This window comes from Sabethes cyaneus, chromosome 2 (assembly GCF_943734655.1).
Source record: "Sabethes cyaneus chromosome 2, idSabCyanKW18_F2, whole genome shotgun sequence".
Taxonomy (NCBI): Eukaryota; Metazoa; Arthropoda; class Insecta; order Diptera; family Culicidae; genus Sabethes; species Sabethes cyaneus.
Window position 1 is genome coordinate 183,262,702 of NC_071354.1, and position 72,089 is coordinate 183,334,790.

General features: G+C 38.5%; 1 protein-coding gene across 1 annotated transcript; it reads right to left on the reverse strand.

Moving 5' to 3' along the window:
* Nucleotides 1-17,820: 17,820 nt before the first annotated feature.
* On the reverse strand, nucleotides 17,821-59,461 carry LOC128736423 (uncharacterized). The gene is made up of 4 exons (XM_053830905.1): nucleotides 59,351-59,461; nucleotides 19,901-20,011; nucleotides 19,596-19,697; nucleotides 17,821-17,985 (listed from the first exon to the last, which is right to left on the reverse strand). Exons 1-4 carry the CDS (start codon nucleotides 59,459-59,461, stop codon nucleotides 17,821-17,823), a joined length of 489 nt encoding a protein of 162 aa, XP_053686880.1.
* Between the last annotated feature and the right edge of the window lie 12,628 nt (nucleotides 59,462-72,089).

Consider the following 72,089-nt stretch of genomic DNA (forward strand, 5'->3'; position numbering starts at 1 on the left):
GTAGCATCCAATACCATCCACAAATCCAAACAGAATTTGAAACCCTCTGCGGTTATTTTCCCTAATACTGCCACTCCAAGGTAGGCCGCACCATGAATCCCGTTACCACATTTCCACGAAATGTGATGAATTTCAATGGAATGAAAATCAGTTATATCAACAAGTCGTTTCGGGTGGATGAATTTCCGCTTGTAAATTTAATCCTTGTTTAATATTTCATTTTGTAGTTTGATTGAAAAATGTTTGGCCAACAAGACAAGGCGATCCAATATCTAGAACTGCATTACCCTATATTGAATCTTCTCGAAATAACAAACTATTGACTTGAACCTGACTCATATTTGCCTAAATCTAACCGATCGTCGATATAAACTCAGTTACAAAATGAAACCTACCTTGATCACACTGGTCCAAAGCACATCAAAGCTAGTGCCGGCAAGTAATATCTAGGCTATCACTCAACTGAAGCAAATTTCAACCGACGACGAGAACGACAACGGCGACGCTAGAGCATAGCTTCTTCAATTGCATTTTCTGTTGCACTTTATACCAGATCCTATCTGCTTCCAGGAAAATCAGGCAAAGCTTGCCATCTCTCACGTCTTCCGGAATTGGCAATTCACAAGCGATTCCTGCGGATGCTATCGCTAGCGGACGTCGGCACTGAGTATGGCACACCACCGTGAAACCTCCCCCCGGCAAGCAATATTGCCGATGCTTCTTTGATCACCGGGATAAAAGAATAAACTCACTTGCACTGAATTTGCGGCACGATGCACAATCTTATCTGATTACCACTCGGAGCTAGTTATCCGGATTGAATACAATCATCTTTTCGTCACGCTTGTTTGCGACTGAAACACAAACTACAGTCGTCTTACTAAGAAGACGTAGGTATGTAGGTACCAAGACTCCAGCAGCCGCCAGGCAATGTCAAAAGCCTACCGTTTGGATTACTCAAGAAAGCACAATTACACTCCAGCCGAGAAGGACAACACCCAGCTCCGTATTTCGTTTTCAATTCAAACCAAAAGTACCACTCACTACGGACGTTCAAGCACATGAATTTGCTTCTGGCACTGGATTTTTTATTGTTGTCTTATTTGCATTACATCAGAAGTGCAGGTCGGAAAAGCACTTGCAATTGCAACCGGTCCCTGCCACACTGAGGCCAACTATCTAACTAGCTTTGGGAATGCGGGTATCTATGCTGCTGCTGATCTGCTAGCGGTCGTTATTCGACGACATTTGCAGCATCCCAGGGCATGGCTAGCTGGAATAATAAATCATAAAAAACAAACTCTTTCGCTGACAATTGTTTCCATTCTTCACTGTACACTCTACTTGTAACATGTATTATGCTATCACTACGTACGGGCACAGCATCATGTGTCATCTGCATGCACAGGCGTTCTACAGATTATTCTACATTGCCATCTCCTATCCTTTGAGCTTCCGAATCGACAGCGACAACCCTTTTCCCACGGGGGCTATAGTGGGTGGCAAAATGCTCACCGTAGGGTTTGTATGCAAATTTCTTTACACTTTCTCCTGCGCCGGATCTCCCAAAGTCACGCTACCGTCCGAAGGATCGACCACTTTTTGCACTCTGTTCGGACCTGGGCGGAACCCACCGATGTAACTTGGACTTATGACGAGCAGCTTTCTACCCGCACACAACTTCCGAGTATCCAGCCAGCAGACAATTAGCCAGTAAGTTAATCTATTGGCCAGCAGTAATCCTTGAATCGCATCCGATCACCACGAAGGTTGGAATACGTCTGATTCGCTCGGAAAGCTCGCCGAAACTGAACCATCGCCAAATCCTGCCATGGATGGAAGGCTCTTCCATGGAGCACCTTTGGTAGTCCGTTTGTTGTTTTCCCCATCATCTGTGTGGAAGCACAGCAGCTGGTTCCGTGCTGTGGGTGGTAGCATGGTTTGTGGAAAATGTGTTCCATGGGAGACCGAGAGTACGAGAGCGCAAGAAATCGGTTTGTTTTCACCGCTGCTGTTTGCATGGTTGTTTCGTCCTTTCTCAGAAAACCTCATGGACAGCAGCCAAATTATCGCCGTTCGAAAGAACTCGACTGACTGAGCGAAAGAGCGATTCCGGTTTCTTCTAGCATCAATCCGATAGAGTAGATAACCAAGTGGAGAGAGCGCCACGCCACAATCAACCAAAGCCAGGATCACGCCGGGTAAGGTGGTTACATCAACAAAGTTGTAAACCGCGTGGTACGTGACTGACCCCGTGAGTAAGGCAAGTTAACCGAGAGAAACGACAACAGAGAGCGACCGGGAAGGCGAGTTGATGGCGTGTTTATCGCCCGGCGAGAAGCCGGTCGCACTTTCTCCGGGAGAGGCCAGACCATGTGATTGGGTTCATTTCATTCATGTTGCGCCGGGTGGTGATAGTAGCACTCATCGTAAACCGACAGTGAACTTTTGGCTAAAGGGTACTCATGTAACCCGATTAAAAATGGCTTTCATACTGGACCATACAATAAAAGTTTTTCTCCCGATAAAAAAATTTGAGTTGTGGACGAATAGAAGAAACTTTATATTCTGGCCAAAATAACATGTGAATTAATATAGAAATATTTTCATAGCTAAAGAATTTTAAATTGGAAAGGAGTAAGGATAAATGGTATTAATTGCCATTGTTAATTTGTATTACTCGGAAAATAATTCTTTACTGTATTTATTTGCATACGACGTTTAACATATGACTGGGCTGGCTACGAAGAAGTCCAATTTTCGATCGCTTTTTGCAATTTTGTGTAAGATCGTTTTTATCCACTTCCCGTGGGCGGATCATTACAAAATTAGTATAAAAAGCTGGTGGTAGTTGAGGGTTTATTAACTGACCACCATGGATGTAGACCGGCGAATCCGATGCCGGCGGATCTACTACCGACAAAACTGCTACCGGCGGTTGCGCCTCCCGTACCGGCTTCGGTTTCGCTGGTGTCTTCGCCGTTTTTGTTGTTGCTGTGGACATTTTCAATCCACAGCGAACACAAAACTAAAAAAAGAAATTATTAAAACAAGAAAGATATTTATTATAATGAAACTTACGACTGTTTTACCTTTCTAGGCACCTTCGAAAATAAACCGCATCGGGTGCAAAACTGAAAAATAAAATACACCTTAACAATATATCAATAATTAATTACTCAAGGTAGCTGTTATAGGGTGTCATTCCTAAAAATCTCTCTAGAAGTGGTCAGGTTTTGAACACTAATAGCTTCGTGGTTTCCTGAACGATTTTCAATATTCTTACACCAATCGATTGGAAAATCTTCTAAGAATTGGCCCAAATGAAGAGATGGATTCTGGATGTCGATCTATTGAAAAATTGAAAATAATGAACCTATGTTTTACCAGAAAACTCGCTACGTGATTGGTTGGAAGTACGATGATCTAAACCTATACCAATTTGATATTTGTGCTTGGGAAGCAAGCCAAAACCGCTTGTTTGTGGATGGACAAAGTTTCCTCATTTCAACTAGATTCCTTAACACCGCGATTAAACCTAGACTATTTTGATGTCCTTACTTGGCAAGTACGCCAGAAAGAGTGACAAAGCCCCAAGGGGTTTCCAGTAAGGCGTGTAAGTGCGTAGTAATCAGAAGTTACTTTTGTAATCATTTACGAATTAATTTGGTAATCAACGGTAATCAGTAGAGTAATCAATGATAATCTTAAGTAATCACTGGTAACCATGATTAATTTATAGTAATCACAAGAGATTGATTACTGGTAATCAGAGGTAATCAGTAAAGTAATCAAAAGTAACTTTTTTCAAAGGTGCGTAGGAATCATTGCTGTTGGAAACCCCTTGCAAAGCCCCCTCGTGCCAACCAGTGCTGCAATTTTTCGACTGAAAACTCAAGCGACGAAATTTTTTTAATCTTAATGTAAAGGATTACGTTTGACAGAAAACTTTTTCGCACTCATTTATATTTTTTCACTCTCGACTGCTTGCATCTGTTTCACTTACACACAAAGCAATATGAGTATAGCTGTCATTTCTATATATTGAGCAGTGATTGACATACAATATCAATATCATTAAGATCCTGTTGATATTGAAATAGCAATATCATTGAGATGCTGCCAATATCATGAATGTTTAATATTAAATGCTGAAAAATTATTGTATGATTCAATAATTGAGTTAGATAATATCAGTGAAAATGATAATATTTGACTTTTTAATTTCAGGCATTCAATATCATCAGCGTCTTAGTGATATTGATATTGACAGCACCATTCAATACGTGACAGAACCTAATGAATGAACTCGTCACTACCAAAATAATTTTGACGGATTGAACTGAAATAAAGCTTCCCTCGGGTTCAGCGCGTTGTTTCCTTTTTCGATTAGTGTGCTATGATGCCGATTTTGACTAATAGTTGCATTCATTTTCATTGGAATTTTGATATTGAAATTGAAAATTCGCAGCCCTGGTGCCAACAGATTTCTTACGAACGCGATTAAACCTAGTCCAGTTTGATGTCTGTGTTAGGGAAGTATGCCAGAAAAAATGGCACAAGCTCGTTGTCCCAACAGATCGCAAATTCTTTACTGCGATCTGCGAGACGATTAAACCTTGGCGAGTTTGATATCTGTGTTGGAAAAATGTGCTACAGCTTTAGTGCTCGGTTTTAATATGATTCTGTAGGAATACGCTTGCTTGCCGTTTCATTAGAAGTGTAGTGAAAAGAAGTGCTGTTGATAAAATAGGATTGAATTGGTAATAAAAACAATCTTTAATTTCTGTAAGGTAGCAGGAAAGCAATAGTTTGTGTTTTTGATTTAGTTAAATTGTTTCCAAATGCACATAGAAATAACTCTGAAATCTTTTGAGGATTGAACGTATGCAATGTTACTACTTTGATAAATGTTACATACAACGCATGAAGCATGTATAAAACATGATGAATCGAATGATTACAAGCATGGATACATGCTACTATCACTACAAAGAGACTTACGTAGTGCTGCGTCACGTATATATGCGGTCGTGTCTTGTGCACAACCCCTCTGATTTTTTATTTACTTACCATTTTTGATTTCCCAGGCGCGCGTGCGGTAAGGTTCAACGTTCAAGTCTAATTCTAATAAAATAGATCTTACCATTATTTTAGCCTTCACAGGGACCTTCTTAAATAATCCGCAACGGGAGCAAAACTGTAAAATAATAAATAAAACATACCTATAATATATTAATTATTAAATTTTTTAATTACTTACCATTTTCCAGGGAGCACGTGCGATCTTCAACAATTCAACTTCAACGACCAACGTTCTCTGATTCAAAATGAAAATGGACAATAAAATTGAACGCGGCCCGGTTGCCAATACCAATATGCCAGACAACTTGAATTTTGCCCAAGGTATGTACACACAAGGGGTTTCCAACAGCTATAATTACTACGCACCTTTGAAAAAACAAGGGGTTTCCAGTAAGGCGTATAAGTGCGTAGTAATCAGAGATTAGTTTTGTAATCATTTACGAATTAATTAGGTAATCAATGGTAATCAGTATAGTAATTAATGATAATCTTATGTAATCATTGGTAATCATGATTAATTTATAGTAATCACAAGAGATTGACGCGAACACAAGAGATTGATTACTGATAATCAGAGGTAATCAGTAAAGTAAACTTTTTTCAAAGGTGCGTAGGTGGAAACTCTTGAAAAAATCAGAGGGGCTGTGCACAAGACACGACCGTATAGGTGACGTAGGACTACGTAAGTCTCTTTGTAGCGATAGTAGGAAGTATCCATGTATGTAATAATACGATTCTTCATGTATGTATACAACCTACTAGGGTTGGGAGGGAACGCGTGATACTAACATGGTAAAAAGGTTTCATATCTAATGATAAGCATAACTCATAACTTGCTTAACCGAGCTTACTTTTGTCACCTCAATTTAAATGAATTAGCGAATACGCCTCAAATGTTTTTAGCGATCAATTGGAAAATCTGTTTGCAGCAAATGGCTAGTAAGCTGACTAACCACTTCGGTTCCTCATCGCGGTGTAGGTGATTCTATTTGGCCTCGCGTCCATTCGGCCTCACGTCTATTCGGCCTCACGTCTATTCGGCCTCTCGTCCATTCGGCCTTGTGTCCATTCGGCCTCACGTCCATTATGCCTCAGATCCATTATGCCTGACGTCTGTATGCCTAGCGTACTATGCCTTGCGTCCGTATGCCTAACGTCTGTATGCCTCGTGTCCCGTCTCCCACTAAACCAAACAGTAAATAAATTTTCATAATCTGTTCTACGTGCTGAATAGTGCTTTCCCTCTGGTAATCGGTAGACGGTACGCGCGAGTTTTCAAAAAATTGAAAAATTTGCGCAAAACTTTCTGCAGTTTACAAAAGAAGAACACTGATAATAAAGCAAGTTGCAGACGTTTTGGAAGTGGCAGAAAATGTCGCCCGTGACTAGTAAACTTATTCCCGCCATTTGTTGGTCGCCCGCAACGGCGAAAAGTTCAACTTTTCCCTCGTTGTCTGTGTTATTATGGTATTAACTGGGCAAGAAAATATAATGAACTCTTCAACCGTTGTGTAATCCTTAAAAGGACCAATTGTTTGATTATCATAACTCTAGCTTGCAATAAACTTGCTCTAACACACCTAACATAATTCTCTTTTCGGTAAATTGAAGTACGGATTACCGCTAACCAGGCATGGCTTGTTACCAGTGTTGCCACATGTACAGATTTATCTGTAAAAGTACATATTTTTCCGATTTTTTGGTACAGATTCTGTACGGTACAGATTACAGATTTTTGTCATAAAGTACAGATGGGTACAGATTTTTTTGGGTGTCAAAAACTATTTTTTTTTTATTTCAGTTTTGTTACTGGAAATCAATAGAGGAGCACCTCTTGACATGAACGCAAACAAAACAAAACGTGTCTGTCCTTAAGGTTAGCAAGAATATGTACAAATACCATCATAGAAATCAGAAATTTGCGATTTTTATATTTTTTAAAGTAAATAAACCAGGTTTTCCTATGTAACAAACAAACTTTGTGGTACAGATTTTGGTACAGATTTTTGAAAGCAAAAGTACAGATGAAAAAGGTTTTTTTACCTTCCAGTACAGATGAGCATGTGGCAATACTGCTTGTTACAACGGACCAGCCAGAAAGCCTCAGCAGCTATTCGATCGACGAGTCACGATGAAATACCAGTAAAGGCCAGGTGGCCAACTTCAAGTGACATGGCATAATTCTGATCGTTTTGTTGTCGCGAGCAGCATATTTCCTGCCAACTCCAGAACTTCAGCAGTCAGATATTCCATCACGGCAGCGAGACGACTGCTCCAGCTCCAACACGCTCAGCATACTTTCCTTTCCTCAGCAGCCGATGAACACGAGATGCTGGCCGATGTTTCGCCAACGAAAGCCGCTGACCGAATGACGATGCCATGCGCAGTAAAAGGCATAGCAGCCAAAACCATATCGTTCACTGGCGGATGAGTCGATGGATTCTTCGGTTTGTTGGTGTCTCGCTTGGTGAATTTGGATGTCTTCGTTGCCTTATCCGGGGAAGCAGCAACAGCTGAAGCTCAACAATTTTCGATCGGATTCTATAGGGTGTAAATTAAATACAATCATAAGGAAGCTTAACCCACAGCTCATATCGTATATATTTCTGTCATCCGTGCTAGGGAAGCATTGACGAGGGAAGGCAAAAATCTGAAAATAATCCAATTTTTCAATGATGCGCATTAAAAATCAATAGTTTTCTATATTTTCAATATTTTCCAAATCGATTTTCCGATCAATTGATGTAAATATCTAGGAAATCTATTGAAAATTGACTGAATTATAAGCCAAAGCGTGAAAACGCGTTTCTACTTTGATGACGTCATTTCCGACAACCAATCACGAAGCGAGAATTCTGGTAAAACATAGGTTCATTATTTTCAATTTTTCGACAGTTCAACATCAAGAATTCATACTTTTCTTCATTTGGACCAATTCTTAGAAGATTTTCCAATCGATTGGTGTAAGAATATTAAAAATCTTTCGGGAAATCACTAAGCTATTACCGTTCAAAGCCTGACCACGTTTCGAGAAAGATTTTTTGGAATTACCCCCCATACCAGCTACCTTTCTGAAAGACGTAGTCCTACGTCAAAATCTGGCAGTTATTTGGTCTAATGAAAAAATATTTTCCAATTGTTTTGTCCCCTTGTTTTGTCTGGTTAGGTTTTAATGCCTACTGGCATCACTGGAACTGGACTGGAAAATCCAAACAAATTTAGAAGATTGGCAACGCGGGCTAGCAGGGAACGTGCCAGTCAAAATGGTGCTGGTGCCGAGGTGGATCTGGAGCATATGACAGCGATATAAGACGCGAAGTAACTAAAAGGAAATTCCAGGGTTTGCAAATTCGCACGAAACTAACGCTCTACAGAACACTAATGCTCCAGGTGAATGTTTACGGGCATGAATCATGGACGCTAAAAGAAACTGATCGACGAGTGCTTGGAGTTTTGGGGTCTGAGCGTAAAATTCTGCGCCTAATACTTGGAGTAGGCCATCTTAAGGTGTATCAAGAATACAAATATGCTGATATATTGAAGCTAGTACAATGTGGCAGGCTGAGATGGGCTGGGCACGTGGCCAGAATGCCCGATGAAAGAGTAGCTAAAACCTTTTTCAGCAGAGGACCAAGAAAAGGCCGTGACTTTATGGCAGATCCCGCACTCGATGCATGTGCACTTTCGAGGACAACGTTCAGTTAGTGTTCGAGGTGATTGAAAAACTTCAGCCTAGTACCGACAGTATTGGAGCACCATAATTCGTTCGACGCAGGATCGACAACGGACCGACGCTAAAGAAAGTAAAATAAATATTTCATCCGTATCAAACCTGTAGAGACGCAGATAATATGGCAGTCTTTTGTAATAGCAAACATTACATTGGGATTCAATCTTCCAGTACCTACTCGATCTAATAGCATTTGGACCAAATTAGGTTCGTTATGGTACGCCTGTAATCCTAGGCAACACACGCTTCAGTATTTTTAATATTTGTTGCATAATAAAAGAATGAAAATTATTAGCTAATAAGGATTACGTAACGTACAATAGTTTCACATAATTCAAAATGTAAATTAATAATTCGTTTAACAGCGAACGATTTATGCGAAAGGTCGTATATCGTTAATGTATAGAATTAAAATTCATTAGGGAACAAATAATTGAAATTCAGCAGAAATAGTTTCCCTGTAAGCGACTGGAACTGTAGTAATGGCAATAAATAATATTTAATCATGGTTGTTTTTACACAGTTGTTACCGCAGAAAGACCATAATTTCGATACATAAATTCAAATAAAATTCCCAGAACAAAATAGTTATCATTGATTGATTCAGTTTCAAAACAGCAAATAAGTATCAGTATGTTTGATTTGCGTGTTTATCTTTTCAATCAGCTCATTGTTCAACTGTAGTTCATATTTTGAATTATTTGTAATTATTAATTAAGGAGTCACCTAGAAGTGTGACAGGGTTGAGTTCTTTCCTATTATCAATTACAGGAGACAAAGCAACATTTCATAAAATGTAATGGGACGCATGACGAAGGCACACAGTCACTGTGAGATAGATTATGTTTGAATAAATAAAATCAAAGCTCCCCCGCGGATGACTACGCTAATATATATGCAAAAAAAAAAATTAATAACAATGTTTCCCATTAGATGCAGAGATTTACAGAACCGCAAAACCATAAAGCTGATCGCTACAGTAGCCAATGTTTTGCGATTCTATTTCTATTATACCGCGTGAATTTAATTGAAACCACTTCAACATATGCGATTGTGATTGTGTACCTATAATCGCCGGTGCTGCCGTTGTGGCACGCGGTTGGCAGCTGCAAGTGCACCGCCCGGCCCGGCAGGCAGCCAGCGTGTTGAAAGTTCCTGCCAGGTAGGTAGGTACCTACGTTCTGGCAGCGCGCGGTTTTTGCAATTGAAACTTTGCTCACGCCCACGCACGCACGGTATGGAGCGATTACGTTATAAAACCAATACTGCACAAAAGAGCATTCACGGGTAGCTACGAGTTAAGTAAACGTTTTAAACCGACAATCCGGTAACGGGTGGGAAGCTCGGAGCGGAAACACAGCCACCAGGGAGTGTAATTGTCCATGAAATCAGCAATTAGCACGCTTGTACAGCGGTTGTTCAAATGTAATCTAATATAAGAGTGCAATAATTGTCGTTTTTGGTGTTGTATCGATAACCTGAGGGCAAGTTGACGGGTTGTTTTCACCTGGCAAGGAATTAAAACGGTGATATCCGGTCATCATTGACTAATTCTAATTCTTTTGCGTGTATGATTTTTGATTTGAACTATTTGATACAGAATGTTCAAAGTTCTAATTTTGTAAATTGACCTTTCGCATCGGAAAAAGCCTGGTTTAGGTTTTACAATTGTTATTTTCTCACAACAATGAAGGAATACCATCATCAACGTATTCTTCGGTTAAACGTGCATAGCATAAACTACGGTCAGCGGAAACAAATTCGTCGATTTGCTTTAGCATACAACCTGGATGAATTTCTGTCGATTTTTATTGATGCTAGATAATGAACTTTTTGTTTTGTTTAGTATTGTTAACAATGAACAATATTTATTTAGACACCAGCTGACCCGACAAACTTCGTATTGCCACAAATTAAACTGTGTTGTACATAAATCGTGAACCTCTGATGACCTTTGTCACAATCTCGAGTTTTGAAAGTTTCTGGGGAGTTCATTAGTGTTTAAATATACAAATTTTCCTCACAGTAATGTAGAAAACAACTCTCCTCATTGCTTAGCCTGATAAAATAAGGCGGATAGCATTTAAATATTCGCCATCATTACAAACCAATTCGCCGAATACCATTTTGTGGAACACCAATTCTCGGTTGACCATAACGCGGAATATAGAGTTTCGCAGAATACCATTTCGCGAAAAACCTTACGCGGGATGTACCATTCCACGGAAAATCTTTTCGTAGAAAGTACCATTTCGCAGGGGTGACCCAAATGAAGGAAAGTAATAGAGGTCAGTAGATCTAGGAAAATAAATAAACCTAGATAGAGGTGTTCTCTACGGGGGGCTGCCTCCCGCAGTGGACGGCGCTTCCGACGGCGGCCACACTCGCGGCCTGTGGGCGTGTCGCGCTGAATTATCTAATGTTACTATTGATAGTTTTGTGTGGTCTTGTTATTGATTAATGTTTTATGAAAGAATCTAAAATTTCTCGAGTTCGATTAGTTTTTGAGTTACGCAAAAATTTCAGTTTTATTTGTATGAGAGTCCTTATCCCCCTACCGTAGGGGCGAGGGGTCTCAAACCATCATAAAAAAATTCCTGCCTCCAAAACCCCCCACCTCAGTGATGCCAGGTTTTGCTGAAGAAAAATCCGTAGTTTTACCATCTGTGTTTTAATCACAGAGGAAGGATTATAAATTATAAAACTTAATCAAATTTTAAATCAGACAATTTAAATGTAAATTTGGCCGACATTTGTTCTTCATATAAAGTGTTTCTCAGTTTTACTAAAAAGTAACATTTTTTATCGCATAGGTATTCTTGATTGCATTTGAAACAAACTAATACTTTTTTGAATCGAATCAGTTTATGATACATTTCAAATTTTCTAATATAGAACGCATAAACTTGACTTTCGTCATTCGCCTTTAGGCTTTATTTTTCCAAATTCTTAAATTTTTCGTCGTTCGGTTATTTTGTATTTTGTCTTCAATTTTTCTTTTTTTTTGTTTTACTAAGTGTACTCCGGCAACTTTTTCGCCGTTATTGTCATTTTCTTGTCGTTTTTTGTTTATTTTAATGTGAGCTGTGTGACAACTTGGGTCATTCGTTGTTTCTGTGGGACTGTAATTTGAACCCAAGTCCTCGGCGTGAGAGATGTCACTACACCGTGTTGACCCCTCGTTTTGTTTGTTTTCTTTTAACGTTTGTTGGTCATTTTTCATTATTTTTAATATCTGATATTCTATCATCGGCTTTTTGTCTCTTTTAAGTGATTTGGTCGTCATTGCTTTTTGTGGCGTTTTTGGTTTGACGGCATCGTCATTAGTGTCTTTTTTGGCATAGCTTGTCACTGTTTTGTTGACTTTTATTTGTTTCTGAAACACCTTTAACCAAAGGCTACATCTATTTACAGTCTTTTCGTCGTTTTAATTTTTTTTTGACGTAGGACTACGTCTTTGTTCACTATACTGGAACTGGGTAGCACTTTGTGAAAATGAAAATAGAAGTGTAACGTTTGAATGAAAGATTTCAAATGCTAATAACTACTAAACTCCTGAACGAAACTGAACAATTTATTTGTCGTTGGATAGATAAAATGACCAGCAATTTTATAGGGTGATAAGAGAACAATTTTAAGGAGGGCCTAAGAGGGAGGGCTCCTATACAAATGAAACACAAATTTCCTCAAAACTCGAGCACTAATCAAGCAAATGGAACCAAATTTGGCATGTGGGGGTTTCAGAAGGCAGAATTTTTTTCTATGGTGTACTGAGACCAATTCCCCTTCTAAGAGGGGAGCTCCCATATAAATGAAATACAAATTTCATTATAACTCTAGAACTTAACAAGCAAATGGTACCAAATTTGGCATGTGAGGGTTTTTGGAGGTAAATATTTTTTTATGGTATACTGTGACCCCTTCCCCTTCTAAGAGGGGGGCTCCCATACAAATGAAATACAAATTTCCTCATAACTCGAGACTAATAACTAATCATAACTAATCAAACAAAAGCAACCAAATTTGGCATGTGTGGGTCTTTAGAGGCATGAATTTATTTTATGATGGTTTGAGACCCCTCACCCCTGTGGTAGGAGGATAAGGACTCTCATACAAATAAAACAGAAGTTTTTGCGTATGTGCCATATTTTCTGCTATGTAAGAAGCGGTAAGTGCTTTGGCTTTAATGTTATTTGTAACCAAAGGCCACTAGGGAGTTAAAGTAAGAATATTGAAACATGTCAAGCTACGCATAATCATATTTAATACAATAATCTGTGGGCTGGTCATTCATCACTATTTCAACCTTTATGATGCACACAAGCGATTTAAAAAAAAACTCTATATCTCAATGGCTGCAGGCGGTATACTTATGAACCCCCGTCCACGTATTTTCAAAGCCACCATTGCATTCAATGAAGAATTGAATCTGAATATTTAACTTTTTCTCTTAATGACACTCACAGATTCTTACAAACATACATATGCCAGAAATGCAGTTTACATAAGTCTTTGATCTAATGATCTGATATAGTCCTACGTCACCCTTTCGTTCAACCTTTAGAGCTGTATACCTTGTAGTTTTTTGGCATTTTTGTCGCTGTTTGTTACGTTTTTTTTGGCGTCTTTTAACATTATTTTAGTCGTCTTTCAACTTTACGCCTATTTGTCTTCACTTCTTCGTCATATCTATTCGCAGGCATTTCACTGCCTGTTCGTCGCTCGTTCTTTCATCGTCTTTTCGCTACCTTGTATTGTCTGTTCGTCATATTATCGTTGCTTTTTCGGAACCATTTAGTCGTCTTTTTGTAATCTCTTTACTGCCGTTTCTCCGTATTCGTCATCTCATTATCATTTCTCTGTTACATTTTTACCGTCTTTTTATGGTATTTTTGCCATCTTTCCATCGTATTTTCGTTTTATGATATTTTACAGCCTTTTCTTCGTTTTCATTGTCATTTTTCTATGAACTTTCGTCCTGTTTGTTTCCAAGACTACAAAATTGTTGTAATTTTCTTGTCTTTTCGTTATTCTTTCGGCGTCTTTTTGATGACGTATATTAGCCATCTTTCGTAGTCTTTTTTGCATGTTTTATCAACTGTTTGACAGATTTTAAATGTCTCTTTCCCATTTTTTGTCGTATTTTTTTTTGTTGCAGTTTTTTATCGCCTTTTTATCGCATTTTTGCCATCTTTTCAGCACAGTTCCATTGACTTCTATTTACATTTTCGTCAACATTCCGCTGTCTTTTGCCGGCTCTTCGTTGTCTTTTCTATTCTATTCTATTCGTTGTCTTTGTCTGTTCTATTAATTTTAGTCAACTTTTCATCGCTTTCTGAGCCCTCTTGGGTAAATAACGGAAAACGACGGAGATTTTATCTGTCGCGTAAAAAGAGCATATTGAACATTAATGCATATGGAACAAAGATTCCGTCTACTTGATTAAAAAGAACAACCTTAATCGCTTGATTTTCAAGTTCTAGCGCACTACAGAAATCATATTATGGAACTGCCAAAATGTGAGAAAAACTAAAAATGAAAATATTTAGCCATTTTGCCGCACTCTAACCAGGAAAATAGCAGTATTATTATAAATATCTCCCGTCAAAGCAAAAACTGCTAGTTTTTATTGACAGCATAAGAGCAATAAAACAAATCTTCCATTTTAATAACACTTCTCGTTAAATAAATTCCTAAATCCGTAGAACTACGGATAAATCCGTAGATCTGGCATCACTGCCCCACATGCCAAATTTGGTTCCATTTGCTTGATTACTGCTCGAGTTATGAGGAAATTTGTATTTCATTTGTATGGGAGCTCCCCTCCTAAAAAGGAAAAAATCATGCCTCCAAAAACACCCACATGCCAAATATGATTTCATTTGAATAATTAGTTTTCGAGTTATGAGGAAATTTGTATTTCTTTTGTATAGGAGCCCCCCCCCTCCTAAAGTGGGGAGAGGTTTCAATTAGCCATAGAAAAAATTCTTGTCTCCAAAAACACCCACATGTCAAATTTTGTTCCATTTGCTTTATTAGTTCTCGAGTTATGCAGAAATTTGTGTTCCATTTGTATGGTAGCCGCCCCCCCCCCCTCTTAGTAGGGGGAGGGGTCTTTAACTATCATAAGGAAAGGTTCTGGACTCAAAAACCCCTATATGCAAACTTTCACACCGATCGGTTCAGTAGTTTTCGATTCTATAAGGAACATACGGACAGACAGAAATCCATTTTTGTAAGTATAGATTAAGACAACAGATAACAAATAACATTTTTCGAATAAATTATGAGATTTCTCGTAATTCATGTATTAGAATTAAATTTTTTCAGTCCTGTTCCAATCTTGTTAGTAACCGGACTACCCTAACGACGATTTATGACCAGACAAAAGACACGAACATTGGTGCCGTGATTAGAATTTGCCCTGGCACAAACGACGCTTTACTAACGGGGACTTCGGTTTTAATGATCGTGCTAACATACTAATGCGAAAAACGAGATACGAGAAGGAAAAGAGATAAAACAAGTTAGAAAAATCGAAAACGGGAGAGAAAATAACAAAAGCGAGTGAAAGGCATGAGAAAAAAGATGACTAAAAACAAGAAAAACATAGAAAAGGAAATGATTTTCTATTGCGCACCGAAGCGAACGTAAAGGAGATAGTTCGATCCGTAAAAGTGACGGAAAGAACAGCGTACTAATTAAAGAATGCTTGGAAAAGTGATAAGCTATCCTACACACCTACCCGGAAGGCATATTAGTTCCGTTCCATTACCGCTGAACGGAACGGCGTCAAAAAGTGGAAAGAATGACTAAAAAGAATCCAGCGAGATCAATGAGGTTCATGGTTCGGGAAATCGGGTGTTCGGACTTCTCAATCCGGCGAGTAATGGCTAAAAATCTTGGTTATAAGTCGTATGCACTACGCAGAGGTCAATTTATGAACGCTGCGACCAAGGGCTGGTACCGAATGGCCGAATCACGAATGGCCGAAATCCATATGACCGATTTTCAATAACAGTCACAGAAGACCGAACCACGAAAAGCCGAATTTGCTCGGAATGCTTAAATATAAACTATGCAATAAAAAACAAGAAATGGCAAGCAGTTGACAAATAACTTTAATCAAACAAACAACAAAAAAGGAACACAACTATTTAGGAAGAAAGTTCTTTTTTGCCCTTAGCGCGATTGATTTATGTCTGTAGGAGGTCTGTAGGAGGCATGGCGTAGAGTAAAAGTATATGTAAGAGGGGCATTCGCTGTAAAATTATTAGTAGAATTCAAGAAGTTCACGAAGAAACGTTGTTCTTAATAATTGGCTACTCATCATCATAAAATGCGAGACCTGTTCAGGGCGAAACGGCTGCAGTCCGCGAATATGCGCCGGCGACCCGTCGTCGGAAGTGCAGAAACCACTTCTATTTAAGTGCATGCATTTTCCTAGGTTTACTGACTAGTAGGAATTATCTCTTAGTTAAGTCCGAACGAGCGGTAGCGAGTAAGGAGAGCATGCATCCAACGTTTGTACATGTTGAAAGCCGTGAATATTTTCGGTCAATATGACGTTCGGCCATTCATAATTCGGCCATTAGATATATTATGTCATTTGTTATTTCGGCCATTTCGTGTTTCGGCCATTCGTGATTCCGTATTTCTTTGAACAAGGACTAAAGGTAACAGCCTATGTATACCTGAAGGTACTGAAGTATGTATGTTGTTGTTCCGTGGATAAAGGTGGTTGCTGCTGGCCATCATTTCATCTTCCAACAAGGTCGAGTGACCAACCTTTTCTTTATGTATGGACACACAAGTGACAGTAATATTCTTCACAAAATCAATGCGTTATGAAACTTAACCCTCTAACGGGCAACATCGTAAAAACGATGTGATCAAGCTAATGACTATTTTATCATGAGAGTACACTCAAAAAAACCTTAAGTTCTGATTTTCATGCAAAAATAATTATCTGGAGTTTCGCTAGGTTATAAAAAGTCCAATTTCTCTTTTTCGTTTTTCATGTCTAACACTCTACCTAGATATTTTTTCAATTCAAATACATTACAAAATTGAAATAAAGCATGAGATTTACTCAAGGAAAAATTTTAAGGTCAATCATTTTGTTCTAGATATCCCTTTTCTCCAAAAGTAAAAAAGGGATATTCGCGCATTAATTATTTTCGAAATTTTTCAGAATTTTTGTTTTTGAAAGATGATAACTTTTGAATGCATAGTCAGAATGTTATTGTCAATTCAAAACAAATTTCGTATGCAACTCTGAAGCACCAAAAGCAAAGGCCGTCTTCAGGCGGCCTTACCCGTTAGAGGGTTAAGGAACAGAAAGTAATATTCAGGGGTAAAAAATGATAATCATAGGGAGTAAATATCAAATTTAAACATAAATTTTCGCAATGGTTTCCGTGACCACGCTCTCCAAGTTCTGCAAGCGTTTCATTAATCCGAGAATATAATACCGTATTTTTCCTTCGTGGCTTGCAGTGAGCGGAGAGTTATACAGTACGGAAGTGGTCGTCTTCATCAAAGAGGTCCTTTGGCCGGACCGACAGACATTTTTTTGATGAACCTCAAACGTTTCAATTTGTGCCTCGGTCGTTTAGCACTTTCACAATGTATATCATCAAACTTCAAAAAGAGAGTGGGCCCATGTCCTACTGTGTCACTTCTCGATGCACTTCCTGGAGCGTAAAACATCATTTCTCTAAACACACTTCCTTTCGTTTTCCAGCACTGCTAGCTGTGTATGTGAAATGATATTATTTTACGTAGAAACTAACCTACAACCTAGCGCGTGGGTCACCTAAAATGGTATCGTACGAAGGATTTCGTTCCGGAACTTAATAGCAGCAGTATCATTTTCAAAATATCTTACTTTTAATGAGCACCAACTATGCTAGGAATCACAGTCACTAAACTAAAGCAGTTAGAAAAGCATTCGAACCACAACATTGTCTCTCTCCCGTCCGTGTGACAATGTCGAGCCGCAGTTAGTTTTTCTCCTTTTGGTCATTGTTATCATCATCAATGTTTACGTTAATGTTCCTGGTGTTGTCGGTTTTAGTGCGGAAGAAACTTCCGGCACCGGCAGCCTGAAGATTTCCAGCGATGCTTTGGACCAAATCGTTGACCGCCTTCAGAGTTTGGATCGGAATCTGCAGGGAGGAAAAAAAGAACAGAGAACTAGAATTACCGACAAACAACTTAAATAACACCGAAACAGGTGGCCGGAAAGTCTATTTGCAGGTGGACCAAACCGTGACGAAACACAATAAAACTCAATTGCTCGAGTCTAGCGCCTAATTGAGATGAAGATTGCTATTTCGGCTGCTTCCCTAGGTCAGGCAGCAGACTGCAGAGCTTAGAAATCATTGGCCTCCGCTGCCGCCACGGTATAATCCTGCCGACAATGTCTTTGTCTCTCGCAGAGCATGAAGAACAGACGGGATCCATTTCAACATCATTTATTTCAGACCAGTTCAGCCATGGCTCAGCCGGTTCGAATGTTGCTGTTTACGTTTATGGCGTTGCATACTGGCGAACAAAATTTGATTTATTTTATACTATATGTGTAATTGAAAACAGATTCGATACGCCATGCCGTCGTTCGATTACTAATCTTGAACAAACCAAGGGACGGTTGTTAGAGCTGAACCAGCTGACCCTAATGCCATCATGAAACTTAATCATATAATAACTAAGTTTTTACGGAATGTCTCAACTAGGTTAGGGCGGTGTGCCCCGGTTTGTAGTTACCGGCAGCCGAAAACTTACTGATGTAATTTCATGCTATAAACTATGAACAACGGAACCTAATACCCCTGCCATGGAAATCGGCAAATCATGAGCCCCCGAGCCAAAACGAACGTATGCCAAAGGCATGACCGCTAAAAAACGAGTAAATTGTGCCAGTTGCGAAACTTGCCGGGCTCTGGAACTGTAGTGAATCTGTATTTCCTGCTGCTTTCCGGTGAAGTGAAATTTAGTTCTTTCCACCGTTCCTGGACCGCAGCAGCAAAGTATGTTTTAGCCAATTTTATTGGTTCTCTTCTTTATGTAGTTTCTGTACCGATAGAGTTACCGTGTGTAGTGGAAGTTGGTACCATGCTGGTGCAGTTTAGCTACTGTTTTAAACCGGCGTAAAGTCATCGTAAATGTGAAACAAACTTGCGATAATGTGAAAAACTTTTAAGTGATACCTACTGTTTTCATTGCTTTGGTTTAAGCAAAAGTCACACTTTTCCCTAAAGAGTCTTTTGTACGGTAGTTTATTAGAAACCAAATGTTTTATTACTTCCAATATGACTGAGATGACAAATAGTCTCAAATAACTGACGCTAAATTGAACACGTGTTCCATTTAAAAAATACTGAGGGTAATTCTAAATGACAAATTGATATTATAAAACTCAGTCTTTGTGAATGAATGTATATATTTTAGCCAAATCGGAACAGGCCGATTGGAAAAAATAATTTTCAACGATGGAATGTTTTAAAAAATGAATATAACAGCAGACACTTTTATGATTCAATAAACTAAAATATGAAGGTGCTATTTTGTTGCGTGTTATTATTCTATTAGTATCAAAGTTGTAGCAATAAACTATTTTTCAAAATAAATAAATTTTTTCAGTCTGTATACGAGATACATACAAAGTAAATCTTGACAAAGCTAGCACCAAAATGGAATGTAAAATTACCATAAAACATAGACGCAAGAAGCTTCTCTCACCGAATTAGTGTAATAACAAACAATAAGTGCTTACATTGAAGATGTTGTCTACGAGACCCGAGCGGACCGCATTCGGTCGTTGTTGGTCCAATCCATTACCCTGATTGACGATTTTCCCGTTGTCCGTTAACTGATTCTGTTGCAATGAGAAAATAGAACTCGATTAAAGCCTCCGGCAGACTGGAGAAATTAGCACTATTTTAGGCCACCATGCGGCTAGTTACGCTGTAATTCCGTCAGATTTGACTTATGCAATGAGATTACGCGCGCATAGAACGCCTCCAGCTTCCGATTAGGATGAGCTGTATAATCACAGGATATGGGCCTGTTTCCAATTACCGATTGCTCATTGTTGATTACGGCTTGCGAGACGACCGGTTGGGCTGCCAACATCACGATGGCAGCGAAGGCCAAACACGCCAGTCCAATGCTGATCCGTCCGGAGAGATGCTAGACAAAGTGAAATAAATGAAATACATTAAGTAGTTGGGATAAACTGTGATTGATTGATGGAATGAAACTGATATGGTTCACAAATGTGGTATACAAAATTTCCAAATTATTTTCTAAGACAAACTATTTATTTTGGTACGGCTTATGTACAGTGGCAAACTTATATTATATATTAACTTATATTAAATGTCAAGAATAAACTCTCCCTTAGATTGTTTTGTTTTGGCCTGCGTCAACAAGCCTGACAAGCTTCAGCCCAAAATCTAAATCTTACACCCCACCCCACTTATTATACTATCTGATAGCTTTTTATATCGAACACATATCGGCAGATCCAACGCAGGCTTACAAAGTGTTTTAGCACTAAGTTGAACAACTAAATATACTAATTTAGCCTTACCTAATTGGCCATTGAATAATGCACTTTATGCGTTAAAAATATAATAGTTATAAAAGTATTCAGCTATTAAATTACCAGTAGAAATAAGTACAAAGTTAGTCGACTCAAAAGACTAATAGAGTCAAATCTGAAGCTTATCACCGACAAATGGCGCGTGATATAGCGACCCAATCCGAATGAAATTTATGCAAATTGGTTACTAGAAATCGATGAAGCTTCTATACGTCAACTGTCAAACAGAAAATTTGCCAGAAACTTTCACTAGGCCTAATTTCTTTCAAGAAAAGCTGATCTAGTGACCGAGAGCTGAGGAGGAAGATCTTCAGATGCATTAAATCCAATCCTGACATCTCCTTGTGGGATATGGCTAGAAGGTACGATGCCAACTATCAAACCAAGCAAAATATTTTCACTCGAAAAGGCTACGGGACTTTCGGTAACAGTAAACATCCGAATCGGGTTGCTTGTCAAACCGCAATAAATCTGTTAGTTTTTTAGAGCTATTAAATCGGTAGCACCCTGACCAAACAGTTTTTTACTGCTATTATGAAGAATACCGCAGTTCAAATCCAAAATCATTTGTTTTATGCGAGGCCATGTTGCAATATTCTAGTATTTTGTTTTAGCTCGCAAACAAAAATTCATCAAAGCAAAATGTTTTGCAGAAAGAAAGTTATTATCAATCGGTTTTCCAACCACAGGAAGCAATTAAAATGATTTTGCTAGAAATTGAGATTGACAAACAGAATAGGGTAAGCGTACCCTTAGTGGAGGTAGTACCAATAGTGGTGGTACTTGAATAAAATACGCCCTTTATGAGATAAAATGAATTTATGATTCTACATAACGTAAATATAATCTATACATGGCTTTTACAGGTTTACTTGATATAATCGTCACTTCTTTTAGCGGTAAAATGAAATTTGTAGAAATTTTTTGTTAAGATTTCCTGATTGAAATTTAATTTTGCATAGCTGCTAAATTAGGTTTTGAATTTGATCTTTTCTGATATTATTTATTTATGAATTTAAGAAATTTAAATCTGTCGAGCATAAAAAGTGTGTGCGTAATATCATACAAACAAGCAGGGCCAGTTTGTATAAATTTTTATTGCAGTAATTGAATGTTTAATGTGTTGCCTCCATTATGGGCTCACGATGCCTCCACTCTAGGGACCTCGGTAGGACCCATACCACCACTATAAGCAAACCAATGATGGTAGAAAATATCTTTCTCTTTAACAAAATTCGTATTTCTAATGACTTCTAATGATCATCATTTTTAGTAAGATTTAGAATGTTTCAATCATATCGTGCGCGTGTGCATGTATATTTGTTCTGATATCACAGTATTTTGACCAAAAATTTGGAATTTTACTACTAAATGCGCCACTACTGGTACGCTCACCCTATATTTATTTTGTTAAAACAACCAGTTTTCGAAAATTGCAAAGTTTTAGTGGCGTGTTGATTTTATCCACCTATCATATCAATATGCACGATGAAATTAAATGCGCACATGCTGCAAACCAACGAAATTGCTTAAAATTTATAAAATTCAAGTTGATAAAGCTGGCAAAGTTATTAAAAAAAGTTATTTAGCTTTTACCAGAGGCAAAAGCGAAAAGCTTTTTTAAATTATGGCGATGACTGTCAAGCAGCGACAGCTTAACCGGCTTTATTGCTGCTTTCAGCAGAGCGTGATACGCCTGCTTGAGCTTATAACCTGATTCTTATAGAGGTTTTGAAAATATTCTGAAGAGTGAGCTACTTGGTCAGTAAGCAGTTTTAGAGCGGTCATAAGAAAGTTCTGATGGAGTTTTATTAATGGTTTTATGAAATTGGTCATGAAAACTACTATACGTACGTAATAAAACTTGGAATTGTTACTTGAGATACGTGCACTTGCTGTATTTAAACGAAAGGTATTGTAGACAGGGCTTCGACCGATCCTTTTTTTCTACCGCAGCCACACCAATGTACATTCATGCCGTCGTACATTCACACCGTCCGTTTAGTGGTGGAATACGAACGCTATGCGTAACACAACTGGCAGTTTGCTCAGCCGCGCCGATTGAACGCAGTAGAACGAATGCGTTCTATATCTTTTTGACATTTTCGTTTCGATCAAGTTGCCTTTACCGTTTGGAGCAGCGAATGACTGCAAAACAGTTAAATGACTGGCAGTCGCCACGCTAACGAAAAGCAACCGCGCTATTGTATATTCAATACTACAAAAAAACAACCACTACATGTGCATGCAAGAAGTCGGTCGGACTCCGTCCAATACAAACGAACATTTTGCTTGCGGCGGACCATCGTCCGGGTGACAAACTATTTGTGAGCAGCCGATTTGGAGACAAAAAGAGAAACGAAAAAATACGTCATCTTATGCTCCCAGTCAGTTTGCAGTTCAGATTCTTCATATGAATGCGCAAAGCGGGGGTACGACTGTTTATAGAGACATTTGCAGAGATACCGCATGAATTGTAAGACGGCAGCAGCGCAAGCGGCAGATTGAGTGGATTCAAAAAACAGTCAAATGATCGTTCAAAAAGCGGAGGTTGAATGCGGAAAGTGTACGCATTCACGGCAGTCACATTCAACCTGCGATCCCTTTTGAAGCCCTGATTGTGGACTAAGTATTTTCCATTGTTCATCTGGCGGAAGTTGGGAAACCATGGGGGCCGGCCACTTCGCAAGGATGCCGGTCGACTGTGCCTCGAAATCCGTTCTCTTCAAAAACCCCACCGGCACCACTAACAGAGGAACCCAACGTCATGGCTCGACAAAGTTGAAGCCAACTTGCATGTGTGCTCAACGAATTGGCGACGAGTAGCCCAGGACCAAGTACAACGGAGAGGAATTGTTGATACAACAAGAGTCACCCCGATTCTATGTCACTAGAAGTAGATGATGAATTTTATAAAAAGTAACGGAAGCTTCTGACAAGAAAAAAGGTCCAAATAAACAAAAAAATCAGAGGGGTTGTGTACAAAACACAACCGTATGTTCAACGTAGGACTACGCAAAGCTAATGTAAAGGTGCGTTTAGAATGGGCAATTTTGGCTACATTTGGAATGCGCTATGTTGCTAGCATTTGTTCAATGTTGCTTCTGTCGCCACTTACACATTTGTGATACATCGCCATAGTTACTTATAAATATTAGCAACAGTTGGGAACAACTTGCATGTCACTAATTGCCAATCTAGACGCACCTTAATAAAAACACTTATGATTGAATTGATTGGAAATCATAATACTCATTGACGGTTATTCGGTTCTGAAAAGAACCATTTTGAAAGTTTAATATTGACTGAAACGATTGAATTGGCAACTTTTTGCTGCAGATAAAAAGCATAGTGTTATCTATACCTAGAGAATATTGACTGATGGCATGTGGGTGTTTTTGGAGCCAAGAATTTTGTGTATGGTGAATTGAGATCCCTACCCTCTTTAGGAAGGGAATTGTGACCCCTCTCCCCTTTAAGACGGGGGACTTCCGTTAGTTCAAAAGTTATGTATAAAAATACGAAAAATATGGGAATTCATTATCTCGTAGGTCCCTTAACCGATTTGAACAAAATTGATTGCATATGAAAGGGGAGCTTTTTATGCCCTAACTTCCAGATTTCATGATGAATGGGCTTGTGGTTGCAAAGTTACATAAAGAAATGTGGAAAAAATATATTTAAACAGGTTTTTGTTACATGTAAACTTTAATTCAAAGGGAAACATCCAACAATTTATTATCAATTGAAAGTTACTGTTGAGATCTATCAAACGAAACCAAGTTACTGAAAATCGAACGATTTATTCGAAAGTTAGGCCATTGCAAATCATTTTCAAAATTCAATCATTTTCAAAAAATAATTTGTAAGATATAAGTTAATTTTTTTTTATAAAATCAATTGTCTGTGGGCTCTACAGCCTAAAAACCTGAAAAATGAGTGTATGAGTTGAGTTAACGCTTCTAGCACAAAATAGAAATGGAAGTTCAAACAGTGGAATTTCCGAAGCTCGGCCAAAAAAATTTTCTTTCGTTTTTGTCTTTTTGTTCGTACATTTTTGCATGAAAAATAACAACGTATTTATTAAAAGCAAGAATAGATTTGGTTTTCACGTTTAAACTTTAAGTAAAAATGCCTAAAATCCATATTTCTTTTGCTCGATTAAAAAACTTTGTTTTTTTTCGCCCCCCCCCTTCAGTGGCCCAACACCGGAGTGACAAAAACTTTTTTAAATATTTGTAATGGCCTTATTTAAACTTTAACACTTAAGCACCGTATATTAAACCGTTAAAATGTGGAAAATCGAAATAAATTAATCAAGAGTCGATTGTATTCAATGTATGTGTTATGTATGTGTATGTATGCATGCATGCGTGTATGTATGTATGTATGTATGTATGTATGTATGTATGTATGTATGTATGTATGTATGTATGTATGTGTGTATGTATGTATGTATGTATGTATGTATGTATGTATGTATGTATGTATGTATGTATGTATGTATGTATGTATGTATGTATGTATGTATGTATGTATGTATGTATGTATGTATGTATGTATGTGTGTATGTATGTGTGTATGTATATGTGTATAAGCAATTTGCAATTTTAAAATTTACATATAAATACAAGACGAGTGAGAAACATTTCAATTGTCATTTTCTTTACTTGCTGTTACTCGCAATCGGACGAGCAAAGCAAAAAGCGAAAAAAAGTATTTGATTTAACTATAAAGGTATAATGGTGTATAGGATTGAAAATGCTAATGAGTTGATTTTCCCACATAAATTTATACCAATTTCAACAAATTTTGCGCATCAATAGATGCTTTACCAATCAATAGATGCTAGAGCTTAGAAATTTTATATAAAAAAGAGGATGAAAAGGTTACTAATAATTTTGTACGATTTGTTTTCGCTAGCGACACTCTAAAAGATAATAGTCATATGTAATGTGTCTTGTTTTAATAAATAAATAAATATGGGTCCACTCATACCAGCGAAAATAACAAGCGCTGGAAATTATATCGATCTTATTTCCCATCCTCAAGCATGTTTAAGGCGCCACTTTTGTTTCTTTGATCTTATCGTTTCCTAAAACATCTAAAGGGCAATATCGTGTAAATGATACGATAAAGCTAATGACTATTTTTTCATTAAAGTTTATTCAAAAGAAGCTCAAGTTTAGATTTTTTTCAGGCAAAAATAATTAGCTGAAACAACGCCAACGAAGAAAAAGTCCAATTTCGCCTTCAGAAACACGTGAATACCTCAGCGAGGTTTGAAGATACGTCCATACTTTCTCCGGCAAAGTTGTTCGTCATAAAATTTCCCATCTATACAGTATAGCTACGTTACTCTGAGATACTGTTCGAAACCCTGTTTTGACGTTTATTTAAATGAAATTTAGAAAATTTTAAATTTTTGACAAATTCAATAAATTTTTGTAACCAAATATGACTCCAGACATGCCACCATAACTTTTTATGAATGTATCAGATCCCAATGATTGTGAAAAAAATAGTTAACTACCTTTTTTCACCTACTTTAACGTTTCTAAAATTATTTTTTTGAATTAACTCCTGAAAAATGCCATTTTTTCATAAAACTCAAATGTGCGACCCCTAAATCGCGGCAACCAATGTTGACGTCATATAAAAGTTTTGTTGTGACACCCTAAGCTATCATTTGAGGGGTGAGCCCCCGGGTTTTCTGACATAGTGCTATTTTGGGACACTCTAATGGACAGCAATCACATAAGAGGACTGTATCGAAAAGTAATTAGCAACTTTTAAAATGATTTTACTCAAAAATGGGTGAAGTAATTTTTATGTGCATGCAAGCAAAAGTTTGTTTAACTATCTAAAAAAAAGTTGTGCAATCGATTTGTTTCGATTATTTTTTTACTTTTCGCTATGCCTCGGATTGATCTTGAAATAAGAAAAAAATCTGCACACTTGGTGCACTGAAAACGGTGTTTTCTATGAACCAAATCGCAAAACGGTTTAATGTGCACCATACAAGCGTAAAACTGTCATCGATAAGTAAGGAAAAGAGTTATCTTTGAAGTATCTGCCTCGTTCCGGATAAAAACCTGGTTCCAGTTAGCCCCCGGTAGATTCTAATGTAATAACTCATATTAAACCACACCGATAGGTAACAACGTTTTATTTGGCTAAAATACTTAAAACAAGCATTGCGATAATTCAGTGAATCAAGGTAAGGACTCCGTAAAGACATACATGAAACATAAGGTGTCTAAGACATCCGGAGAGCAACAATCTCGAGCCTAAATAAGGGCACGGTAATTATGAACGGATAATAGACAACGGCAACAAGTGCATCTATATGGACGACGAAACTTATGTCAAACAGGATTAAAAAGCCCTTCCAGGGCCGAAATTCTACACGAAATTGGCGGACGAGATGGTGAACGACACCGACAGTACGATTGTACTGGAAAAATTTAGGCAAAAGGTTTTAGTATGGTAAGCTATTTGTACTTGTAGTCTGGGATGCGTATTTTCTTCACAACGTGTGCAATAAATGCTCAAATTTACAAAGATGAACAATTGTAAAAAAGATTGTGGCCCTTCTACAAACAGTATCAGTCTCGTCCTCTCTTTTAGCCGAATTTGGCATCTGTATATTGCGCTAAGGCTGTACTACAGTGCCTTTCAGATAATAATATCCAATTCGTCGAGAAAAACATCAATCCGCTAAATTGTCCAGAGCTCCGACCAATTGAACGTTACTGGTCGATTGTGAAGAGGATCTTCAGGAGGGAAGGAACAGTTTGCCAAAGCATGGAAAAATTCAAGAAAAATTGAACAACAACATCCAGGAAATGCACAAAAGCTAGGGTGCAGAATTTGCTGGGAGGAGTTTCATCAAAAGTGCGCTCATTCTTTAGAACTTAATATTTTGACTAATGTAAGCCATGTTATTGTTTCAAACCGTACTGATCTTCAATAAACCGAAAACAAAAATTGAAATAATAATCATATTTCATTTTTATTCAGGGATAGATGTTGCTAAAGACTTTTCGATACAAGCCTTAATTCAAAAAATATATTCAAAACAATTCTCTAAACACGGTGGAGTACGCGGAGTATTGGTTTCCTGCTTACACTAGCTAAAGCTAGAATAAATTTATATTCGACCGGTATTGATTTCCTAGGGCGCATGCAAATGCCCTGTTAGGGACAAAAATTTCACACCAGGGTTTATTTCCGTTCCTGATTTATGTCCAAGAAACTGTCGGCACATTACTACCACTGTGAAAAATTGTTTGTATATTCATTAAAAGTATTTGTTGTTTCAAGAGTTATAATTTTTTTATTATCCGAGCAAGTTGGAAAATTTCCTACCGAGTTTCTACTAACTATACTACCTAACTATAAAAAACACTGAAAAGTGCAAAAAATCCTTCACATCCACGTTTACATACGTCGTTGAATTTGCAGCACGGTCACACTCTTACGAGTTTATTGTTGGCATGTAGGTGAGAATTGCTCACAACTGCAGGCCTACATTTTCCCCGCAGGGGAAACGAGGCCCGGTCCAGTGGCTACCGGCACCGACAGTATTCCGCAGGGATAACGTACTGGCAAAGTACACGTATATTTGGCAATGTGCTTCGGCTGGCTGCCGGCCTGGCCAGGAGCGCTTCAACTTCCGATAGACTAATTGAATTTCCTTCATCCGTTGCGAGCAAATTGGGTATTTTGCGATACGCTCAATTAATGTTTTCGTCGATTGTACCTTATGAAAACGGGAAAACGCAAAAACCGCGTTCATATCATTAAGGTGCACAGAGCGGGATGCTCGAGTGGGGGCTGCTGTGAAGGGTTTTGGGTCGTATTTTGTTTGCAAATTGGCGAAGAGTCGGAGATACGTGAGCTTTTCGTTAAATTGATGAGCAGCATATTAAAGTGACAAATATTTGCAGATGCAAACGAAACAAATTAGAATCATTAACTTTTCGACACGTCGCTTGTCAACTGGCTTCAGCTGTACAATGTGAATGTCTACCGAAGGAAACGTGTCTATCACTGTAGCGTAATTTTAGCAAAACCCGCGGATGCGTGAGAACGTTGCTGATGGAAGGCCGCCTGGGACAACAGCAAATTTTCCGGCCGGAAAGGGTGACGATTAATTTTATCGACGAGTTGTCACATCAGTCACGCCATTGCGAACATCAATGAGAATCTCGTCTCGTTCAACACGAAAAGTTTAGCGAAACACGCACCAGTAATCTGCTTTAATTGCTTAGAAAGTGTGCACCGATGATGGTTAATGAAACGTGCTCGGCGACGAATTATTTGATCACAAGCCTAAGCCGCCCGATGGGCCCTACCGCAGAAAGTTAGAATTAATTATTGAAGGCAGAACTAATTGAAGGCTGCTGGCAGAAAGTTTACCAAACAATAGTACCTCTTAAGGAGTTGAATTACGCTTTCAAGTCAAATCGTTTAAAAATATAGAACGTTCTCTATTTATTTGTTTCAATGTGGGCTCCAATTGGTGAACCAAATCTAAATTTACACTATCTACGGGAAGAATAGATATGGTCGAAGCAAATACTTTGAATTCTAAGAAACAGCAAATAGACACTGGATTTATTTCCACTTAGAAGAAACTATATTGGTTTAACAAAGGTTCTTTTCAAGCTTGATAGATTTGATCGGGTTTTTGTCATTGACTTCTGGCCGGGATAAACTACAATTCATATCAGGCAAATAGATTTTCCTGCACAATGCCTGTGCATGCCATGGCATAATGAAGTAGTTCATGGAAATAAATAAACCAAACCAATTACTAGAGCCATCCACACAATAGTGGCTCATAATTGCAATACTTAATTGAATATTTATCTAGCTCATCGTATTAACTCTGGCAATACTCACCCACAGCATATTCATTGTCTATGCCGTATTTGAATTGACAATCAGACAATGTATTTTATACGGATGAGTCTACTCGATTGCCTAGGCTATTCATCAGTTTTAATACCCATCGAGCCAATAGTCGGAGCTTCGATCCGACTTTTCCAGGCGAGAGTCAGTCACAGCTCCTTGATTCGATTGAGCACCAATTTGTGCACAGCTTGACTGTAAAGACGATAGGAGCAGTCGATAAAAGTGGATTTCTGAAAGGTTCGTTCGATGTTCGATGATTTACCATAAGACAGTCGTGTTTACTCTTTTATTGATAAACTTTACTGCAGCAGAGACAGCTTCAGGAATCAACTGAACAAAAAAATCCTAAATCCCGAGGTACGTAAATCCAGAGTTAAGGTTTAATGGACAGCAGAAATAATTCACTCGTTTAGTTTCATTCGGAAATTATCCATCAACATGGTTTTTTGTTTTAGAGTACAAAAAAACCTCTCAATTTGCACTATTACCCCGAGTGCGCTGGGTGGAGCATTAGGTACCCGAAACGGGTGGAGAATCGAACTGATTCGAATGAAATTTGTATTTAGATCGGTCGAATGAAGCGGAATCTGGATGTATGTAAATTTATTCATGAGAAGCTATCTGTTATCAGCACACAGTTCTTTGGTCTCTTTGAACTGGAAACTAAATCGGTTAGATGGATATTTGCGTACGATAGCACAGAACGGGTAAAGCAGGATGGAAGGATGTTAGCTAGTGAAATATATTTCGCCCGAAGCCATTTCCGTTTGGAACCAACAGTCGAAACGAGGATACCGAACATTTTTTAGACAATCAAAGTGCTAAGAGCAATTGAAAGCTGATTGGTATTAATTAACTACTGCAACTGTTTTTCTACACGAATCAGTAACCGCAAGTATTGATCGGGATACTTTGTTTCAGTAAAATTGTTTTTACTTGCAGAAGGTCAACGTTCATAAAGCATTCGGTTAAGCAGAAGGATACGATGTAGCTTTTGCGAAATTCCAAAGTAGATATGCCTTCTAAATCTGTAACAATAAAGATCATTACAGCACCTACTTAGTGTAATGATTTTCTCAACACGTCTTCTCTAGTTATAAGAAGATTATTGTAATCTTAGGGATTACATCGGGGATAGAGAAACTAAAATAACATGTTGGCCATGTAACTCTTCCAAGCCATGCGGAACTGAAAAGCTTCCAAATCTTGCTTGAAAATTTGCCAAATATCTTTAATTAAAACTACGATTGAGTGACGAGAAATCTTATCGTACCGTCGCGAAATTGATTCGTGCTCCCCAGAGGCCTAGCCAGAAAATATTCTTAGGGAAGTTGACCAAACAAATTCTGTGCAAGCTCAGAAGGTTTGAACAGAGCAAAAGGGAACGACGCAGACGGACGGACTTAGCGTCGTAGATGAAACTACAGTGGACGACAAAGTTTTGTTTTTAGTTAGCGATAAGATTATTCCTTTGTAAGTTTTGTCATTTTGTTTGTTAAAATAGGTAAATTAAAATTTGTTTTATTTCTGTTGACAATAGTATCTGATGATGGCTGAATAAAAGACATAGGCCGAAACGTAATCAACTGAGTTTTGATATTTCACCGATCGTGATCAATTTGAATACATTCACATAAGGCTTCGTACACAAATTACGTAACGTTTAGAGGGGAGGGAGGGGGGTCGAGCTTGCGTTACTTTTTGTTACATAGGGGGGAGGGGGAGTCATGAGAATAGTTACGTAACAAATTTATGATACCAAAAAGGCTGTTGCCAAACGAGGATAGGATGTGTTGGAGGTGGAAAACAGTGATTCGGTTTATACTGATGAAAATTCTGGTACAAAATTATGGTTTGTAGCTGAATGAGATAATCCTATTAAATTTCCAGTTACATATTACGGTTCAAGACCATTTCAGCTTAAGGTGAAATTAGTCGTCATCGATTCTGCCAATTTCAGAAGCAGTTTTTTTGTTTGAAACAAAAATTATGTTCATGAAAATATATTCGCTGTGTTCAGATTGGCAAGAAGAAGGCAGTATTTACATTTTTACAACCAGACCCCACCTATTGGGTCCAAAAACTGCTTCCGAAATTGGGCTCTCCGACGAAAAGTTAATGACTGCTAATTTCCCGTTAACATGGGCCGATGGCCGATTGTGGTTTTTAATATGAAGCTCTTACTGATTTGGTTGAATTCTTTAAAAATTAAATTAAATATGTGGTTTATGCCATTTTCATTCAATGTTGAGTACCAGGGGGGGGGAGGTTTGGTTAACGTTACGTAATTTAATGGGGGGGTTGTGCCAAGCGTTACTGAATGTTACATGGGGGAGGGAGGGGGTCAAAAAACCGGAATTTTTGCGTTACGTAATTTGTGTACCACGCCTAAGTGCACGGTGATTAAAACCAAATCATAAATTCTGACGTTACTATACCTTCATGAGTAGAAGTGGGGAAATGTCTTCAGGTAAAAGTTTTGTTACTCTAAAAGCATTGGAAAAATTATCTGAGCATTGCCACTAGGTAGGGGGATCTTGGTCAAATACCGACGAGCAAGAAACCAGCTATCCACGATTCTGAGAAGTAAAAACCACAGTACAGGGATCGTGAAGAATTAGAACAACTATTCCAAGCTAATGACACGCGCATGTTTCACGAGAAGTTGAACCAAATTCATAAGGGTTATCCACTGAAACCTGATATCTGTAGCGACGAGGGAGGGAATTTAATCAAAAAAGAGCGCGAGGAGGTCGACATTTGAAGCAGTTCTTCGATGAACACCGCAATGACGAAGTTCCACCTCCTTTTCGTCGAAAAACTGCTTCCACCTTTTGACCACTTCGTGCTAGTTTGTGATATTTTCCTTGTACATCACATGTTAGGTTTCGGTGTGTAGCCCTTGAGTTTGGTTCACCTTCTCATAGAACGTGTACGTGTCACTACTCGATTAAATAAAAATAACCAATTTATAACAGAATGAGTTCTAATAACAAATTTTTTTATAACAAAATCTCCTTTGCGTTTTGTTATAAACTTGGTCTCGTTAGTAGTTACAATATCAAAAATTGTAACAAAATCCGCTCTAGGTATATCACATTTATATCAAATTATGATATAATTTTATCAAGTTTATTTCAATATGAGTTACAAAAACCATCATTGTGCCTTGCTTTATAACCAAAATGTAACAAACCGTGTTATAACTAGTAGAACGAGATGGATTCTTGGTAGGGGAAGACGGGGTAAGACGGCCCCCCTAAGCGAATAAATTGCTAGCATAAAATGTGTACGAAAATTCACCTTTTCTTGTTCCACACATGGAAAAGCATTCATTTATCTACAATTAAAAATTATATAAAAAATTAATTAGTCTATTTTTCCGTGATTTTTCATCAATTTTCGAAACGTCTAAAAATTACTCGTTCACAACCAGGCGGGGTAAGAAGGACCACCAAAGGGGTAAGACGGACCATGGCGGAGTAAGGCGGATTGTGGCAGATTTGAAGGTTTCTTTGAGTTGTAAACACAATTTCAATATTATTAACTAAGTAAGAACAAGTTCTTAAGGGGTTTTTAGGAACATGCTTAAAGAAGGTATAGCTTAATTTAGAAACCTGCTAAAAGAAGGAATTTTACTACTAGTTCAATTTTGAAAAAAACGTAGACGTTATTTTACTCCACTGGTTTTTATTTACTCTTTTCTTGGCGTTATTTTGTTGATTTGTCAGCAGGACTTTTACTCTTTGAATACGCTTCACTTTAGATGAAGGTAAAGAAGGCAACACATTAAATGAGCTGGTAAGTGAATTGGAATCATCGAATTTCGATTCCGTTAGATCCAAATTTACATTGATTGTGTTATTGGCACTTGTTGGCTTCTTTTGTAGTGGGAGGCTCTGTGTTAGACAGGATGATCTCAGATTCAGGGATAATTTTTATTACAGGTGTACTCTATTTCGAAAAAGACACTGATGAAGTCGTAAACGAAATGCGTATCTGTCAGAATAATAAAAAAGTTAGTCAAATTCAACAGGAAAAAAGTTGGTTTTTTCATTCAATATTTTTAAAATCTATTAAGACACTAAACAGAAGAATTTTAGGCAATTATGAGCACTATGACGTATGGCTCTTTTACCCCGTGAAAAATGGCCCGTCTTACCCCTAGTTAACAATTTACATTATTTTGCTTTTATCTCTCAATCCGTACTATTTTATATACCTTTTCCGCCACACACAGAACAAGAATTGCCCAATTAAAGTCAGTGGTAAGAGAAACAACAAAATACATAGCTTTTTTTGCTGAAAAACCTTAAATTTTTTGCTGCTGAAATTATATCGCATGAAGACACTGCGAACGAAAAGTTTGTTTTGATTCTAGTTTTGACGTTGGATACGGCCGAGTGCCTCAGGTTGTCTCGAAAGTGTTTAGATAGGCTAATAAACAAAACATACATGGGCATTTGTAGAAAATTTAAAGATTTCTTGACGAAATCGATGTGGTCCCTCTTACCCCGCCGGGCCGTCTTACCCCTTGTTCCCCTAAAACATTTCCTCTGTCGTAAGTTTTGCTACCACATTTCTAACACACTTTGATATAAATATGAACTAGAGATAAAATTCTGTAATATTTTTATTAGAATCATCTGTTCGGGTTGCCCAACAAAGCTGTGCTAATTATTCGCGTCATCTGGTACTTTTTCCTAATTAGAATCGTAAGCAACTGATTCTACGCACGTCGACACATGGCCAAGTTAACCTTCGTGGACTTTGATAGTTTTACAAAGCTCTCCATCGCTTTCTGATGTTTACCAGTAAAACCAGTCATTTCAAGCACTTGGGGTCTCTTCGCCGGTTGACAATATTCGAGAAAAACAGGCATTTTACCGGTCTATGCATCGCTTTCCTGCCAACGCACAGTGGTCCGGTTTCGAAAAAGTGCAGACATTAGCAATTGGGCAAAAAATGCGTAATTTTTCAAGGGTGGTGTTTTCGGAGTAGTTTAATAATAAAATATTGTGCATCTTTCTGCACTGCACTATGGGCCAGAAATTAAATTAATTTCGGGACAAAAATATTTTCAGTTAAAGGGCATGTCTCAGCTCAATGTGGTCTTCGGCAACTTTTTGAATCAAAAATTGATGCATGTTTTGAAGGGGTCGTCCAATATTTAAGCGTTACCTAAACAACAATACTTGAATTGTTTTAATAACTTTTTGAGTAAACTTTTTTCACCTTTTTAATTTCAAAATATTAAAGATAAACCAATTTCAAGTATTTTTTCTGAAGATATGAAACTTTTACCTTTTACCCATTTTCAGCAATAGACCTTTGTTTATAAACGACTCCTCAAATCACATTTCTTCTTGTAGCATATTTATTTCAAGAGACAGCTCAATGTGATATTGTAGAAAATGTTTTGCACATAAAAGAGAAATATTTTTGCTGAAGACTGTTTTGCTTTACAGTCATCCCAGTATTATGGGCCAGTTAAGCATGATGATGCTACAAAATTATTGGTAGAAACGCAGATTTAAATAATTTGCAGTTTATTTATAATCTAATTGGTTATAAATATATCATAATTTGATGTTCAACAGGCAATCTTGTTCCAAATTCACACACTTTTTTGCAGAACAACAAAATGTAAGCATATTCCATTCCCAGTATTATGAGCCACTTTTAAACCTGGTCAGAATTATGGGTCAATGTTCCCAGTATTATGGGTCAGTAAAGCAAAATTGGTTTTATTTCGAGAAAACCGTGTGTGTGAGTGTGTGTGTGTGTGTGTGTGTGTGTGTGTATATATATATATGTGTGTGTGTGTGTGTGTGTGTGTGTGTGTGTGTGTGTGTGTGTGTGTGTGTGTGTGTGTGTGTGTGTGTGTGTGTGTGTGTGTGTGTGTGTGTGTGTGTGTGTGTGTGTGTGTGTGTGTGTGTGTGTGTGTGTGTGTGTGTGTGTGTGTGTGTGTGTGTTTCTTACCGTGAGGAACAGCTCAATGCCTGGCGCACTGATGATGCACTGCATTACGTGGCACGGTGTGGGACTCTAACCCACTAAAAACCTCACTGCTCCTGGCCCCAAATCCTCCCGGGACCACCGCTAGGTTTTACTTTGGGAGGAGGGCGTGCCTATGCACTACTCCGCTACCTGTCGGGACGTGCACCGATGCTGAGATGGCGACCAACTTAACGTCCATCTCTGCACGGTCACCCTCGCAGGATTTCTTTACGAAAGTGTAGCTAGCATCGTGACCGCATTCATAGGAACTTTACTCGTCGAGACGTGAGCCAAATCAGGAGTGCCTTCCAACAGCACGCACACGGCCTCCGTAGCGGGATTTCTCCACCTGTCGAGACGTGACCTGATAAGGAAGTGCCCTCCAACATAACGCGCACCCCGCACAGTCACCATCGCAGGATTTCTTCCATTTCCACACTGAATATTGTTCATCTAGGTACAGGGACTATTTTGGGAAAGATCCCATCCCCCACACATATGAGTCCGTCTAGGGTTTTACCGCGCCCAGAATCGCGTTGCTTTTGATCTGTGTGTCATATGCGGCCTAGATACGTCCATTCAATGGGCCACCTTGTCCTCTATACGCTCATCACCCCTCTTTTGAAGCTAGGCATTACCGACTTGCTGATCTGCCCTCCATTTTCGCTGCAGCTTAACCAGAATTCTTGAAATCGATCTATTGACGACGTTCCAAGTGCCCTCATCTAGACACATTTTCTCAACAATGTTGTCTACGTTTAGAGCGACATATACTCGCGCATCGCTTCAAATCTGGGGCATACAAAGACTACATGCTGGGGTGTTTCTTCAACCACCCAACTGTCAAAAACAGCGCATACTGTTGATCTATATGCTTGGCCCATAATACTGGGAAAAGTTAATTTTGCTCCCAGTATTATGGGCCATTGTTTAATTTCGTCTATTAAAGCGGAAAATGCATTTTTCTAGGTGGTTTCACCGTAATTCAATGAATACATACCTATTCCCTCGATTTCCATCCATTTAACGCTCAGACATACAAATTTACGCCGCTATTCAGCTTATAATCCACAACCGACTTTTTATTACAACTACAAAAATAACATTAAATCGACAGTCGATTGGAGCCAAGTGACAACTATCGGAAAATTAAGAAAATTAACGCATTGGAACTAAGTGTATTGCTGTCAAGCATGCAGTAGAATGTTGCTTCTATCTATTGCACTCATATTCGATAATTAAATATTAATTTGTTACGTATAAAACTAACGTAAAGTGTACACTGGCCCATAATACTGGGTGGCCCATAATACTGGGATGACTGTATATGCATTAATTAATAAGATAGAACTGATTTTAGGTTAAAAACCGTCTGATGAAAAATGTATATTTTTTCAAGGGTGGTTTCTTCGGAAAAGTAAAATAATAAAATAATAAAAAAATTTCATTCAAAAAGTTGCCGAAGACCACATTGAGCTGAGACATGCGGTTTAACCGCAAATATATTTGTCCCGAAATTTTAATTTCTGGCCCATAATGCACTGTTAGGGTGACCGTGAATTCATCTGTCAGGGTGAAACGAACTTTTGTTTTTCTAAATAAGGCCATTACAAATATTTAAAAAAGTTTTTGTCCCTCCGTATTTATTAAAAGCAAGAATATATTTGGTTTTCACGTTTAAACTGCCTAAAATCCATTTTTTTGCTCGAATCAAAAATTCTCTTGGTTTTTTTTGAAACCCCCCCCCCCCCCTTCAGTGGCCCAACACCGGAGAGACAAACACTTTTTTAAATATTTGTAATGGCCTAATTTAAAATAAGTCACTAATTTCAATTTTGTAGCATAAAATTAAAGACCTGTAGGCGGGGGTGATTTTTGAACAGTTTTGTAAAAAATCTCACCTTCACAATAAACCAATACCCGTCAAAAAGTCGATATTCCTTCCTTAGCAGCAAAGCGCAGAAAGCCAGCTAGTTTTTCGAAACGTAGATAAAATTTCGTATAAGATGCATTTAATGTGATCGTTTTCTGACGTTTCCTTACATACTTTCTTGATCGCTGAATATTGGTGTTGAGTTTCCCATACATTTTGTATGGAAGCACAAAATATCATTCTTCAACATGTTCAACTTCAGACATTTGTCAAAAATTCATTTTCAGGTTAACCTCTCAAACTATTCCAAAAAATGATAAAAATAGAATAAATGGCAAAAACTTAAAATTGGATTTTCGACTTTAGGCCAGCTTTGCGCCATAGTGCGCCGGTCACTGGGTGGGGTGGAGACCCAATGCCCCCCTCACAAAAATCAACACTGTCTAGGGTTATTTGTTTTACTAGGTCTACTGACCTCTATTGCTTTTCTTCAGTTGGGTCCGAATGAGCGATAGCGAGTATGGAGAGGATCACCCCTGCGAAATGGGTGAACGAAAAAGTTTTCCGTGAAATGGTACATTCCGCTTAAGGTTTTTCGCGAAATGATATTCGGCGAAATGTTGTACAATCAAGGCGATTATTGCTATCCACATTTTGGCTAAACAATGAGGGGAGTTGTTTTCTACTTTACTGTGAGGAAAAATTGCAAATTTGCATATTAAACTACCCATCCCAGGTAACCAATAAGCATTAACATAAGCAGCAAATCAGCATATCTGGCATTTTATACTGCGCGTTGTTTTATATTAGCTTTTTGACTACATAGGTGTTGTAAATTGGCATCCAAAATTCTATTTAAATTCTTCGTGTTGGTAATTAGCTGCAAATTAGCATTGTCAGCACTATAAGAATGTTAGCAGTAAAGTAGCTGTATATTTTGCCAAAATAGCATTTAAGGCGACTTAAATGCTTATTGGCTTGCATTTGAATAGCATTGATGATGCTTATTTGTTACCTGGGATGCTTTCATAGTTACGTAACTGCCAAAATGAATCATCTAAGGTTGAACTCCTCAGAATCTTGCAAAACTCGAGATTGTGACAAATATCATCCGAGATTCCTGATTTATGTACAACACAGTTTAATTTGTGGCAATACGAAGTTTGTCGGGTCAGCTAGTAATTAATAAATTTTGAGCAATCTTAGTTCGTTTGCAGCATCACATTAAATTTTATCGTGCATATTGATATGAAAGGTGGATAAAATCAACGCGCCGCTGATACTTTGCAATTTTCGAAAACTGGTTGTTTTATAACAAAATAAATTTATTCAGTTAGTCGCTCAATTTCTAGCAAAATCATTTTAGTTGCTTCCTCTGACAGGAAAATCAAATGATAATAATTTTCTTTCTGCAAAACACTTTACTTTGATAATTTTTTGTTTGCGAGCTAAAACAAATTACTAGAATATGGCCTCGCATAAGGAATGATTTTGGGGTTGAACTGCGGTATTCTTCATAATAGCAACTGAAAAAAATTTTTGGCTCTATAAAACTAGCAGATTTCTTGCGGTTTGACAAGCAACCGCGATAAGATCAATTTTGATTGGTGCGTCATTTTGTTTTGCTACGCCACACTTATGGTAAGTTTATAAGAGACGTAGTGACAGAGCTGCCACAAATACAGATATTTGTGCATGCATAAATTTGGGACCCATCAATTATTTCAGTTGCTATGAATTCTGGCTCTACTAATGTTCCTGAATTTTAAAGTACTCAATAAACTATTTATGTTATTTAAAAGATTAGATCAAGAAAATAAAATACTCCGGAGAAAACGGTAGGGTCCCAAATTTATGCATGCACAAATATCTGTATTTATGGCAGCCAACAAGTTTAAACGTGGTAATATAAGCAACCACAATAGATTTGACAGGACAGCACTGATTGCAAATATTACCTGATGAGGACCCACTGTGTTCCATTGACCTATACATAGAAGTATTTGAGTGACATTTTGCATTATCAAGAGGCTGCATCAGAGATGGAAGATCAGTGATTTTGATGAAATCTGTGAGTTATCGCCACACGCACAGAACACGATCCGTACAGATCATGACAAACAATGAATCTTTAGCGTTGATCACAAGATTTTGTTCTCTAAACAGCCTCAGCAGTCGATCACAGTGTTACATCTTACCTAGCTGCGAGAAAAAAGGTCACACATGTTGTTTGTATTGTGATTCATACGATGCACACAACCAATCGTCTGTATCTGTTATATTTCTCAACGCTATCATGCAATGAACATGATCTGACATGAGGTTCGTCATAATCTGTACGGAATGCGACAAAGTGTTTGTCTCTTACAAGTAGTGATGTCAATGAATCTGAATCTGATCGCTTCTATGATCTTGATCGCTAGAAGCGATTTTTTTTCCATCCCTGGGCTGCATCAAAATACGGTGCTCATTACACTAATAAAAGATTTCTCGCGCGACTTATCAAAAGATTCAATATTATAAAGACAGATTCTCTTTGCCTCTACTCTCTTCAACTTATTATGGAAATACAAATGCCTTTGAATACATCTGCGTTGCATAATAATCATTTGCAATCAATCAATCTTTAAGAAATGTTATTTTGAAATGCGTTCATGTCGTCGTAATAATCAGAAGAGAGGGACATTGAAGACAATGTCTCATTGTTGGATTGGACCTTTTGACAAGTTACGCGAGATTTATTGCTGATTACAAGATAACTTTTATTTACAGGTAAAAATTATCTTGTAATCAGCCATAATGTGCAATCGCTGATAAAAAAGTGTGCAATCGCTGATAAAAATACAATTTCTTATTGAATCATTTCGGTTTTAGCGCACCGTTATCTTTATTTCAAGTAATAAGTGCCGAACCGAACCGATTCAATCTAAAATAAGCCTTTCATGAGTAATTGCATGAAAATAAAATTTGCTTTGCAAATTATATCCAGATTAGATCCATAACATTTTTCAAAGCACTAACAATCAAATAGAAACGCAAATGAAATAAAAAACCGAAAACAATTCCCTTTAAAATTAATATAACCCAAGCTCAAAAAGCAATTTTTTTACCATGCATCAGAGCATTGATCATTGATTAAAATGCTAATAACACCGATCGAGCGAAGAACGCACTTAACCAGTAACTATTCTACTGACAGACCGACATAAAAGCGAACAGCACATGTTTCTGATTAACCGACTAGAACACAGAGATTTCACAATCGGATATATAGATACATATCCTTTATCCATTAGCATTAGTCACTTCAACACATTACGAACGGCTATGTAACTAAAACTTTCTAATTAACCATCGCTTTTAATGATGGAAATTAGTATAAATCGGATTACTCATCAGTAGACCACGACGATGGATATGTGGTTGAAAAATACTTCACATTTATTAGGTTTAAAATTATAAGCTGAACCACAACTTTCATACTGTCATTAAATATTTCTATCAGATCGATAAAAAGTTTCTAAAAGCTTCCAATTCGTCCCAATAATATTATGTACGTACATAATTACGCTAAGATTTTGGACAAACGATAATTCTAGAAACTTGAGCTACATGTTACTCAATTGCTGTCACAGATCTAATCTACCTCATCGAAACAATTAATTCAACCCGCATGTTGTAAATCCCCCCATAAAAATCACCAAATTACACTCCATTTGGTGAGATGTGCCAAAGTTTCAATTAAACTTTACGTCTCAAAAAAACTCCATTTCAACCTCTGTAACTAGCAGCTATAATATCACTTGACCTATAAATTGATGACGACATAACTTCTTTTTGCCCGGCAGAAAGAAACGGGTTTTGCCATTAATCGAACTCTTTGGTTATGAAATTCACCAACTACGCAGCATGGCATCTCGCAATAGCAGTCAGTGCCAGTGCCAGTTAAGCTGTGCAGCACCAACAACGGTTCAGTTAACTTCTTACCCATATACGACATAAGCAAGCATGTTCTTCAAAAATGAAATACCCACTTTCACATCCCTACTTTAGAATTTATTCGTAGTTCCATACCGGGAGTGTTGTTGGGCGGTTGGTTTATTAATTTACTTTTCTTGGCAGCTTTTGCGCGAAAATAATTTTAAACTGCAATTTCACCCATCTTGCTGCTACACAGCTATAAATATCGTTCCGCAATCCAGCTCGACGAATACTCACTTTGCATTTCGGAGCCATTCTTTGCTACGGTCGATCCAACTTTTTATTCACAATTAACAAATCACCAAATGCCAAGGAAACAAATTTGATTTTATTTTCTGTACAGGCGCAATAACTTCCTCTGACGGATGCAAAGGTACACACACAAAAAAAAAGTTCGTAAAGCAGCACTGAGAGAGGCAGTCCTGTTTTTCGGAAAGTTTTCAGCACACAATATGCGTTTCGCGTAAAAAGCAAAAAACCGGCATTAATTGCGAAAGTAACAAACGAAAAAGTAACAGAAAAAAACGAATAAGCACAAACTAAATTTCAACGTGTAAATGAATCAAGATCGGACCGTTCGGTGGAGTTGAGCTTGACTGATTGAAAAGCTAAATCTGAGGTCTCTTCTTACCGCACTGTGGGTTGGTTGGCCATTCGTTGCACAGCGTAGCGCTTGGTTTAGTAGGTACCGAAGCGGGCTGCATGGTATTCATTGGCCTCCCACCCTAGCGGCGATACAGTACCGAACCAAAACCCGAACGCCGGGTTCACCGTATGGACGCACGGACGATGGCTTAAGTTGGGCGTTGATGCATAAAATGCAACATTCAGCTGCGACTGAAACATTGCCGTCTATTTGGTTGATTTTCTGTTACTCCGTGGTAGGTTATACCTGTACGAGTAGCTACTCGTTCGAAGCCGGTAGAGTTATGCTCGGTACTTTGTGCTTCGGGAAACAGGGTAATGTTAATCTCGTGAGTAATATTTCACAGGAGTAAAAAGAATCAATTGTCTGTGGGCTTTACAGCCTGAAAAACTCGAAAAATGAGTGTACGAGTCGACTTAACTCTTCTAGCACGAAACAGAAATGGAATTTCCAAAAGTCATCCAAAAAAGATTCATTCGTTTTTGTCCTTTTTCGTAGATTTTTGCTTGGAAAATAATAACGTATATATTAAGAGCAAAAGAAAATTTTGTTTTCACGTTTAAACTTTAAGTAAAAATGCTTAAAACCCGCATTTTTTTAGTTTTTGACGTAGGACTACGTCTTACGGCAATGTTTGGCTGAGCAGGGTCTCATTCCAAAAAATCTTTCTAGAAAAGTGGTCAGGTTTTGAACGCTAATAGCTTAGCGGTCTCCCGATCGATTTTCAATATTTTTTGCTCGAATCGAACATCTTCTAAGAATTGGTTCAAATGAAGAACGCTATTATTTCATAAAGTGTACACTATTGAAAAACTGAAAATAATGAAGCATTGTCAAACTAGAAATCCTCGTATCCTGATTGGTCGCAGAAAAGACGTCATCATGGCTTGCACGTGTTTTTTTGCAAAAAAGTGCCAGAAACTCCATCACCCTTATTCTGCGAGTCACATGACTCAATACGACAATTGTCACTTGGGTGACTCTCGTGTCACCTAGGTAAGAAACCCTTGTCACCTAAGTGACAAGGCGAGTCACCTGGGTGACGATTGTCACCTGATTCGCGGTGACTGCAACATAGTCACGTCACTCGCCTCGCAGAATAAGGGTACATGTCCCAATAGGTCGAAGATTTTTTACAGCGCCTAAACCTATACCAGTTTGATATCTGCGCTTGGGAAGTACCTCAGAGTGCAAAACCACCCCTCTTATTCAACCGATGTCATCGTTTCTTATTCTTCTTATTCTTATTAATACCATCACAGCCACAATAAAGGATTCCTGGAAATAATTATAATTATTTCTAATCGAAGAAATAATTCAAATTATTTTCTTGTCTGTATTAACATTTGCAGAATATCGTTGATATATTGCAAATGTTTAATCGGCCAGGCCAACTGTGAAGTATTGCCGCAAAGACGATTATACGAAATAAATCTTGTTTGAATATTTTATTCATACAAAGATGCATTTCAAAATCAGCAGGGGAAGAAAAAACGGGGACGTCTCGTACCAACCGTTTCTGATTAACTGTAACTTTGTTTTCGTTGGGAGTATCTTTGCTAACAAAGGTTAAATGATACTCCGGACCCTCGGGGATGAACTTTTGGCCTTTAGACCAAAAGCCTGGCTGCAATTAGCCAAGGTTATAGCGCCTTATTTCGCTCTCTGAAAATAGATTAATCTCACCAACTACCAAAAATATTAGTTCCAATTGATTCTTTCAAAAATATTGAGAGAAAATCATCAAAAATAAAAAGCTTTCACTCATCTGCGTTGCAATCCAGATCCCTCTAGTACTGGTGAAAAGATATTCTCTGAATCACTTCACACAATACACGTAGGTCATTCGGCGTGGTACTAAACGGTTTCCGTACAGCAATACGCAGTTTTGCGACTGAATTCCGCTAATAGCTCCATCGTTAGTCACTGTAGATGATCTTGTTGCACCCGGCGAATTCATTTCTGTTCGTCTTATTCAAGGACAGTTTTACACAAATTTTATAACCGATCGTTCACACAATCACGATAAATAATTTGCTCTCGAGAGATTTGTGATTGCAGATTAATACTTGAATTGTGACTGATCACTGTCTCAGATTGATAGCTACTCGGAACTGGAAACGTAAAGCTGATTTCGTTGACAACTTTAGACGTTGAAAATTTGTTTTACAAAATAAAACGAACATTGTTGACGCATAACTTTTACTATTCTATATACTCTTCTCGATAAACTGTTTAATTTAAGTCAATTAAAATGAAAAATTCGCGACGTCAAAATTTTTCGCGTCCGCCCACGCTCGCGGTTTACTTCGATCTTATTCAACCGATGTCATCGTTTCAGCATTAAACCTAGTCCAATGTGATGTCTTGAAGGTAAACAATTTTCTTAAAGTATAAAACCACCCCTTTTCTTCAACCGCCTTTAACACTTAAGATTGAAATTAGTCCAAATTGATGTCCTGAAGGTGAAACGTTATCGAAAAGTGAGCGGTCATCCTTTCCTTTTGCCAGATTGTATCCATATAGGGTACGGGAGGGTATTTTCAGCCCATTAAGCGGTAGCCTAAACAATATTCAGGAATTACGTTGAAACTATATTCATTCGAGACAAGATATTTATACCAGTTGATAAAATAATATTTACTAAATATCGGCGTGTATTTTGGTCTTAATGAAACGCTACTGAATTTGAGTTATAGTCGCGAGAAATGATGAAGTCGCTGCGGCAAAAATGGGCCCATTTTCTATAGCGGTGTCTGTGTTTTTTAAATCCGACCGGCCGTAAAAGCCTGCACAGAGTTTAGATGCTTTTCAAAACAGATCGAAAGAGAGTCCGATGGATAACGTATCGGTTTTGCCTAAAACCGGCTCATTGAAGATTGAAGTTGCTGCTGGTTTTTTCAGCCTGATTACGTGCCAGTGTACATTAGTCCAAAAGAGCGAAAAGCGGAACTTTTTTCCTAGTGTGTTTTGTTTTCATTTTATCATTTATGGTCAACAGGACTTTCGATCGTATGAATATCCCCCTTAACCTAAAACTGTCACAAGTTAGTCATCGCTGAATGAAAATAAAAAAAATAACTTTTTTGTGTTGGGAAATATAGACATAGTTTCTTTGGCAAAGTTGTAAACAATATAAAAGCAAGCAACATTGCTGAAGAAATAAAACTTCTATCTTCACCGAGTGCTGAATTATAGGGCATATTCTTTCAAACTACTTTAAAAACTAATTTTTCATACTTAGCTATTCTTAGTTGCATTTTACAATAATACAATGTTCCAGGCAATTATCAATGCACTCAAAATACACGTTTTCGCAGAATACCGCAAATCTCTTGGACCTCTACTTGTTAAGTTATCGCATATCCAAGCTTTAAATTTCCATAGATTCACAAGCCCATGTGGTAAAATGGGGCAAGCGGATTTATGAAATCAGCGCTTCATCTTAAAGCTTTAGTCGAGTACTATAAACTTGTATGGGTTCGGGTTGTCCCCAACCACCCAAATGAGAGTACGGCAATCATACGTTTTATGTGTTTCGCGTTCGCTAAACGCTCGATACACGTCCATTCTGTTGTGTTAGTAGATAGACACATAGTTTCTTTGGCAAAATTATCTGTCTATCTATATTTCCTAACACAAAAGAGTTATTTTTTTATTTTCATTAGAGTAAGCAATGATTAACTTTTGACAGTTTAAGTTTAAGGGGGATATTCATACGAACAAAAGTGCTGAAGACCATAAATGATAAAATAAAAACAAAAGACACTATGAAAAAAGTTCCACTTGTCGTCCTTTTGGACCACTGTGCAGTGCAAAAACCGTGGTTTTGATGTTTATTGAATAAAATTTAGCAAATTACTTACATTACTTACCTTTATGAAAATAGTTATAATACATTTTACGGCTTATGAATGCTACATTCGTTTCAGTATTGTTATATAGCGGCAAAGTTTTTATTTGGGAAAGCGCAGCAAAAAAAGGTAATGTATGCCGAATTTAGTAGCGTGCTGGAAATACCTTCCCGTATTCGAGTACTGCACGAATTTGTTCGAAACTGTTGTCTTGCATTTGTGCATGTAACGTGACAGAGAATTCTCAAAGCGAGGAAAATCAGCGACTCTCTTATCCAAGAATAGTTTTGAACGTTTCATTTGCTGCTTTGCATCAGTTAGTTGCTGGCAATTCTTTACATAGTTTCCATAGTCAAGCATTACATTTATATTAATTTCTTTCGAAAATGATGGACAAGACAAGGCAAGAGGTACCCATAGTGATGCTAATGTTTATTTGACTGTCAACTCAGTATAAGTACGGTACAAAACATTTTGCAAGCAACTTTAACTTATTTAGTAGCTTTCAATCATGCGAATGAATATATCGCTGTAAGAAATTATCGACTTGCAAAAATTTGGATTTTTCAACCTGCAGTACAACCAAACATAACAATTTTTTGATATCATCAAATCAAATACATAAATAAATCTATGTCTAACTAAATAGTGTTTGATGTTAAAGTAAGATTTGAGACGCTATTAACATTCATTCGAAAATAATTTAATATTCTCAACCTGCAGTCTCAGCAAACCCTATATATGCTGCATGTAGCATGTATACATGAAGAATCGTATTCTCAAAGCTCAAAGCTAATGCGCATTAAAAAGGGTTCTGGATCACTGTGCTGTGTCCGGTTCATTGAACTCTCGGTTGACCAATTGAGGGTTAAAATTTAATTTTTAGTATAAGTCTTCGAAATTGCAAGGTCTTAAGTCTTGAATTTTGAAAAAATTTCCAAAAAATTTTGATTTTGTCAGTTTTCCCATTTTGTCAGCTCAAAATTCAACATGGGGCTGACAAAATCGGTACATTACTGTAATATAAAAAAAAATTCTCCAAAAAGTTGCAGAACATTCTAAAATAAGCAACTTTGCTGAATATAGTAACTATCTATCTATTACCGGTTGCGAAATATAATGTGTTAAAAAAGAGCACTTAAAAATCAATAATGCTCAATAACTTTGCACACGATTTTTTTATTGCTTTCAAATGTTCTACAAAGTTATTCAGTATGTTAAAATACACATTTTCTCAGAGGACTGTGTGTTGCCAAGACGGATATTTAATAAGTTATAAAATAAATAAAAAAACTACGAGGTATACAGCCCTAAGGGTTGTACGAAAGGGTGACGTAGGACTATATCAGATCATTAGATCAAAGACTAATGTAAACTGCATTTCTAGTATATGTATGTTTATAAGAATCTGTGAGTGCCATTGTTTAAGTGAATGTTTAAAAGAGAAGACCAAAATATGCAGATTCAATTCTTCATTTAATGCAATGGTGGCTTTGAAAATACGTGGACGGGGGTTCATAAGTACAACGCCATCAACCATTGAGACATAGAGATTTCTTTTCAAATCACTTGTGTGCATCATATTGGTTGAAATACTTGAAATAGTTATAAATGATCAGCCCACAGGTCATTCTATTAAATTTGATTATGCGTAGCTTAACATGTTTCAATAATCTTGCCTTAACTCGCTTGTGGCCTTTAAAAGGGCCATTGGTTACAAATAACATTAAAGCTAAAGCACGTTCATCGCAAATATGACGTGTCATTCGGATGTCCTTCTCTTTTGACATGAATGGCAACAGGCACGTAGGTTAGCGGCGTCAAATCACTTCTTTTGCTCCGAGAAGGTTTTACTAGTTTACCTTCACAGCTTACTGCTTGTTATTTAGCAGAAAATATGGCACATACGTAAAAATTTATGTTTCATTTGATGAGAATCCTTATCTTCCTACCACAGGGGTGAGGTTGAGACCCCTCATCATCATAAAATAAATTCATGCCTCCAAAAACCCCCACATGCCAAATTTGTTTCCATTTGCTTAATTAGATCTCGAGTTTTGAGGATATTTGTGTTTCATCTGTATAGGAGCCCCCCTCTTAAGCCCTCCATAATATTGCTCTCTTACCCCCTCCATAAAATTGCTGATCATTTTATCTGTCCAACGATATATAACTTGTTCAGTTTCGTTCAGTAGCTTAGTTGTTATTAGCATTTGAAATCTTTCATTCAAACGTTACACTGCTATTTTCGTTTTCACAAAGTGCTAACCAGTCCCAGTATAGTAAACAAGGACGGAGTCCTACGTCAAAATTCTTGCCTGTTGAAACCTCCACATGCTAAATTTGGTTTCATTTGCTTGATAAGTTCTAGAGTTATGAGGAAATTTGTATTTCATTTGTATGGGAGCCCCCCCCCCTCTTTGAAGGGGAAGGGGTCTCAGTACACTATAGAAAAAAATCCTGCCTTCTGAAACCTCCACATGCCAAATTTGATTCCATTTGCTTGATTAGTTCTCGAGTTTTGAGAAATTTGTGTTTCATTTGTATAAGAGCCCCCCCTCTTACGTCCTTCTTAAAATTGCTCTCTTACCCCCATAAAATTGCTGGTCATTTTATCTATCCAACGACATATAAATTGTTCAGTTTCTTACAGTAGTTCAAAAGTTATTACAATTTGAAATCTTTCATTCAAACGTTACACTTCTATTTTCGGTTTCACAAAGTGCTACCCAGTCCCAGTATAATAAACAAAGACGTATTCCTACGTCAAAAAAATTTGCACTATTCAAAAAAAATTTTTCAATTTCGGGCAACTTCGCGGAAGCCAGACAACCATTGGATCAAAGCACTATATTTTTTCTATAAAACAAAAATGCTTTGAACAGGAGATCTCGAAAGGAATTTTAGAAAAAATTAATTGAAAAATATGTAATTTTTTGATAAAATTTTTCATCACTCATTAAATATGCTTCTTAGTGAAAAACATTTTTCAGAGAAAATATGTATTTTAGTATACTGAATAACTTTGTAGAATATTTGAAGCAAATGAAATTGAATTTGAGTATGATTTGAGTGGCGGTTTAAGCATAAATTTGGCTTCGAGTTAGAGTTTATTTCCGGTAGGTTTAGGCAACTGCACTACTGTGACCATTATGAGAGATCTACTGTGGCATGCTCCACCTTAATCTAGGTACATACGCGTAGCTCACCACTGTTAGTGAGCTTATGATCGTGTCAGATCGCAGGTTTTGGGTCTTGGTCTTGGTCTTGGTCTTGGTCTTGGTCTTGGTCTTGGTCTTGGTCTTGGTCTTGGTCTTGGTCTTGGTCTTGGTCTTGGTCTTGGTCTTGGTCTTGGTCTTGGTCTTGGTCTTGGTCTTGGTCTTGGTCTTGGTCTTGGTCTTGGTCTTGGTCTTGGTCTTGGTCTTGGTCTTGGTCTTGGTCTTGGTCTTGGTCTTGGTCTTGGTCTTGGTCTTGGTCTTGGTCTTGGTCTTGGTCTTGGTCTTGGTCTTGGTCTTGGTCTTGGTCTTGGTCTTGGTCTTGGTCTTGGTCTTGGTCTTGGTCTTGGTCTTGGTCTTGGTCTTGGTCTTGGTCTTGGTCTTGGTCTTGGTCTTGGTCTTGGTCTTGGTCTTGGTCTTGGTCTTGGTCTTGGTCTTGGTCTTGGTCTTGGTCTTGGTCTTGGTCTTGGTCTTGGTCTTGGTCTTGGTCTTGGTCTTGGTCTTGGTCTTGGTCTTGGTCTTGGTCTTGGTCTTGGTCTTGGTCTTGGTCTTGGTCTTGGTCTTGGTCTTGGTCTTGGTCTTGGTCTTGGTCTTGGTCTTGGTCTTGGTCTTGGTCTTGGTCTTGGTCTTGGTCTTGGTCTTGGTCTTGGTCTTGGTCTTGGTCTTGGTCTTGGTCTTGGTCTTGGTCTTGGTCTTGGTCTTGGTCTTGGTCTTGGTCTTGGTCTTGGTCTTGGTCTTGGTCTTGGTCTTGGTCTTGGTCTTGGTCTTGGTCTTGGTCTTGGTCTTGGTCTTGGTCTTGGTCTTGGTCTTGGTCTTGGTCTTGGTCTTGGTCTTGGTCTTGGTCTTGGTCTTGGTCTTGGTCTTGGTCTTGGTCTTGGTCTTGGTCTTGGTCTTGGTCTTGGTCTTGGTCTTGGTCTTGGTCTTGGTCTTGGTCTTGGTCTTGGTCTTGGTCTTGGTCTTGGTCTTGGTCTTGGTCTTGGTCTTGGTCTTGGTCTTGGTCTTGGTCTTGGTCTTGGTCTTGGTCTTGGTCTTGGTCTTGGTCTTGGTCTTGGTCTTGGTCTTGGTCTTGGTCTTGGTCTTGGTCTTGGTCTTGGTCTTGGTCTTGGTCTTGGTCTTGGTCTTGGTCTTGGTCTTGGTCTTGGTCTTGGTCTTGGTCTTGGTCTTGGTCTTGGTCTTGGTCTTGGTCTTGGTCTTGGTCTTGGTCTTGGTCTTGGTCTTGGTCTTGGTCTTGGTCTTGGTCTTGGTCTTGGTTTTGGTCTTGGTCTTGGTCTCGGTTGTTATTGATGCACATTTGGCTGTTCTACTTGATTTTAAAAAGGAAATTTTTGGAACTGAATATCATTTCTAGCAGCTGACTTAGATTGAAATGATCTCTAATATATTTTTTTGTGAAATCAGGAGCTTGACTAAGATGCCCGAATCATGCTCATAGCTTATAATTTTATGCTGAATTTTTTTACACAGTTTTCTCAATGAACTGCATTAAATTATTGTTACATACTGAACAATTGTTTGTTATTGACTGTCTTCACGAATGGAGAAAATTTTCCCAGTAGGAACAAAAACAGATACATTCTTTCAAAGAAGTAAACGAGCGGAAGACAAATTCAACCCATACATTCCGCAAATATACGCGATCTCGTAAATTTGCACCACTTTCACAAAAGGTTAGAGACGTCGCCAAACAATCTCACAAACTGCATTCTAGTGGTCGATTCAGTGGCCAACCGACCCGAACACTATGTAGGTATATATTTCACAAGCCACTTGAAATACGCATTCCTTTCTTTGCTCGTTAAAGTGACAGAAAAAGTGGCATGACCGATCTTGTACGGTGAACTTTGGATATTTTCCGCAAAGCTTGCACAATACGTAGCAGCGGGCAACAATTTCCCGCTTTGGTACTCCCTTCGATAAACTTGATTAGAGTGGTCCTGCAGGACAGTTGCTGATCGAGAAGCGAAGGAAGTGGAAACGGGCAGTGATTTGATTGGATAGTGGTACGGTATTGAATGGGTTACAAGCGGAATTGCAGCATGCTTCATTGTACGAGAATGTATTTTTCAACCGCAACTCCGGGTTGTACCACCGCACCACCATACCGCCGCCACCGTAATCCGTGTCCGTGTAAAATGCTTGTGCTTTGTGTGGGAAAATTTATCTAGACCGAATGGAAAACGATTGAAGGAAATTTTATTCAATTCAGCTGACTCTGACATAAATTAATCACAGAAATGCACAGGGCGGTAAATCACTGGAAAGACGTTGGTGAAAATGGGGTCTGTCGCCTTCCGAAAAGTGAATGGAGCTTTAGTGAAATTATTTATTAAACACAACTGATTATTTAATGAAATTTTACAAGAAAATTCAGAAAACGTTTGACGACTTTCCAGTCTTTCAAACTGTTTAATTACGATAGAGCTATGTCTAATTGAACAACCTTGTTTATTTCGTTTCTGGCTGCAATTTGAAAGATATAGATTCAATTAGTTTCACTAGTATTTTAAGTTAGATTACTCATACAAACAATTTATTAAACAGTAAATCACTGATTAGCAAAATCGTCTGAAAACTGAAATGAGACTGTGTCGAAAGCGCATCAAATTCATACAGGTTTAAATGGGTATTGGTGGTTCAGTGCTAATTATACTAAAATCCAAATTAAAACCTAATCACTCGTGACGGATTAATTTCGAAGCGGTTGCGCTTGAGTTTGCAAAGTTAAATTAGCTGATCGATGACCTGAACTGCGGTTTTACAGAAGCAAATGAAACGCAAAATTGTTTGATGAACAAACAAGGTCATAACGGTTTCGCAGTTTGGTATTTTAATATAAGCATTACTACGTCCCTTGGTCAAAATTTTTCATTCACGGTACCGTTCTGATTCAAACTTCGAACAACATTCTTCAAAGAAAAATGTTCGAAACCATCTTTCTTCTACTCCCATAAATGGTTTAATAGCTTGACAATTTAATTATTTTCGTGTTAAAATTTTAAAAATCAGGATAAAATGTTAATTTATATTGAAAAACACTAAAAAACTGCTGTTCGGTTTTAATTCAAACTTCGAACACTTTCATGGTCGACATTCAAAGCTCGAATATTTCAGTCTCAGACATCGAATATTTGTAGTACTTTGGAAAGTATTAATGTTTTTAGTGTCATTCAACTTAAATAAGTGAAATTTCATCCTTTTTCTAAACACTGTCTTTTTAAATCCTCCTAACAGTATGATTTAAATTTTTCACACAATAATTAGTTTCAATCCGTACTTCTGAAGTCAATTGCTAATATTTTCAAACTCTATGTACCACATCTAGAGCAAGTTAACTTTGTACAGCTTTACAATGCAGTAATTCATTTTCCCGATGGAAAATCCGCAAAACTGGATAATATTAGTAGGTGTTCGAAGTTTGAATCACACCTCAAAACGTGATTCAAACTTCGAACACTGCACATGTTTGAACTTTGAAATAATGCATGAAATATTGTATTTGAACTATGCTTTAGTACATTATATATCTTGCACTTACCTAATAATCGCGAAGTGGGGAGGTAAATGTTCTAAAATTGGTAAAATAATGCAAACGAAAAAACAGCTACTTTTGCACGAAACGCTAAAAGTATGCGAACGAAGTTAAAATCTGAGTTCTCACTTTTTTCCTGCGCCTGCTGATTTCTTACAAGGAGTCCTACAGTTCAATGGTATACCTGATCGGATAGAGGACATTCTAACGAACACGGTGGTGTACAATAAGCATAATATTTTATCATATTAGCGATACTAACGAGCATTTTATTCTGAAGTGTTCGAAGTTTGAGACTGTTCTAAGTTTGAATCAGAACGGTACAATTATATTGAAGTTACTAATTCGCATTTTTAATGTTTACTACATACATTTTACTCTTTACTTTTTATGGTTTGGAAGGTCTTTGCTTGTTGACACCTATCTCCTCAAGTTGCAATTTTCACGTCGTCAAAACTTCTGTTTTCTTCTTGTTTCGCAACAAATCTCGCAAGCATTTGTAATCAAGGTGACTCTGGGCTATAAACTCATATGACCCAAATTGGCGTGGGAAACAGCTGATTCATATCTACGTTTCTGCAAAATGAAACAATCATCCATCGTAATTTCATCGCATTGCGATTAATCAGTTTTCCGTTGGCATTTACCGGGGGGCGGCCCAAAGCTTAGCGTGATACCATAAAATAAATGTTATCAAAATAATCTGGAAACTTACAGATGTGCAGCGTTTTGGATTCGGTTCACATTTATACTGCCAAACTAGCAATAAAAAGCCTATCTCGAATATGCTTACAGCACAATAAATTATGCGCCGACAACAGTAATTCAACAAGTATAATGAAGCTTGGATTTGCTATTCAAATAGATCGGGAACAGAAATAAACACGGTACCCTCATAAATTAAGCTTAGCGAAAGGGTTATGCTGTTCAATGTAACCGTTTTAATGGTTGCTATGTTCATTAATTTCAATGCCCATAAATATGATTTAGTGCCCGAAACGCTCATTTTTTATTAATTACCTAGAATAGAGAGATTTCAAATTATTTATTTTTCCGCACCATTGAACAACTATTTTTTTAATATAATGTTAGTTCAGTAAGAAAAATTAAAACAACCGCCTAAAGATGACTGTTTCTAACTTCACTAAACAAAGCCCAGAGTCGGTGCACCGCAATCATGTGAGTGTGTCAGCAGCTATAGGGGGATGTTTTGTTGCGAATGGTCACACATAGCTAACGGTTTTATAATACGCGGTTTAGAGCAAACTCAATAGTTTGACCTAAACCACGACGTTCCACGATGCCGGCTGTTGTTCGCAATTACCGACCGTCGCGCCGACCATTATGATGAAATTATGCAACAAACATGCATTCACTGCCATTATAATGCCACATTGCGCGAGAAAAGAACGATAGAACAGGAAAAAACTATATGGAGACACTAACATAACATTCTGTAGGCCAACAGACGAACTACATAATTTAGAAAGTCACACTCATTAATACTCGTAACACACTGGGAGTTGGCAGCTGTAAACCCGCCAAGTCCATAAACACGCTGCACTGCACTGGCTTTTATTAACCAAACACAGGGCCACGTTGTAAAATGGTCAGCCGCCGGAGCTGGCTATAATAAATTAAATTTACGAGATAAACTGATGCAGAATCGTTACTGCAAATCGTTCTATTTTATCTAGTTGGGTGAACCGTTATTACATGCAAACAGAACCTTTGGCTGCTAAACTGCAACCGCACGCACCGCGCAGTTGGTTTAATAACGAACCCAGAGTCCCCATTTGAATGGATGTGCATTATGATTGCGTGTATTGGATATTGTACATCTGTTAATAACCGAATAGACCAAACCATTTCGTGTTGTACAATTCGAGCGAAACTATTTTAGCCAGTTTCTGGCTTTGCTTTCAACTTTCTATGCATTCCATGAGTATCATTCACGAATTTCCACTTTATTTAGACTAGAAATTATGATAATGTAAGGTTGCTCGTATCCCAGGTGGTACGTACGAGGAAACAGAGACAGGACATTGCTATTGTGAAACACGGGCAAATAATGCTCTTATAGATAGTTGTTTGAATGAATGGAAATATGAATTCGCTTTGACATGGCTAGATAACACGTACCATCGGTGCCACAGAGGATCCCAACCTCTAATCTAGCAAATGATCCTCTTATCTCTTATCTAGCCGGGATATGAGCAACTTAGTGGAGGTCGAGTAACCAAACCCAGTGCAAGCTAAGATCGTTGAACGTTGCTACGAGGAATAACTCTGTCAGTCTTAAGCTTCTATTCCCATGTCAGGAGTGGCTCTAGACAGATTGGCGATTCCTTAATGTGCGTGGACTCCAAGTTATGGGCGGCTCACAACAGCGTCTGGTCCGGAGCGGGCAGCTGCGTTAATAGACGTGTTGTCTTGACAGTAAAGATAAGATGGCAACCTTATCGGGGATACGAATGCCCAGAACAGTTGGGCAGCGTTGTATGGACCAATTGTGGGGTCCCCTAGCCTGTACACCGATAACAACCAACGATCCATCGACTTTGCAGCTTCCTGAAGTCTGGATATCAGCTGCACTTTCTTTCCTCAGTAATATATCCATAATACTACTAGGGGTTTATCTGGCAATCGAACGTTGAACCAAATCGACGATATTCTTATCGATGAATAGTTCTCTAGAACATTATCAACATGCACTCTCTACAGGATGTCAATATCGACTCAGATCATGCGCGCTCAAAACTATCGAAGATGTACACCTCGGAACAAAGTTGTGCTCCACTGTGAAGCTACGGGCTTTAACGGGAAACTAGCAGTCATTAACCTTTCGTCAGAAAGCTCAATTTCAGAAGCAGTTTTTGAGCTCAAAACAGGAGCTCTGTTTTTAAAAATGTATTCACTGCGTTCATCTAGCCAATCTGAACACAGAGAATATATTTTCATGAACAAAATTTTTGTTTCAAACAAAAAAACTGCTATCGAAATTTGCAAAATCGATGACGATTAATTTCACCTTAACCCTCGAAGACGGATGGGATAGGAAACGCTTAGTCGTCAATGAGCTCACAACCGCGATGCTATGTGAAGAAACCACGAATGCACGAAATGACTGATTTGACGGAGAATGCCTGCAAGCGATGGAGCGGAAAAAGAACTTGGAAAAGCTATTTAATGGAGTAATCTCATGTTTTTAGCCTTGACCTTGAAATGCGATCATACATATATGTTAATATTTTTTTGAAACGGTGGTTCTACAATTGATGAAGGGACGGTAGGGGAAAGAAATAAAAATTTTTTGGTGAAGGTTACTGGCAGGAAGACGACACTATGCAGGCCCTTACGACTTACAAGGTACTACACGTGACGTTCTTCGTCTGTCAACGTGTTAGCCGTGATTCTCAGCGCGAATTTTCGGGAAAAGACCCCGTTCCTATAAAAAAATATTAATATATATGTATGACCGCATTTCAAGATTAATATTAAGACTAAAAACATGAGATTAGTCTATTTCATAGGAACGGGGCTTTTCCCTGAAAACCCGCGCTGAGAATCGCGGCTAACACGCTGACAGACGAACAACATCACGTGTAGTACCTTGCAAGTCGTAAGGGCCTGTATGGTGTCGTCGTCCTGCCAGTAACCTTCACCAAAAATTGGTTATTTCTTTCCCCCACCGTCCCTTCATCAATTGTAGAACCATCGTTTCAAAGATTTAAACTTCTCGGTCGGTGGTTATCTACAATATACGGAGGAAGAGGCACAATTTGTGTCTAAAACCCAACCAGACGCGTCGCTATCTTAATAAGTGCGTTTAGCAGTCTCCTTTTGTCCAGCGCCTCTGCGGTTCAAAGGTACATGGGTACCAGCGAGCCACATGCCCTGGCGGGTGTTGTGGGTTCGAATCAGGTTATAATCTCAGATTATAGCTTGGTTCGACCCATGCACCTTCCAGCATTGGACAAAAGGTGGGAGTCAAAACGACTACTTGTTAAGCATAGCTTTAAAATATTAAAGCTATTTAAACATTGCAGTGCCGCGAGGCAAAATTTGGCCGAGTGTCGACGAATGCGGAGTGAGTAAATCAACACCACTTAGGAGGAAAAAGTGCCAGGAAGACAGAGAAAATAAAAAACTACTACAACTATTGCGCGCTAATGACATGTGTAAATTACATGAGAAGGCGAACCAACCTGAACACACCGAAGCCTGAATAGTTTAGGTAGGAGGATGCTAAAATTTATAGCATGTTACTCTGTGCAGCGCGAAGACTGCACCAGGTGATGCCAGTGTTTTTTTTTTTTTTCAAGTTTTAGGGGTGTCATTGAAACGATGTTTTGTTAGAAAATTTGTTCGAAATGTTACGTTTGTTAGTCTGTGCTAAGAGTGCCCACAAACGATAATAGCGTCCAAGCTTCCGAAGAGGCGAAGAGATTCGGCAAGAAATCGGACAGCTCCCCTGAAAAGGTCGACTCCAGGCATAACTCTACAAAAAGGGTAAGGAACCACTTGCGATTGCGACGGCACTTCGCTGGGTAACTTTCAGGATTTGGGAAAAGAAGAAACTACCGAAGGAATTGATGGAAGGTGTGGTTTGTCCTATCTACGAAACGAGCGATCAACTCGGTTGCTGTAATTACCGCAGGTCTACCCTAATCAATTCCGTCTACAAGGTGCTCTGCCAGATCTTGTTACATGTACGTCGTCTATCCCCAATCGGAAGAGACTTCGTAGAACAGTACAAGGAGGGTTTCAAGGGGACCCGTGTTACTGCGGAGTAGCATTTTCACACTTTGATAAATCCTCCAGATATGTCGGTAGCACCAACTGCCAATACATCATATTTTTATGGATTTCAAGGCAGCATATGATACAATCGAATGCGGAGAACTGTCATGTAGCAGAAAATTCACGAGAACGATTTTCCGGATAAACTGATGCGGCCGATTAAAGCTATTCAGGAGCGAGTGAAGCGCTAGGCGCGTGATTCGGAAACACTTTCCAGTCCTTTCGAATCTCGCAGAGAGTCGCCGCAAGGGGATGTGGACTGCCGCAAACACCGTAGATTGATGCCGGCATTTTTTCAGCTCTTTTGTGGTCTTGACGATCAGCTGTTTCGTCATTTTAGCCATGAAATTATTGAAATTGAACGTCCGTTTGAGGTTCGCAACTAGGAGACATTGCAAAGGTTTGGTGGTCTTTGGTACTACGTTTATCAATCACATTCTCCTTCGCGTGATGCTTCTTAACCCATTATGAGTCATAATTTATGACCCGGGTATACCGAAATTTTGACCAAATGAAGTGAAACTATGTAATCCATTATATTATGGATCGAATGTGTCGGGAAATCGTCATTTAGAATGGTTCCAAGGCCAAAATATCGCAGGTTTTATATTTCATACGTTCAGTTTCAAACAAACAAATTACCAAGTTGCTTAAATATTTCTTATCGGAATTGTGATAGACTTTACATATAAATACTATTATGCATTTCAGGTAATGTTTCGTCACAAAATGTAGACTTTTTCATGCGTTTTGCAGACAAAGTTTTTTTTCGTAATTTTTTCAACTTTTTTTCCGCCATTTATCACAACTTTGCACTGTTGAAAATACAGATGAAATGACAAAAACTGACAGATTATTTCACACACACATCAGATTGTTGTCTTATCTCTCTTGTAGTGATAGAGCAAGGAGGGGTAAAAGTACGATGCGGGTAAAAGTGCGATTCAATTATTTATCGGTGCAGATTCCGAGTAAATTTTCTACATTGGCATGGATGGGTGACAACTTTGACAGCTTGAATCTAACGTAAACTTTGGTTGCTTACGAAGCATAGTTGCTGAGTTATGTGCAAATGTTGTTATAGGGCGGTTTTGGTGTGATTTTTCGTTATACGGCAAATACGATATCAAAAGGAGGATATTACTTGTTGAAAATATGTAGCAGCGTTTTACATCACTCACATATCTGATTTGAAAATACGGTGAAAAGAATTTACAAAATATATTTCGCTTTTCCGAAATTTAATCTAACCCCGTCAAGCGCGAAGCGGGGTAAAAGTTCGATTCACGGACGGGGCAAAAGTGCGATACATGGACGAGGCAAAAATGTATAGCTAATTATATACAGCTTTAGGCACTATGTTACAGATACTAGGAATGAAAGATCTGCAGAAAACTGTGTGCTCTACAAATGTTGCCCGAAGAAAAACAAGGTGTTTCCGCTGATGAAACAAAAAACAAACGGTTTTAAAAGTTTTGATCTGACGGAGGCTACAATACATCAGCGCAAAATAGAAAAGGTGCAAATTGAGAATATTTCTTACCGAAATATAACGCAGATTGAAGATAATATGGTTTTGATAGCTACTGCTGGGCTAATTTCATGGATTCTAGCTTCGAACTTTTGCCCCGCTGTATTCGCACTTTTGCCCCGCTAGTGGGGTAAAAGTGCGAATCTGCACTTGATCAGAAGACAGAAGAATTTATTTTGCAAAACACTATTACCGCAGATGATTTATAGTTGAATGTGAAGGCATTGAGTTACTGCATCACTATAAAATATATTATGTTGTTGTCCATCTTTATATCTCACGAAAATTGATGACAACTTCAAACATTGCACTTATGCCCCTCCCTACTCTATATTAACAATACTAACTATTGAAATTCAGCAGTAAACAGGTTTTGCAGACGAGGTATGATATATCATACGCTAGGACATAATGGGTTAATGAAAGTGGCAGCTTCCCTCAAACACTTCGCTCTGTATATTTCACCGTTCACCTTGCGAAAGAGAAAAGTACAGCCGCTTGGATATTCCCTTCTTGCTGATCGTTAACCACAGATGGAAGATGAACCATCGCCTGAAAGGTGTTTTTTACCAGAAGCTTCAGCCGCTTCTTCTGAGTGATGGCCAGCTGTTCAAACACGGTCGGTGTCGACTGTTGTTTCTCCATAAAAATTTCAATTTTGACCAGAAACCTCTTAACCATTTGGCAGGTTGCTCCGACCTGCAAGCCCAAGCCGCAGAACGATGACGCCACCTTGTTCTCGGTCTTCCTCTTCAGCTTCTACTGCACTTCAAGGTCGTACAACACCGTGAGGTGGTCGGTACCAGACCTACATTCGACGCTATGGCCTTTCTCCAGAAAAAGTGTATATATTGTAAAAGCTGGATTGGTTATATTCGGCAGATACGAAGTACCTCACGATAACTAAATTCTTCGCTCCGAGGTAGACCTGGCGGTGCAGACAAAGAGCCGAGCGTAGTTGCTCAATTTATAACGCTGTTATTTTTTTCCAGTTTACAACAGGGTTGCTACGATTAGCGATGGATAGGTTGATTCGTCCCCAGGTGGCAGTGTTATCGCATGAAAATCGGTCCGTTTTGTTATTCCATACGTTATAAACGTTATACGGTATAAACCGGCATGGAATGAGTTTGTTAGCATGGGGGCATTGTCATGCAGGAGAAATCTTAAGCATCATCGCACCAGGATAAGTAAATATATGGTATAAAGCGGCTCCAGAGAAACCAATGTTCGCCTTCCACGGATAGTGACTATTGGCGACTATTAGTGACTATTGGTGGTTAAAGAGTTCCTATACTTGGGATCTCTGGTCACCGACGACAATAATATGAGTAAGGAGATTCAATATCGCATTCAAGCTGAAAGTCGAGTCTACTTTTCCCTCCCCAGACGATTTGATCGAGGACCAGCAAACCAGCGCTCACCTGACCTAACTATTTTGCTCGCTGTGTTTGATTCCAATCCGGCAAGAACAAAATGGCCAAGGCGGCCAGGTGGCATGGAATTGGAAGCAAACACCGTCTTTGCAGGTAAATTATTCGGCTTTTAGTCACGGTCCGCCGTAGAGTAAACCCCATGGCGGCCTTCCGAATACTATTTCACCTCCGAATTGCAGTCAGTGTCCGTCGTTACTAATCTGCCAAGATAGACAAATTCGCCAACTTCCGGGAACTCATCGCCGTCGATCGTTACACTACTTCCCAAACGACGTTGGTCGGTTTCGGTTCCGCTGACCAGCATGTACTTTGTTTTAGACGTATTTACCTTAAACCCAATCTTTTCTGCTTCGCGCTCCAGCCTGTCATCGGAAAAGCAGAAGAATTGACTAGACTTGTTGTAAATCGTGCCTCGCGTGTTGATAGCCGCTAGGTTCATAACACCTTGTGTTGAACAACAGGCGTGAAAAACCATCACCTTGACAAAGGCCTCTGTGTGATTCGAATGAACTCGACAACCCATCCAAAATCCAAACACAGCGCTGTTTACGATCCATCGTAGCAGTTCTCGTCCATGATTCTCCATATTTCTTTCCGGTCGGTGGAATCATATGCAACTTTAAAGTCAACCGACAAATAGTCTTATCTCACTCTAGGGACACTATAAAACACCTTTGATTTTCTTACTTGCTTCTACCATTTCATCTATTTATTGTGACGACTACCGTTTTAAAAAACATTTGTTGCTAATTCGAATGCCAGAGTATAACAGTACCTGTGTCGACGGTAGCTTGTGTTCTACAAAGTGAGGGCAACGGACTTCACCCGTGCGTCGCACTAACATAATATCAGAATGAAAATTTTGCGTAACCATAGGTAGGGTTTATTTCTAATTCCCGTCGTAGTAAGCAAAGCCATTCTAGTTTTCATCATTTGTTGGATGGATTTATTGAATACTCCAAAAGTTCTTGTGCCGATTTGACTAAAACACACTTACCTTCCGATCCGTGATCTCTGAAATTACTGAAAAGCGGTTATTAAAGTATAGTATTGAAATTACGCAACTGACTTTATTTCTTAAATTCGTCGTACCGTTTTAAAATGCATCCATCAAAATTTTTCATCGTCCGAACTAAAAATCGCAGCAATGTTTACGAAGCTAACGCGCATGTATTTGTTGAGGGCGGCATGACAAATGTTATTCTGCAAAATTTCTGCAGGCCAGGCAAGTTTTCCTGGCTGTAGAATAACGACAATGCCTTGCGTGAGTTATTTTCATTTATGAATGACGGAAATTAGAACGATTAATCGACATTTTCCTCTTCGTCGCAGGAAAAAACGTAGGAAATTTGGCTGGTAGGACTTCTTCAATGACAAAAAGCATTTAAATAGACCTCAGCTCACTTTGATTGATCGTGTATGATAGACAACAAATCAAAATATTTGGGACTAACTAGTTTTGTATTCTGTGTCATAAAAATGCTGATATTTTTAATAATTTGTGTTGGATAGGACGGGAATAGGCAATTACAACGAAGCAGCAACATTCCCTATCATTGAAATTTTACTATGTTTCATCTATTATACATAACTTAGCAACATTTTGTTGCCTCTATATTACGTTAATAAATAACATAAATTTAAACCTGATAACCTAATTTGAACTATTCCGATAGTTGTCTATTAAATTTAGCATAAAGTTACGTCCATAGGTCTTCCTCAAAATTGGGGTTTGTTTTCATTTCACACTGCGGTGAGCACACACACACACTGGGTGGGAAAACTTTTCGTTCTCGTCGGAATGCAAAATCTTTGGATAGCGTTAACCTTTAGATATACTGCTTTGCTGGTTTATAATAAGTCGTTGTTCGTTCGAATCTCTGTTGGGAGGGGTCGTAAGAGTCAAGCACGATGGGTGGCTCAAGCCCCACGATTGTCTGTAAGGATGTTTATATTTCACTAAATGGAAAGTCAAGTTCTGGGAGCGGGATTTTTTTTACAAACATAACACCGAATTGTGCAATGTGTTGTGTGAATAAATGCTGCTACCCAACTTGTACGTAGGGTACCTATTTAACATAGAACGCAACTTCATCGTGGCTGGTTTTCGCATCCTTCCATATGTTTTCTTCTGTATCTATTTTCTTTTTACTTTAAACCTTCTTAAGGAGTAGAATTGAATTTCTTAAGCGTGGAAGAACTTTTTTAATTAACGATTGCAGCATTCCATGGCAACCCATATGAGATACGAGAGATGTTTTCGCTTGCCCCAACAAGAGAAACTATAAACCCGTTCGAATGCATAGTTTTACCGCTCAGAAGAAAACGCCTTTTTTTCGACTTGAAACCCAGTTTTTTATTAATTATTTCGAAACATAAACGTGTTAAAAATATGTGTCTAAAACTATTTGATTAAAACTGAACATTCAAAGGCTTTTTGCAGTAAATAAAAACTTTTGTTGCGTTTTTGCCGAAACTACCTTTTCAAAGACGGTACCATGTTTATCGCAAGAACAGTTTTTTTTTTTTTTCCTGTATGGACTCATCACTGCGACCAGTAAGTTAGATCTATTGTGATATCGCCCGGGTGTTTGTTGTATAACCCGCACTGCATTTATTTTAGCTATAGTCGCTATTGAGTGAGCGATATGCTTATTGAATTTCTTTTTTTTTATGCGTGCTTGTGTGTAATTGGGTACCCTTCTTTCAATGCTTTACTCTATTTTATCCACCTCGTTCCACATGACAGCGCACAGTCCCCAATTATAGTCATCCCTGGCGTAGCAAACCAGTGCATTTTTACTACAAGGGTCTCATTTTTGCACTGTCAATAGGCCATATCGGGATAATATAGAACTCAGCATGAAGGAAGGGCGATGAGGGGCCTGAGAATAAACCCATGCTAAAGTCACTTTGACATCGAATGGCCTGATTCTACTAAGATTCGAACCCATGACCATTCGCTTGTCAAAGCAGACTCGGTAACCTTGCGGCTACAGAGCCCCCCAGAACAGTTTAAAGAAGCTAAAAATATGGCAAGGTTCCACATCACTCATCAACTTCGTATTTTGCAGCTGAAATTAAATAACATGTGCAGGAAATTCGTATTACAACCAAGTGAACATAACCAATTTGTAATTTCTGCTTACCAAAAAATGTCATGTAACAAAGCGGAAAACATGGAAATTGCCGTAACGTAAAAAAAATGTAACTGCAATATTGACCGGGCATTCTTTAGCTAAATAGAATAAAAAAACTTCATTCCATGTTTCTCCACTGTTTGATGGGAAAACTTTCCGAGCAGAGCAATTCAATTAGGTTTCGTTAATCAGTCAAGTGTGCTGGTGCCGCGCGCGGTGATTCGTGATTGTGCAGGAAATGAAAATTTTATTCCGATAAAAATTGATGTGGTTGGAGAGCTTTTCGCTTTTTATTGTCGTTCTCGGTATGTAAAATGTAGGGAATTCGCATCTGCCCTACTAATGTTGACAAACCCTATTGTTGATGTTTTTGAGTTGGTGGCAGTGATGTCGTATTTGTGTACGTATATTTGAGGATACATAAACTTGGAGCTCCTCTTCATTTCTTCAGTTTCTGTTTATTTTTCGGACTTGCACAGTATTTTTTAATTGTACACTACTTTTTAATAATTTTCACTGCATAATTTATGCAACGCAATACTTCCAAGAGCTTGTGAAAGTTTCAGATTTATGCATATTCAAATATCCTTAAAGCCAACACCTCCGCACGCTGCGACGAATGTATCTCGTTTCCTTATTCCTGAACAGCAGCGTGGGAGCAAAAGCACAAGTTTTTAGTACACTCTTTTAGAGGCAATTTTTTATGCGTGTCTGCGAAGTTAAATTTAAAAGCTTGCTTACGCGTTCCAATGCAATATTTTGTAAGGAACTGCCGGTGGATGCATGATGCAAACATCATTTCCCTCCCTCTTTTGTTCATTGGAAATCCTGCAAAACATCAACAACTCAATGTATTGCGTAAATACGAAATCATAGATGTGAATTTCATATTGAGCAGTTTCACCGTAGATTGCAGTAGCTATACTATGTAGGTATATTGTTGCCGCAATGATTTTTGCTGGAAACGATTTTAAATGGTATACTCCTTAACGACTGCCTCTGATGAATGACTGCGGTAATGGATTCATTTTTGTAGGACTTAGGCGTAGAAAACTTTAAATCCCCATTACTGATGTTTATTGTTCCTTTCCGCAACAGGACGTTTCACGCTTCAGAATAAATATATTTCTTTTTTGCTCTGTCGCAATACATCCTCCTTCTATCAATTCACGGGAAAGTTTTCTTGCGTAATGTTATTCAATGATTTAGGTACTCGTAGAGTCGAGTATCGTTATATTTAGACTATATATTAACGATGCTTTTAATAAATCTCCTAAGCGACAAAAACTTTATAATCGACATTGTTTTTACTACATGCGTTCGGTAAATGTCCCCCAGCGTGACAAGCAAAGTTGTTAAGGCATAAATGTTTGCCTCCGTTGTGCTCGAATCTGTGCCTGTGGTTTAAAGGAAAAACAACGGATTTTCCTCCGATTAGGAAATAATTCTTTGCTAGACCACAGTGTCGTACTTCGAGGTCAATTGAAACGAGTCTATAAATAATATAGAGTAATATATGACAGAGTAATATGACCTTGCTTATTTACTTACTTACTTACTTACTTAATTGACCTAACGTCTTACGACAAGACCTGCGCAGTATAATTTCTCCATCTGTTTCGGTCTATGGCAACTGATCTCCAGTTCCGTGGGCACCCAGTGCTCGCCAGATCTCGCTCCACCTGGTCTTGCCACCTCACTCGCTGTGCCCCTCTTCGTCTTGTTCCTACCGGATTTGGTGCGAAACCCATTTTTGCAGGATAGTTGACCGGCATACTAGCAACATGTCCTACCCAACGTATCCGTTCAGCTTTAACCCTGAATACTTGGTTCGCCGTAGAGACGCGCGAGCTCGTGGTTCAGTCTTCGCCTCCATACACCGTTCTCTTGCACTCCGCCAAAGATGGTTCTTAGCACCCGCCGTTCGAAAACTCCTAGTGCTCGTAGGTCCTCTTCTAGCAATGTCCACGTTTCGTGCCCGTAGAGGACAACCGGTCTAATTAGCGTTTTGTACAGTGTGCACTTTGTACGGGGGCTCAGATTGTTCAACCGCAAGTGTTTGTGGAGTCCGTAGTAGGCCCGACTTCCGCTGATAATACGTCTTTTAATCTCACGGCTGGTATTGCTGTCCTCTGTTGCCAGTGAGCCAAGGTATACGAACTCGTCGACTACCTCGAACTCTTCCCCGTCGATTACCATGGTACTGCCCAAGCGGGCCCTGTCACGCTCGGTCCTGCCCGCCAGCATATACTTCGTTTTAGACGTATTTGTCTTCAGTCCAATCTTCTCTGCTTCGCGTTTTAGTCTGGTGTACTGATCTTCCACCGTCTCAAATGTTCTGCCGACAGCATCCACGTCGTCAACAAAGCAGATAAATTGACTGGATTTATTGAAAATTGTGCCCCGCATTTCGATCGCCGCTCATCTTATAACACCTTCAAGCGCAATGTTGAATAGCAGGCAGGAAAGACCATCTCCTTGTCGAAGTCCCCTGCGAGATTCAAATGGGTCCGACAATCCACCCGAGATTCTCACACAGCACTGGATCCCATCCATCGTAGCCATGATAAGTCTAGTAAGTTTACCCGGAAAGCCGTTTTCGTCCAAAATTTTCCACAGTTCTTTTCGGTTTACGCTATCATATGCGGCTTTGAAATCGATGAACAGGTGGTGCGTGGGGACTCGGAATTCGCGGCACTTCTGGAGGATCTGCCGCAGGGTGAAGATTTGGTCTGTTGTAGACCGACCCTCCATGAAGCCGGCCTAGTAACTTGCCATAAATCTATTGATTATTGGCGATAGTCGCTGAAAGATGACTTGGGACAGCACTTTGTAGGCGGCATTCAGGATAGTGATTGCTCGGTAGTTCTCACAATCCAGCTTATCACCTTTTTTGTAGATAGGGCAGACCCCGTCTTTCCAGTCCTCCGGTAGTCGTTCCGTATCCCAAATCTTGACAATCAGTTGATGCAGAGAGCCGGTCAACTTGTCCGAGCCCATTTTAATAAGTTCCGCTCCAATGCCATCCTTTCCCGCTGCTTTGTTGTTCTTCAGCCGCTGGATGGCTTCCTTAACTTCTCTTATCGATGGGGGTGGCACATCTTCGTTGCTTGCTACACCAATGTGGTCACTTCCTCCGCTATCATGGTCTTCCGCCTGCACGCCATTCAGGTGTTCATCGTAGTGCTGCTTCCACCTTTCGATCACCGCACGGTCGTCAGTCAAGATACCGTGACCGCCCCTAATTCAGCGCAGCTCCTAATTCTGCGCATTTTTCTTTATATAAGTATTTTTTAACATTGTGCATAACTATGATCATTGCGTTATTTTTTTATAAATGTGTGTTGAATATTACGCCATTATTCACAAATGGGCCATAATATTTGAGAGCGAAATAATTTAACGTGAAACTGAAAGTATTTTATATGGCTGAAAACATCGTCGTTAGCACCAACGCAACGCTAAGATTGTCCTGCTAGAAAATTAACAAATTTATGATCGAAATATTCTTTGCAATGATCAAATTACCCAGCATGATTAGAAAGAATAATTAGTTTTAGTCATGTTTTAGACAAAAAGAGTGATTGCATGCTTTGCTTTCCTTAGAAAAATGTGATGCAAAAATGCGCAGATTTAGGCACAGATTTTTTATTCATGTTCCAAATTCTGCGCAGTAATGTATCTCCTACGAAGAAAGCGCGAAAGAATACGGAACCTCACCCAAATGGCTGAGGTATGGAGGCATGAAAATTCAAGTAGAATCTTTAACTTCCATTGATTGGAATCCTGTGCTGTGTCTCGGGGTCCGAACCCACGAGTGCCAATTCATGAAACCATGTCTTCTATTTTTTTTAATGTCCAACCTCAAGGGGCTGTCAAAGAGTGGGGCAGTGGTTTCTATATGAAAACACAATTTTTGGTATTAGTCTAAAGTGTAATGTTCAGTATGCAGAAAACCCGTATCAATTCGCCTTTTACGTTATCGATAATAAAATATTTAAAATGAAGCAATCAAAATGATAACAATACTCCTTTGCCACCCGGACAGCACAAGAAGGCCGGATCATGGATTTAATTACGGTAATGGCTAATGTCGGATTTTTTGGTGTGCTTTCAGCGTATAAAGGCATAAACAGCATGGCAGTAGTATTTATTTTCACTTTTTGGGTGCGCAGAATTAGGAGCAAACATGCGCAGAATTAGGAACATGGGCAAGAAAGTGCGCAGAATTAGGCACCGTGGATAAGTTTACAAAACGAAAAATATACTCAATTGTTGGTCGACTTACAATTCCCATATTTTTTACCAGATATTATAGACCGTAGCACTACACGTTGCTGCTATCCACGTTGTTAATTTAAACCTAGAATACTTAGAATAGCGGAAGAATCATACAAATGTCTTAACTGCGCAGAATATGGTACGTTCACGGTACCTCCATCTTTATCTCTGCACATTTCGGCCCGCGGCACGAAGCCTTTGCGAGATCCGTTGAGTTTCTGATAGAACTTCCGTGTGTCGTGAAAGCGGTACAGCTGTTCGAGTTCTTCGCACTCCTTCTCCTCTTGGTGGCGCTTCTTCTCCTTGAAGAGTCGGGTTTGCTGCCTCCGCTTCTGTTTGTATCGCTCCACATTCTCCGGGTGGCTATACGCAGCATTTGTACCCGCGCTGCGTTCTTCTCATCCAATATCTGCTGGCATTCCTCGTCAAACCATTCGTTACGTCGATTCGGTGCCACACTGCCTAGGACGTTCTCCGCTACGCTGTTAATGGCTGTTTACATGGCATTCCAGCAGTCCTCTAAAGGGGCTTCATCCACCCTCTTCCGGCAGCGCGGTTTCGAGAGATAACGCGTAGTTTTCGGCGCGTAATATGACCTTGACGTGTCCGAAAAAGGATCATTAGATGTATCCTTATTACCAGTGCCCAATAAATAGGCAATATTTTTTTTTACTTTTTTACGTCGAAAAAAAGAGACATATAGAGTACGGGAGGGTATTTCCAGCCCATTAAACGATGGCATCTATTTTTTCGGCCTATGGCCTAGTTCTAGTGAAAGAACAGGTGGTTTTGACGGTCTTTGAATAAAAAATAGTAGATTACTTACAGTCTTGAGAAAATAGTTATAAGATATTAAAATTGTATGTCGGCAAAGTATATTTATTGGCGAAATCAAACGCAAATAGGCTGAATTTAGAAACCTGCTGAAAATACCCTCCCGTACCCTCAAGCAGAAAAACGATAGTTGCGGTAAACACAAACATCTCTCATATCTCATATGGCTTTCTAAGAAACGCTGCAGTCGTTAATTAAAAAAGTTCTGCCAAGCCTATCGTACTTATTTGGCTCTTCAACATGGTTAAAAGTAAAAAGAAAATAGATATAGAACAAAACACTGGAAAAATGCAAAAAACCAGCCGCGATAAAGTTGTGTTCTATGTTAAACCGGCTCCCTTCGTCATACCCAAACACACTTCATACATAAAGGACGAGTTTTTGAATGAATTATATCAGACATTATTAGAACTTTTGGCACTAAATGAATTTTACACTATTCGTCTGTTATTTATGCAGATAAAATATTTTAAAACTTACAGTGAAACAAGTTTTCATGTTTTAGTGGCAGTTCGTTTTATGGAAGCTTTACTTCGTCATATACAAGATTTTATTTTGTCTATCATAGACAGACAGCAATTGTTTTCAAAAATTTAAGCATGTTGAGCATAGGGGTTATATACAGTTAGAATTTTCGAAAAATCGATTTTCTTTTTATATCATTTTCGTAGTGTAGGGTCCCCTGTTGTGAAACGGCCCCGGTTGTGAAACACTCATCGTTTTTGACGTGTTTATTAAACTAGCACTACCATATTACTACCAACGGCTTGTCTCATTGTACTCTACCTTTTGAGCAAACAACAATCAAAATATAGCTTTTAGAATGCTTTGTAGGAAATGTGTTCGAAAAACATGCCCGAAAAAGTTTTTTAGAATATATTGGGATTGATTTTTTTGTCTTCCAAATAAATAGAAAAAGGCAGTAAAATGCATATAACCTTAGTTTTGGACCTCTATTTCATTAAACAGACAAATTTTAAGTGAAATAATTTACTCAAAAAATATTACATAAATTTTTACAAACTCGTTGTTCGCCCCGGTTGTGAAACAGTGAAGTTCTCTGATTATGAAAAATTCAGAAAAACGATTATTCAATACTTTAATGATCACAAACATTTTCAACACACTTTTCAGGCACATGAGAGCCAAATCCGCATATTTGAGATCTCGAACTTCCTGTTTTTACATACATTGAATACAATTTAGATTTAGATGATTAAATTGAGAAACTGATAAATTACTTCGCATTCAAGGTGTTTTCGGTTAATAAATGAATATAATATTTTATTTTCATTTCATATTTCTTTATTTTTATTTTTTTTTATGGATATTTCGAAATGTTTCACAACTGGGGACACTTTGTTTTTGGGCAAAAAATTATTTGTCTCCCAATTTCACTATAACTTTTTTGTTTCAAGCAAAAAATAGAAGCTGTCTTTAGCAAAAACATACGTAAGTCTTCAATCTTTCAAATGCTTTAAACAGATTTGGAATTAAATAATCCGTTCAAAAGCTATGACCAAAAAACAAAACCTGTTTCATAACCGGGGACATTCCCCTACACACAGAAAATTTCATACCAATCCGGCAAATATTAACGAACGACGTGTCAGAGCGATTGCAGAAGGAACGCGAAAATTTGATCGCGCGTTTCTCAAAACCGTGTTTTAAAAGTCGGTGCGCAAGATTGCTCGAAAACGGTTGAACCGAATCACTTCAAATTTTGTCACGAGTGTTCTAAGGATATATTCTACAGATTAATCAGATTTAATCGGGGCCTGCCACAAAAGACGATCATTAAGACTGTCGCAGTGGCCTTTTAACCCAATGCCCTTCAAAAAAAATCAAAGATTTTTCCAAACCGATTAATATTTCTTATTTTATGGACAATTTAAGAGCAAAATTTACCCCAAAAATCGATGTTTTATGTTTAACAAGCCGCCATTTCGTCAAAAATGTTTATATTGCTAAATCCTTCGATCAATCTATAGATAATATATTTTATCACCGATTCCTTTTAAGTTTTTCGATTTTCGATGATTCAGTCCATCGTCCATCGATTCAGATATCGTGCTCACCGCAAGACGTCTTATTTTTGAAGAGTTCCAGGAGATTAGCTGTACAAGCTGTTTATAACATATTTCAAAAAAAAAGTATGGTAAAATACAGCCAAAAGCTGCTGTAAGATGTATACAAATTTTCACTTTGATCAGTTAAAGGGTTTTCTCTAGAAAAATTCCCTTTTTTAGCCTCTTAACTGTATATAACCCCTTAAGCACTGAGCTTTTTGCACGAATAAGCCCTTAATTTCGTATTAATGAAACTGCTGATCAACCAAACCACATGCCGTCGACGGAATAGGTATTAATCGGACGGTACAACCTCTACGGTTTCCAAGTTGATTTTAACGGATTCGATAATATGTGGCCAAGCGTTGTCATTATGTAGAATCATGTTTTAGTGCCTCCGCTCTTATTGTGTGGTTGATTTCTGATTGTTATTGAGACTTTTATTTATATTACGTTACGTTGTACGCTTATATTTTTAAGCTTGCCTTCTTTTCACCTGCTAACGGATCTTCTCGGATATTTCTGCTCTGTACTTCAAATCTTTTCAGCCTGCTATCACCTATTTGTCATAAAACTACTTCAATTCTTCTTGCTTACACTATTATCCATTATCTACCTTTGCAAAAAGCAGGTTGAAGGGAAAGAAGATATAAGTAAGTTGCGGTGGAACTTCCATGGTGCCGTTGAAACCACTGTGAGAGAAGTGATAGGCACCACGTGTGTAAGACAGCATACAGCTGGTTTGATGCTGAATGCAGGAAGGTGACAGATGAGAAGAACCACGCCAGGGGTCCCAGGCTCACTGCGGCTACATTTCAGAACAGTGAAAAGTATAGACAGACTGGATAACGTGCTCGCCGGCGCAGAGGAGAGATTCTACAAAACGTTGAGGCGCAGAAATATTGGTATGCCTGTGAAGTGCAATAATAGTGCTGGCAACCTGTTTATTGAAAGGTTTACTTCCCGGCAGTGTTGAATGGAGAGGTAAACACGGTGATCAGTAGGAACTTGATAAGAATTGTGAGCGCTGACCAAGCTGAAGAAGGTTAAGAAGGTAATCATTGAGCTGAAAAACGGCAAGAATGCTGGGAAGGACGGTATCCCGACTGAACTACTAAAAGTGAGGAGCGGGCGGCTGTAAGAAACAATCCATCGGACCATCGTCGAGATATGGGAGCGAGAACAAATGCCGGATGAGTGGTGGAATGGCCTTATTTGTCCTATTTTTAAAAAGTAAATCGACTGGAGTGTAAAACCTATCAATTCGTTGCATTGCTCAATCCTGCCTTCTGCCTAAGTTGCTCTCCCGTATCCTCTTTTGCAGATTAAGACCGTTAGCGGAGTCCTTCGTCGGTGAGTACCAAGTTAGTTTTCTGTGAGGGTCACTCCACGACGAATCAGATGTTTATTCTGCGTCAGACAAGTTCCGGGAGTGCAACTTGCAGACTCATCATCTGTTTGTTGATTTTAAGGCGGCGTACGATTCAATAAAAGGAAATGGCTGATAATGCTAGAGTTTATCGAGATTTTCTGACAAAACTAGTTACGC

Coding starts and splice junctions, on each gene's coding strand:
- LOC128736423 (XM_053830905.1), bottom strand. CDS start 59,461: ATGGTTAAGAGGTTTCTGGTCAAAATTGAAATTTTTATGGAGAAACAA. Junction 20,012..59,350: donor AGAAGCGGCTGAAGCTTCTG/GTAAAAAACACC, acceptor CACTTTGTCTAG/CATCTCTCCGGACGGATCAG. Junction 19,698..19,900: donor TAATCAACAATGAGCAATCG/GTAATTGGAAAC, acceptor TCATTGCAACAG/AATCAGTTAACGGACAACGG.